The 72089-nt window shown below is 44.4% G+C and overlaps 1 protein-coding gene across 2 annotated transcripts; it reads left to right on the plus strand.

Moving 5' to 3' along the window:
* The first annotated feature begins 39541 nt into the window (after window positions 1–39541).
* Window positions 39542–51202, plus strand: LOC142767595 (uncharacterized). Of its 2 annotated transcripts, none has more exons than XM_075869575.1 (5): window positions 39542–40032; window positions 45147–45201; window positions 47359–47444; window positions 50596–50755; window positions 50853–51202. In XM_075869575.1, the coding sequence occupies exons 1-5, from the start codon at window positions 39886–39888 to the stop codon at window positions 51113–51115; spliced, it is 711 nt and encodes a 236-aa protein (XP_075725690.1). In that variant the 5' UTR covers window positions 39542–39885; the 3' UTR covers window positions 51116–51202. The 2 variants fall into 2 exon arrangements, with proteins under 2 accessions (XP_075725690.1, XP_075725691.1); XM_075869576.1 differs by having other exon boundaries at window positions 39893–40032; window positions 45139–45201.
* Window positions 51203–72089: the final 20887 nt, after the last annotated feature.

Raw genomic sequence — 72089 nt, forward strand, 5'->3', positions numbered from 1 at the left:
ATTCCTTACTTCCCTGGTAGCGCTTGCCTCTGCTCCTTCTCGCCCCTCGCTCAGTGATGTTGGAACTTGGATCACGCTCAGTTATTTCGCTCGGTTAGCGCGTCTACTACGGGAAAGATAAAGACAGCGAGTTGTGGCGGGCAGATAACGGACGCCGCAATGAGATACGCAGAACAAGTCAACCATGCATTGGTCGAAAATTGCTAAATCAAGCAGGACCTGTCTTCCGTGGCTCTGCAGTGTGCCAAATCGGAAATTTCCAGTTTCGCGAGGGTTTTTCAGCAGTTTCTAAAGGCAACGGGTGAGAACAACAATTTCTACCCATGCGTTGAGCAGGTACTGATTTTGCATGAGTACTTATGATTGATTAGATTGATATGTCGGCTTTAACGTCCCTAAACCACCAAATAATTATGAGAGACGCCGTTGTGGAAGGCTCCGAAAATTTTTAGTACCAAGGGTTCTTTAACGTGCACCCGAGTACATACGAGCAAACCAAGTTGAGCAAATCAAGTGATGTTGGCTAACAAGGGTCCAGCAACCAATCCCAGAAAAAAAAAACAACTCGTGACGAATATCCTTGTTTCTGACTTCTTTAAACTGAAGCAGGTGGGCACACATATCCATTAGCTGAAGCAAGTCAATGGACCGATCTTTATCTTTGCCACACAAAACGACGAAATTCCCTTTCTTACTACTTGAAATAATACGGGGCATCTTGCAATATGGCCCGATTAGTAAGTTCTGTGTGACGTGCAGCCCCAGTTCTGGTAGGGAAGTGCGCTGCCGTGTTTGTGCAGTCCTTCTATTTGCATTGAACTCCTGAACTTGCTTATCAGTAGATAAGACTGGCGTACACAATACTGTTACATGAACGAGATTTGATAGACTTGCCCTCAATGTCCATTTTTTATGCACCTTGAGCTAGCGTCATACGAATTTTGACGCTTTTCTCTCTTCAGTGGAGCGAGAACAAGTATCATTTGCCCAAAGATTTTCCTTATCAGCAGCGAAGCTAAAAGTCGGAGCGTACATTTTCTGGCGAGGTGGTCCCCTTCCCCCCCTTTCCGTGTGCCACATGAAACTGCTGTTGGTGTGCTTTAACCTGTAGAGTTTACATACCGACTGTGTTCAGTTAACCTTGCGAAAGAAATGTTTACCCCAAACACGCGTGAACGTAAAATAGCCAACAGTGTAAGTACGATATGAAACCTATATACCGTCACTAAACTTGCAAAATAGTGTCAGTGTATTTGCATCGCAGTTTTAATTCTGCGTTAAAGGGCCAGCGACGATACAGCTACAATACTATTAGTGAACCGATCGTAGTGACGATAAGTGTACAGTATCAAGTATTTTGTGAGGGTGATACGGAGAGGGATCGTGAAAGAGAAGTCAACCAATGCATAAATAAGGTGGTCCTGAAAAGGACCTTTCGCGTGGTGCAGCGTTGAATCTACTTCAGGGGCACACGCTTCCGACGATGGCGCAAACCTTCACGAAAGCGTCGAAGGAAACCCAGCCGTCTTTGGAATAGACGCCACACAGGCAAACCAAGAGGTCTCCGGTGACCGGGTAACCGCACTCTCTGAGGGCTGCCTCCAGGCCACGGCTGGCAAAAGAACCGCACCTATGGACATCAAACTGCCGAAATACGTAGGCCCAGTATTGGGTAGCTTGGCAGCCCATGTTCAGCAGGTCCTCGCAGTCGGTGGCACCACTAATGGTGCAGAACTCGAGGACGAGTGTCGCCGTCCGGGGATGGACTGGAGGATGCGTTCGCCGTTGGCCGAGACGTCGGAGAAATTCTTCGACGACGCGAGTGTCCATGACGTACTCTTTCAACAACAGCAGGCAGAATGACAGTTGTGGCAGTCGTCGTATATTTATACACTCGTGTGTCGTCTGTGCGAGACTCTCAACCAATGACCTATGTACCATTAGCTACGGCTCCATCCCCTCCCCCACCCGTTCTCTTTCTTGGTTCACCTTCTGCGCTACCTGCACGCGCGCCACAAGCCTCTCTTCTTCTAGGAAATCCGGTTTTTAACAAGCGAGGAATTTGTCGGTTCCACTTGCTGTAGAGTGCGGGGTTTAGGAAAACCCTGATCTGTTACTTTCGAAACGAAACATGATTTTTCCAGAGCGTGTATGCTCTCGGGTGTACTTGCCGATTGATCCTGTAGTGTCCGACGATTTCATGGTATGTGCGCTTATCCTGTCTTATTTGTTCGGCAACTTGGGAGGTTCCAGGGGTCGGCCGGTAGGTGAGACCTCAGGAGACCGAATGAGCCTCCTCGATCTTTTCAGGTCCACGGTGAGCCGATACCCAGACGAGCGGAATCAGCTCTCTGGGTACTCCTACCATGTTTATTATGCGGACGCATAGCGTGATATATAATATCTAATTATGCGAAATGCGCAACGACTGTGTCGTAAAAGGGTCACTACTCATTACGATCGCGCTACGCATAATTCTTCATTGTCGTCAGCGACAGAATACAAAAATTGCACAAAGTTACTTGCAAGTGTGCAGCGGATACAACGCCTCTCTGACGTAAGATGACATATTGAATGCCTCCCTACTTGCACAGTGCTAAAAAAAATGACTATTTATAGCATAGTGGGTAGGTGCTCAATGTCTTGAGCAGGTGCTCAGTGGATTACATTTGCATGTAAAGTTTTTTTTACCATTTACATAAGGTGCGCGCTCAGCCACTGCAACTTGTGTCGTTGACCTATCAGACGCTGGCCGTAAATTGTCGGATCAGTTTGCGAAAGCCATCGTTTTTCGGAAGTTCTTTATCGCATTTCAAACAGTCCGTAACAAAACGTATAGGAGTATTTTACTGATTTTCTCCCAATGAATACGAACAATATTACTGAAGTTGAAGACAAAAAAAAGCTAGAGCACCTGCACGCCAAGCGGAGAGTTTGCGGAAGCATGCAGACGTGTAGGTCCCACGGAGGCAACCGCACAACGGCGCCACTGTTAGTCCTCTCTACTAATAACTGTGAGACAGTTATTAACAAACGTAGCAAAGCTAAATAATACTTGGGAGCATGCTGTGAGGGTAACAAGGAGAGGGATTGTGAATCGATTACTCAGTCAAAGCGAGAATTTGGTTGGCCCGGAAAGGAGCCCTCGGAGTGGAGCTGCGTTGCACTAAATCACAAGCACACGTTTCCTATGACGGCGCAAACCTGATGCGCGAAAGCGTCGAGCCAAAACCAGCTGTTGCATGTTTGTCTGGTGCATAGGCAAGTGAACAAATGACCGTTGACAGGGATACCGATAGCTCACGGGGCTTTCTGTTGGTTGTTGTCGCTGGAAAGATAGCCCGGACGGAGCCTGTGTACGGTTGCTCAGGACCCAGAACTTTCACAGGCCATCTCTAACAGTTCAACGCAGTCGCAGGCTCTCGTCATGGCGCCGTACTGCAACACTAGCGCCCCCATGCGAGGCATCGCAAGTGGTGTCTTTGCCGTAGTTATAGACGCCGAAGAAGCTCGTCCACCAGGTGAGGGACCGTCACTCAATGCTGGTAAAATCACAAGTCGAGTGACAACCATAGTTACCGTTGAATTTTTAAGCACCTCTGTAGCTGTTGGTTGCATGCTAATGTCACCCAATGACCCCTAACTTCTCGACTCTACCGCCACCTCCTTTTCCTTGTCACGTTCATATTCTTTTCCCGCTCCCGTTGTACGTGTATCTCATGCCTTCCTTTATTCACTGGAAAGCCAAGTTCTACGACCCAATGATTAGTTTAACCACGTCACTTGCTCACTGCGCAATACAATAATCTTGCGCGAGAACTCTTTATCAGGCTCCAGAAACTAAGCGCTAGTTCCGGCTTAAAAAAATATGCACGCTCATAGTGGTTGCCGGGAATTCTAGGATCCGGTTGAACGAAGCGAGGCTAATGTGAATGTTTGCATGTATTCGCTTTCACAAGCATTACAAAAAAAAATTGATGCCCCTGTAAAGAACTGCTCCTTGATTAAGTGTCTTTTCTTATTCTTTTTTTCGTGATTATACTATTCCTTACTTCCCTGGTAGCGCTTGCCTCTGCTCCTTCTCGCCCCTCGCTCAGTGATGTTGGAACTTGGATCACGCTCAGTTATTTCGCTCGGTTAGCGCGTCTACTACGGGAAAGATAAAGACAGCGAGTTGTGGCGGGCAGATAACGGACGCCGCAATGAGATACGCAGAACAAGTCAACCATGCATTGGTCGAAAATTGCTAAATCAAGCAGGACCTGTCTTCCGTGGCTCTGCAGTGTGCCAAATCGGAAATTTCCAGTTTCGCGAGGGTTTTTCAGCAGTTTCTAAAGGCAACGGGTGAGAACAACAATTTCTACCCATGCGTTGAGCAGGTACTGATTTTGCATGAGTACTTATGATTGATTAGATTGATATGTCGGCTTTAACGTCCCTAAACCACCAAATAATTATGAGAGACGCCGTTGTGGAAGGCTCCGAAAATTTTTAGTACCAAGGGTTCTTTAACGTGCACCCGAGTACATACGAGCAAACCAAGTTGAGCAAATCAAGTGATGTTGGCTAACAAGGGTCCAGCAACCAATCCCAGAAAAAAAAAACAACTCGTGACGAATATCCTTGTTTCTGACTTCTTTAAACTGAAGCAGGTGGGCACACATATCCATTAGCTGAAGCAAGTCAATGGACCGATCTTTATCTTTGCCACACAAAACGACGAAATTCCCTTTCTTACTACTTGAAATAATACGGGGCATCTTGCAATATGGCCCGATTAGTAAGTTCTGTGTGACGTGCAGCCCCAGTTCTGGTAGGGAAGTGCGCTGCCGTGTTTGTGCAGTCCTTCTATTTGCATTGAACTCCTGAACTTGCTTATCAGTAGATAAGACTGGCGTACACAATACTGTTACATGAACGAGATTTGATAGACTTGCCCTCAATGTCCATTTTTTATGCACCTTGAGCTAGCGTCGTACGAATTTTGACGCTTTTCTCTCTTCAGTGGAGCGAGAACAAGTATCATTTGCCCAAAGATTTTCCTTATCAGCAGCGAAGCTAAAAGTCGGAGCGTACATTTTCTGGCGAGGTGGTCCCCTTCCCCCCCTTTCCGTGTGCCACATGAAACTGCTGTTGGTGTGCTTTAACCTGTAGAGTTTACATACCGACTGTGTTCAGTTAACCTTGCGAAAGAAATGTTTACCCCAAACACGCGTGAACGTAAAATAGCCAACAGTGTAAGTACGATATGAAACCTATATACCGTCACTAAACTTGCAAAATAGTGTCAGTGTATTTGCATCGCAGTTTTAATTCTGCGTTAAAGGGCCAGCGACGATACAGCTGCAATACTATTAGTGAACCGATCGTAGTGACGATAAGTGTACAGTATCAAGTATTTTGTGAGGGTGATACGGAGAGGGATCGTGAAAGAGAAGTCAACCAATGCATAAATAAGGTGGTCCTGAAAAGGACCTTTCGCGTGGTGCAGCGTTGAATCTACTTCAGGGGCACACGCTTCCGACGATGGCGCAAACCTTCACGAAAGCGTCGAAGGAAACCCAGCCGTCTTTGGAATAGACGCCACACAGGCAAACCAAGAGGTCTCCGGTGACCGGGTAACCGCACTCTCTGAGGGCTGCCTCCAGGCCACGGCTGGCAAAAGAACCGCACCTATGGACATCAAACTGCCGAAATACGTAGGCCCAGTATTGGGTAGCTTGGCAGCCCATGTTCAGCAGGTCCTCGCAGTCGGTGGCACCCCTAATGGTGCAGAACTCGAGGACGAGTGTCGCCGTCCGGGGATGGACTGGAGGATGCGTTCGCCGTTGGCCGAGACGTCGGAGAAATTCTTCGATGACGCGAGGGTCCATGACGTACTCTTTCAACAACAGCAGGCAGAATGACAGTTGTGGCAGTCGTCGTATATTTATACACTCGTGTGTCGTCTGTGCGAGACTCTCAACCAATGACCTTTGTACCATTAGCTACGGCTTCATCCCCTCCCCCACCCGTTCTCTTTCTTGGTTCACCTTCTGCTCTACCTGCACGCGCGCCACAGGCCTCTCCTCTTCTAGGAAATCCGGTTTTTAACAAGCGAGGAATTTGTCGGTTCACCTCCAAGTAACCTGCCTATTTCTGAACTAGTGCAAGAATGCAGGGCGAAAACCAGTTATAATAGTAAAAGCACACAGTGATTCCCGAACTGCTAAAAAAGAAGCAGTTCTTTTTTTTACACTTAGGTACACGACATTTGCGAAATTTTCCGTGTGCTGCGCTACAATTTTTATACATTTACCAGATAAAATCAATGACTTCAAGGGATGAAAAATGTATTATAAACGATCGATATGAAGGAAAAGTTTAGATGCAGAATTTGAATACATGAAATATTTAGACACTTAAAATACACGTTGTAAATAAATCAGACTATCCTAGCGGGATTTCGCCTAAACGCTATCGGAATTTAACAACTTATGTTTTTTTACTTATGTATATTTCATCAAAATTGGCTGAAATGTACTGTTTCGAATTTTTTTCACGTGAACGCTACTGAAATTGCACTGAATTTTATAGTTTTCATGCGAGCATGTGGCGGGTGGGGAGAGATGACGAAGTTTGCTTTGAAAACAATTAGTGAGGCATAATATATTCCAGCAACAGATCCAAGTGGTCATTAGGTGAAACATTTATATAATAGGTGCTTCTCAAGTGTTCCTAAAATCATCTGTATGAATAGGGCTTAAATAATATACCGCTCCATTCGGCGAGGAGGACCGGTCTGGCAACCAGTGCTAACCTTATTATTGCAGCGTGCCGACAACGCGGTGTGTACTGGCTGGTGCTTGGATGTCTGTTGTTTGTTGTTGTTGTTGTTGTTTCCCTGTGCAAATGGCTCGTACCCAAAGAAGGGGATTGGCCGATTATAAGGTGAATTTGCCCAAAACTTTCAGCATTGCGTCATTCCTACAAATTTTTTTTGTAACTTAATTTTGATTTGAAATACCGATATCAAGTTTGCAGAAAAAAAAGAAGAAAAATAGTGAGACAGCAATTTAGCAAGAAAATCGTTTAGTCGCAGTGATGTATTCTTGAACGGCGAATAAAACATCCCTGTGGCTGAAACCCAGTGTAGAGGATCCAAATGAAAGAAGATCAGGTTGTGATAGTTGCAAGCCCAGTCTTTGAAGAGGTGGTGCTAGTATGCTTTGCCTGAATAAATCGAAACGGCGACAATGTAATAAAAAATGACTGATCGTTTCCTCTTGATTACAGTAAATGCACATAGGGGAATTCAATAAGCCTGATCTATGCAAGTAAAAATTGAGGGAGGTAACGCGGCAACGAAATTTCGTGATGACAACTTCCATCATCCTTGAATTAGTCAGTTCACTGCGCCAGGGAAATAACAAGTGTTTGTACTCTGGAGAAGCCGTCAGTGCAGGGTCAGATAAATTTTGCCTGATTTTAAGTGTGCGAAATCGCGCCACCGTAATGTATAGTGTATGAGGGAAAATAGGAATAATTGGTGTCGAAAGGGGTGCCTTCGCAAGAGAATCAGCTATTTCGTTTAACAACAAACCTTTGTGCCCTGGTGTCCAGATTAAATGAATACTTCGGAGATGACAGGGGATCAACGATTTAAAAAGTTTCACTATAGGTGAGTGACCAGATGCGGACAGAGAAGAGCACACTGATAATGAATCAGTTATGACTGCTACGATTGGAATGGAAATATTTACCTTTCGCAAAGCTAACATTATTGCCATGAATTCAGCCAGAAAGACAGGAAGAAAGTCCGGTAAGCGAAGTGAAAATGACCAATCAATAACGGGGCAATATATTCCAACGCCTGATTTTTCATGTGATTGAGATGCGTCCGTTGCTATAATGACATTTGTTGGCAGAGTACTTAAATGGTCCTGCAATAAACCATTCAAAATGCCTGTAGGTAATAGCTTTGCGTGAGTTGAGAAGACATCATGGTAAACAATTTCTGGAGAATTTTGTTGCTCAGTTAAAGGAATCAGATCACGAACGTGTACATTTAGGGGCTCAAGTGACGATTGAACAAATACTATTTGTGGTTTGGTAAATCTGGGCAATGCACGGAGAAGTATAGGTCAGGATTGGAAATAAAAATTATTTGTTCAGGGTTAAACGGTGCTTCATATAGTCGTAAAAAGGTCTGCACAGTAAGAATGTTAAAGCGGCATAATAAGGTTGGTATTCGTGCTTCAAGGTATAACACTGCATTTGCAGTATACTTTGGAAGTCCTAAGCAGAGCCGTAAAGCCTCTCTTTCCAACAGAACGAGCGGCCGAAAATTGTAGGCTGGCGCACCAGAAAAAAGAATGCCGCCAAACTCCAACACAGGTCGGACATACATTTTATATATAATCAAAAGTGCCTTTCTTCTCATACCTGATCTACAATTGCTCAACCTCCGCAATACGCCCATCGCGCGTACTGCTTTTGTCGCGATGTATTCAATGTGAGGGCGCCAATTTAGATGTTCATTATACAAAACTCCAAGATATTTCAATGATTGTACTTGTGGGATATCTTGAAGCTTGTAATTAATAGATATGTGCACGGGATCTTTGATTGGAAAAACGAGAATAGCACATTTACCGGTATTCAGGTTCAACATCAATCCATCCAGCCAATGTTCTATTTTATTAAGATATGCTTGCAAGATAGTGTAGAGACAGTGGAAGTCATGTGCCATAGCAAAGAAAGCAATGTCATTGGCACAAACATAGGTTTTCACATCTTGATGAACGGGGATGTTACTAAGCAATATGTTGTATAAAACCGGGGAAAGTACTGACCCCTGAGGTACACCTCGGGTTTGCTTGTGCTTACAGGAAGAGAAACCGCCTTGATAATAATAGAATTCTCTTCTACTTAAAAATTCCGTCACCCATGCTACTATATAAGGTGGAAGTCCATGACACCATAACTGATTAGTCAAGATAGAATACTCTACACTATCATATGCTTTACATATGTCTAACGTTACTAAAGCCGCAAAGTGCTTTTTGTGATGGGCAATATGAATACGACTTTCCAGATCTACATGTGCATGCCATATGGAATATCCAGATCTAAAGCCAATTTGGGAAGAACTCAACAGTTGTTTCTCGTTAATAAACCTAATTATACGACCATGAAGTACCCTTTTAATAAGTTTTACTACATTAGATGTTAAGGCTATCGGTCGTATGTTGTCTAAATTATAGCCTGCCCCCTGTTTCTTAAGCAATGGTATAATTTTTCCAACAATTTTAGCATGTTCTCGGTCGAACTGCTGATTTTCTTCTTCCTTATCAAGATGCCAACCAGCGGACGATCAACTGGGAGCCACTTGTATCATAGTTGGTTGTTCTGAGCACCATAAAATAACTAAAAAGCAAACTGCCGTCTTAATATATGTACGTATGCAGCACAGATCACCGAATGCGCTGCATTTGCGGTTGATGCGTGGTACATTGTGTTACGTGACAAGATGTATGTCAGCAAGTGCAGCAATATACCGGGAGTACCTAGCGAACGTTCCGCTCGACCAAAGACAAGAGCATATGGTTACATTAATAATGAAACAGAAGCGGTCAAGTACTGCCCATACCGCGAAAGGGCAAATCATCTAGGTCCCACATGACCACCTAGCCACCTATGTTTTTTTTTTTCGCTTAGCTTTATTGTTATAACTTAGTATGATAGGTTGGGTCAAAAGAATTAGCCTCGTAGCTCAGCTCAACGCTGTGATCAATGTAGTTAATGTAGCTCTATTGACACGGACGAGAACACGCTCATTTCGCAGTCAGATAACCCGGATGAGACGTTTTCAAACCGTTGAGTGAATTTTACATGAAAATGACGTGCTGGAATCATTGTCGTGAACGTACAACTTCCGTAGGACGGCGGGATTAATCGTGCACGATGTGCAATATGAAAGCCTAATTGTGAAAATAAGCAAGTTATGTCACTATGTGTATAAAATTACTAGACAATTTTTCGCCTGGTAAAATACCATGTCCGATAAGTCGCGCTATACTATACTCACAATGCAACCATAGTTATTATTTTTTTAGGAACACAACAGAATTAAACCACGTTGTTGTGGTTAATTCTCTGTTGTTTCTAGAACTCTCATTTGGCTTTTAGCATGGCGAACGACAGAAAAAACCGTACAACTGGTAGAAAAAATTATTTTTAAAGAAATTAACACAAAAATGGCTTTTTTTTGCCAGTCATACGTTCAAGCCTTGGCATATTTGGGGCCACATAGGCGGAAAAAACTTACCGTTTCCACTTTTGCGCTGCCGCAATTCAATCAAGTGCCATCACTCTAAAAAAAAAAAAAAACATGCTGTAATGAAAGCTATATACAGCATCGCTTTTTGTGTGCGACTACCTAAAAACAGCCCTAATTTTGTCCGCACCCAGAGGACGATAAACAATCGAGTTATAAGGCACAATGCAAAGCCGATCAAAAGATAGACCACGGTTTGTGAGCAACAAATAAATGCCACCGTCATAGAAAAATTGCAAGTGCGTGCTCACGAAGAAGCGCATGTACGGGTGGTGGTCGCTGCGACAGCACGAGCACACCACGAGTGCAAGAACAAACCTAAATTTTACAGTCCAGGAAAAAGCAATCCTTTGTATATACAAAGGGTGTCGGCACTTGCTTGCTGTGCTGGAATGGGACGAATTAATATTACGTTGTTCGAACAGAATGTGCTGGAAACATACGACCATGATCGACCACTTACGACACGATCGCAACGTCATAGATCATAGTATTTGACCCCGAATGGATCATAACGTTACAGGACGTCTCACTAATTTTCTACCTCTACTGCATCACTAGGACTCAATTCAGGGCGCCAGAAAAAAAAAAAACTGACTGCAGCTGCAACCGCACGAGCTTTACTTTTTCATAGAAACTCGGAGCTTCGCACGCTCTACTGGGTTGCCAGACCAAAGACGGCACCAATATGGTGGTGTCCACGCTATAAGATCTATACTGCAGGTTTTTTTACACTTTTCTCTCTCTCAAGGGAGAGGGGGAGTGTCTACGCAAGGCTATGGTGCCCTTTTCATACCCACACTGTAAGCAAAAACTATCCGAGTTTGGGGTTTTTGCGGCTCATGACGTCTGAAAACTCTCTTGCGTTTTAAAAAACTACCTCGTGTAGGAGTAAAAGGTGGTACATGACATAGTTTTACCACCACCTCTCAGGAAAGTAGTAAAAGGATGTCAAAATCCAGTTTTACCACGTAGGGAGTTTTCTATGACGTGATTTTTAACCTGCGTTTCAGAGTTTATTACCACGTGACTGCAAGGTGCAGCTGCTTCGGTGGCTTTTGCCCTATACCCCCCCTTGTGACGCTCTCAGTGAATCCTGAACGTACGCGAGGACCACAGATCTTTTCTTTTTTTGGCATCGCCGTGCCTCAGGACTGACCGTGAGTCAAGGCACTTTCACTGGAACTGGGGGCAGCACAAGCACAACAAGCGAGAACAGCATTCTGTGAACGAAAAAGAAAAAAAGACGGCGGGGGGGGGGGAATCTCAAAAGAAGAAAAAGAAGAAAGAAAACCTGCTGTGAAAAGTTGTCCTGCATATTTTCGCGAATTGTTGGCTTTTTGTAGGCGGTGGTGCCTTGTAGACAGACGGTGCAAGAAGCTCGGTATCTGTGTGTCTGGTTGGGCTGATGGATCTCACGTGTTTCCTACATCGTCAAACGACCGTGCGCTTCCGAGCGCCTCCGAACCTGCACGTCGCGGATATCTCGCTTCCGAACCGAATCGCGAATATCTGCCAGTGGTAACAAAATCAATCTGGTGTCATCGTCCGTGCTTGCCTACTGGAGAAGCAATAAACAAAATGCTTCACTCTGTCGTCGGCACCGAGCCGCGGCCGCCAGTGACCAGTGTGTGTGTGTCGGCGGGGCAGGCGAAAGAAGCATTGCATATATTTTTTTCCACAGTAGGCGATGTCTGCATGAGTAAAGTTCTGCCCGAATTGCCCACCTCATGCACAAACTGTTCTCAAACATGTAGCGCTAAGCCTATACGAGGCAGACGGAACCAACAAGCGGCTGCCGGTGAGCACGAAGAAAACCCGGACGGTGGTCTTTTGTTGCAACACCGCCCCGTCCCCGTAAGATAGCATACACCGCCCCGTCCCCGTAAGATAGCGGTTACGTGTTCATTTGTGTCAGAAATGACGACGAAATTCGCACAGGATATGTGTTCTGTGATCGCCAGCTGTGTTTCAGCGGATAGCCGGGCTCCTCGAAAAGGCCTAGTACGCCGTCGGTAAGAAGCTTGTGTGCAGGCGTGCACCGCTCCTTTACGCCCGTTGTGATGAATACGTGCTGCTACTGTGTTTGTGCACCGTCGCTCAATGAAAATGATTGAGCTACCATGGTCTGCGTACTTAGGTATATTTTATGGACTTGTGCATCAGCAGTGCTAACACGCGTGGGGCCATGAGCCCGGTGTGCCAAGTAATAATTGGATACTCGAAAAGGTGAGATTGGGTAGATTTATAATAAAAGGCCGGTGTGACAATTAGTGACCTGCAGCCCACCTTAAGTTTACGCTTGTAACTTCAACCGTTGTTGTTATTCAATGCAAAAAAAAAAGAGCTCTCCTACCGGTCCTACAGGGCTGGTCAAAAAGTCGTGCCTATATATACCGGATTGTCAATGGTGTAGTTGAGCAATGCGTGCAGTCTGTTCCAGTGGCGTATTATTCTGCATTTGTTGTGTGTGCGTGTTTGTCTGTATGTGAATCTATGTGTCACCAATTCTGCCGTTTAATAAGTCAAATCAATTCTGCTAGTTAATAAATTTTTTAACTCTAGGCGAATGCACCCGTCAATGTTTATTTTTTTACCACCGGAAATAACTCCCAGAAATCACCTCAAAAACCTTGTGAAGGCACTAAAAATGTACTCTCTCTATACTCGTTCAAAACCTCATTGGGGTAAATAATTACTACTCTTCCTACGTTCAAAAACTCAGTTAGCACGAGAGTAAATTTTTACCTCGATAGTAGGTGGTAAAAAAAAAAACCCAGGAAAGGTAGTGCGCTAGAGGACAAATGTTTTACTCAGTTTTTGAAGTTATTTCAGGTCATTTTCGTTTAGTGTGCAGGAGAGGGCCCAACACACGGTTTCACATGTGAGTATAGCTTTCTTGCGCTATCTGTGAAAGAGCTACAGTTTCTAAGAACCCAGTAATCTGTCATGCGTGGGCTTCGTGATTCAGAGTACACAGGAAACTTCAAACAATGTGTCCAAAATATCTTCAAAAAAAGAACTACGCGTTCGCTGCCTTTAAAACTTTTTTTTGTGGCGGGAGACGTGATGAAGCGCCCATGAAACGGTCCCCCAACAAGTAGTTCTTTTCAGCAAAAAAAAATATGTATGGTATATTATGCCTCTTAATATACGAAGATGTTGTGCAAAAAGGATATTTCAGTGCCTAAATATCCCTCGAAGTAGCGCGCAATAAAAACCAGCCACCGTATCTGCGGTTGCTGCCGTGATAAGACGAATGAGGCATTGAGAATTCGAAATATCGGCGTCTCGTAAGAATTACGCAGCTATCTCATTCTAACAAACTTACAGACGGAAAGAAACTGAAGCGCCGATGATCGCATCAAGAAGCTAACCGGACTAACGTCAGTATGAACGGTGGCGATCGCAGGGTTGTTTGCTCTTTTGCACTTTTTCGGGCATCTCGCTATGAAAGAACAAGAACAGCGTTATCCAGCATGGCATGGCCGATGGCAGCTGTAGCAGCTGCTGTGCCCTCCTAGGTTGAACTCACCAGCTTGATCTCTCCTTATTTTTTTTCTCTGTGCTTGTTTACCTGTGTGTACATAGTGAATAAAAGTTGCACGGTAAGCAGAGCCGTTTTAGGCACAGTTGTGGCTGTCATTCCCGTGGGGCACCAGCTTTTTTTTTTTTGTGAAGCGAAGCAAAGTTTGTGGAACCCACGTTGTTCCAGGAGGTCGAGTAAAGAATAACGAATAGCCCCATCATATTTTGAGTACTTCTGGCAAACGAGAAACTCTACAAAGGACATTGGAATAACATATCGTTATTCAGGAAGCCATTCTCCCCCCCCCCCTATCCCTGTGCAGCATGAGGGACCAGTAATTACGCGTTCCTTTCACTCAACCATGAGCCAGGGTACACACACAGAAAGGACAAGCACCTGTTTCCATCTCTGTCTCACTGACCTTCCAATAAAAGAAAATCAGTCCTAGACACTATTTTTTTTCAGAATTTAAGAGCTATCATCTTATATTATATGCAGAAATGAAATTTTCGTAACACGAACAGCGGAGCTAATAGATGTGGAATGGACAGTAGGAATGAATAACTAATTCATGTGGTTGGTGGATGTTTAGAATCTAAACAAATATTATAGGCCCTTATTTTACCAGAAGGCTAGGCCACGTTTTTGTCTTTTTTGTATAACACACAGAAGAAACGGAGTTTTGCACTATACCATAATTGTTAGCAAGATTCTTCTGACATCGCCGAAATATTATTACAATTTTGTCAGGCGTCTTGTCACATCGACTTGCATTTGCTAAGTCTTTTTCACAGCACAACAATCATATACACACCAACCCTGCACGAAACTCCAGCAACAAGTTAACATATATCGCACAAATGAAAAAATTCGGGATCTTATTCAAGGATTAGCTGTATTGATGCCACGAATCGGGCCCGTAGCCAGCTGGGGGGGGGGGGTGAATTATCTTCCATCCCCAAAGTTTAGAGTGGGAGAAAGGCTTGTTTTAGCAAGAACAAATTGACAAATGTATGTTTTTAAGGTCTTCAACAGGTGGCTGCGCTTCCAGTGATTCAAAAACATGCGAATGATGGAGAAGTTCACCTGACAAAATCTATTATCCTCAATGGAATGAGAATTGGACGCTCTTCACTTTAAATAAAGCCAGCATTTGGGAAATATCTTAGGGTCTTTTCACATCGACGCAAATATTGAGGATTCGTGCTTTATGCTTTTTGTGAGATACGAATATTTTAGAAAAAAGTATGGCCATTCGCAATGAGCAGTTCTGTACATTGGACATCACGTGTTCTGTGTTATTGCAGACATCAACTCACCTGAATTTTCCGTTTATCAGTTGATTGCCATTTGAATCTGCATTTATTATCATGTGCGTGTTTTAATGTCATCGTGAAGCATGGTGGCACTCAACGGACACGGGTGCATCACGTGATTCCTGCTTATATATGTGAGCTTAAGACAACATGAAAACACCGGTCCTTTTATCCCTGCTCTTTTTTTTCTGCTGTGAGTCTCGGTAAAGTTAAAAGCTGCCACGCTTACCTTCCCAACATTCACTGAACTAATGAGGATTCAGTACACACGTTCTGTGGAGTATACAATTCTTCGTCAAATATCCTTCCTTTTTTCTTCTCTGAGCAGGCTTCGCCCTGAAACTTCGAGCAGTTCTTGGAAACAGGGTGACAAGACACGAGGGTTCATGAAAGTTGAAGTGCGTAGCTTTTCATGTACATATATTTTTTTGTGGCCGTGGCTAACGTGTAGAAAGTTTCGTTTCGTGTCCATGCTCTTCTGTTTCCTGTCGAACTAACTTATTGGTTAAACCAAGCGGAAGTCCGCAACAGTTTTTCTTGGTGTCGTGGTTGACTGTTTTACACGCTAAGTGGTTGTAGTGGCGCACGGCGGCTTTTTGTTTTTGGGGCTCTCTCAAACTCTAAACGGGAGTGGTCGGCAATGAAGAACTCATAAATAATTCCCCACCGCACGTGCTAGAACGATGTGACATGTTATGACAAACATCTACCCATCAACACATTAGAGTAGATAATGTGAGCCCATTTTTTGGGGGGGGGGCAGTAGCTCTTTAAGCTATCGCAGAAATAGACTAACTTCACACAGTACCATGCCGTGCGGTCGAAGAGTGTTTTTTGGCTTCATAGAAACAGAAAAGAAACTTTACTGAAGCCAAGGTAATATTGGACGTCATGCAATGTGGTCTGATTAGCAGGTTTTGAGGGACATGCAGCCCTGGTTCAGTGAAACCAGTGCCCTCCTCCGTTAGGGCAGCCCATGTAATTGCATGCGAGCTCCGCACTTCGTTTAAAGGCATACGGCCACCGTACCAAATATTTTGATATGTACAAGATTTTAGAGGCGAAGGAGCTCTTCGGCTAGCCTGTGTAACGTGGTTCTCCGTCCGCACCACGCCCTCGCCGCTGGTGTTCTCTCTTGCTTGCCGTGCGCTTGCCTTGTGTCAGCTCTCCCTCGCTTTACCCTCTCCATATCTCGAGCCCACTTTTCACGTGGGCATCATCTCACCCGTGCCACCTCTTTCCATCTGTCAGCGAGAAGGAGCTGCCCCAGCGTTTCTTGGTAGACACTAAGGGGAACTCTGGCGCTAGAGTCTATCGCAGCTGCAATGCACGGTGATTCAGCGAGCAAGGGAGTGATGGGTAGTACACGTATCTGTGTAATCTTCGTGCTTCTGGCTCCGTGTGTGTTCGTGTGGCTTGGAGCTAGCTGTTTTCTCACGAAAGAAAAATAAGCAAATGTTCAGCGGTTGCACTTCACCACCTTATTTATTCAAGTTTACTATTTCAAATCGGGTCACGAAGTTCAAAAGACTTCGTTCTTTTCTTCAAAACGAAACCGAACAGTAGCAATAAATGAAGCCGCAAGTACTATTCGCCGCCAGCAAGTACAAAGACTAGGCAAATTCGTGTACTGTATACCCATCATTCCCGTGGTCGCTGAACGATCACAGCGCCAGAGTCCCCAAGGGTTCATTTTAAGAAACTCTAAGGGATCCGCGAGCCGACGGGTGCGCGGAATGCGCGTGCCTTGAGAATCTCGCGGCGTCGACAGTGTGGACAGCGCATGGCTGCTTGCCACGCGATCGCGCCGACGGGTGGGGCGCCGTCGCAGCATTCTTCCCATTAGTGTACGCGTACCTTTCCCGGCTGTCGCTGGCGTTGCGAGGGTTAGCGAAGCCGAACGTCTTCGCGAAGGGGGAAATAACACCATGGTGTTAGATACAAACAGTTTAGGTGGGGACACTTCTCGGCTACCTCAAGGGACGCGCTAGGCCAGATAAAGTAACAGCGACGCGCGTCAATCAGACTGCAGTGAGCAGCGAACCTACCGTCAGGCTATGGAAACTTCAAAGTAAGAGAGAGTTATAGTATACCGGGCTTTGGGGGTTACCGGGTGTACCGTGATACCGGAATCGAAGTGCGCATGCGCAGATACGTACGTCACGCATACCGCTTCCCGTACGCGCGGTATTTTTCAGATCTCACGTTACCTTGGTAGCGTAGGCGTACGTAGTGTACGTAAACATGGCGGCACTCTTAGACGCCCGCTTCGAAGTGATTTTGGCGTAGTTGTTGAAATAATAACCTTGTTCGCAGCGAACGACTGTTCCAAGTGGCTTCGCTTGCCTTCAGTTAGCTTCGATGACCGAACATTACGGAAAAGTTGGCGTTGTTTTTGAGATAGCTTCCCATTTCGAACACGTCTGTGTCGCGTTTGGTGCGTGGTTCATATTTATTTAGTTTTATTATCACTAAAATAAACTTCTAACAATGCTTCGTGCGGTGGCATAGGAAAACATTCTCGTTTTCTTTTTCTTTTCACTGCTTAACTTAATAACCATGTAATAGGTGGCGCCACCATCCCGGCTAGGGCACGTAAACCACGTAAACGCTATTCCGCTCAACTATAAAGACGCTTCCCGCAACGAACGTTTGCTGCACGGTGACGCCATTCCCTTAACCTACGCTATCACGCTAACGCCAAACTATAACTGTCTAATGATAAACAAACGTACCGTTGTTATAGCAACCGGCGAGGCTGTAAGCAAAGCCGGTTGTTAGCGAAAACAGGCCACGCAGCTTCAGCTGCTAGCGTGCCTTGTAGACGCGGCCCTTAACTGGCATTTTATCATTCCGGCTTGCAAAATGAACTTGTAATGAGGTAAGCAGCCAGTAAGTAAGGATAATGAGTGCAGCAAGAAGATGTGTGCAGTGCCCCATAAACATGTTCTCCCAATTTTAATAGCGCAGTACCAAATGGTAGCTCCACTCTTAATCATGTTATGCTTGACGTTCAAGATATAGATAGGAAGCGAGACCATTTTTCTTAAGTTTGTTGCACTGTCAACACATTACCTGGGGCAAGAGTAAGAGTGTATGTGCTGCGCGCCAACAAATTGTTATAGGTACCTAATTAGCTGCTTCTCTTATAAGCATTCAGGCGATCTTGTTCAATTTATTCTTTGCTGATCATCAAAAGCGTGTGCGTTCCCCCACGCTGTTATCACGCGCCCAAGATTAAGCTTGCCGATCCCCGTGCCACACTTACGATCACCGTACGCACAAAAACTAGAGAATTTAAATAGAGAGCCGCTATATACGAAACTTTGGAAGAAGTGTCAATCTTGCACATATCTATCACGCCCCAAGAAGGATTATAGGTTCACAGAACGTGCGAATACCACATTGAAATGCCAGCACGCGGTTCATGGAGAAGCATGGTGACCGCGGCTGCCGCGTGTCTCAAAGACCCGTCATGCTTTGAGAGAGATATAGAGAAAGCTTTATTAAAAGTCAATCAATTACTTCAGGCTAGGCTTGTCGCCTCTAGCTGTCGGCCGGAATCCCTGAGACACGGCAGCAGCAAGGGCTTGACTGATTAGGTCCCGCTGGACTTTGGCGTCTGGGCTGCGGAGCAGGGCGTGCCAGAAATCTACAGTGTGGGACTTGGACATTTCCGCAACATGGGGGCCAAATTCGCTACCGCAGAACGAAACTTACTCTGAGACCGGAAAACAATTGGGTGCCACTTGCTGTAGAGTGCGGGGTTTAGGAAAACCCTGATCTGTTACTTTCGAAACGAAACATGATTTTTCCAGGGCGTGTATGCTCTCGGGTGTACTTGCCGATTGATCCTGTAGTGTCCGACGATTTCATGGTATGTGCGCTTATCCTGTCTTATTTGTTCGGCAACTTGGGAGGTTCCAGGGGTCGGCCGGTAGGTGAGACCTCAGGCGACCGAATGAGCCTCCTCGATCTTTTCAGGTCCACGGTGAGCCGATACCCAGACGAGCGGAATCAGCTCTCTGGGCACTCCTACCCTGTTTATTATGCGGACGCATAGCGTGATATATAATATCAAATTATACGAAATGCGCAACGACTGTGTCGTAAAATGGTGACTACTCATTAAGATCGCGCTACGCATAATTCTTCATTGTCGTCAGCGACAGAATACAAAAATTGCACAAAGTTACTTGCAAGTGTGCAGCGGATACAACGCCTCTCTGACGTAAGATGACATATTGAATGCCTCCCTACTTGCACAGTGCTAAACAAAATGACTATTTATAGCATAGTGGGTATCCTACAAGTTTACTTGCAGCGGTTACCCAAAAAGTGTTAAAAAAAGGGTATAAAATGACGGTGTTCCAGCTTTCGCTGCGACTGTGCTGAGATTTGCGCGCAGGCCTGGTGGATTTTGTATGTCTTGAGCAGGTGCTCAGTGGATTACATTTGCATGTAAAGTTTTTTTTTACCATTTACATAAGGTGCGCGCTCAGCCACTGCAACTTGTGTCGTTGACGTATCAGACGCTGGCCGTAAATTGTCGGATCAATTTGCGAAAGCCATCGTTTTTCCGAAGTTATTTATCGCATTTCAAACAGTCCGTAACAAACGTATAGGAGTATTTTACTGATTTTCTCCCAATGAATACGAACAATATTACTGAAGTTGAAGACAAAAAAAAAGCTAGAGCACCTGCACGCCAAGCGGAGAGTTTGCGGAAGCATGCAGACGTGTAGGTCCCACGGAGGCAACCGCACAACGGCGCCACTGTTAGTCCTCTCTACTAATAACTGTGAGACAAGTCAAACAAACGTAGCAAAGCTAAATAATACTTGGGAGCATGCTGTGAGGGTAACAAGGAGAGGGATTGTGAATCGATTACTCAGTCAAAGCGAGAATTTGGTTGGCCCGGAAAGGAGCCCTCGGAGTGGAGCTGCGTTGCACTAAATCACAAGCACACGTTTCCTATGACGGCGCAAACCTGATGCGCGAAAGCGTCGAGCCAAAACCAGCTGTTGCATGTTTGTCTGGTGCATAGGCAAGTGAACAAATGACCGTTGACAGGGATACCGATAGCTCACGGGGCTTTCTGTTGGTTGTTGTCGCTGGAAAGATAGCCCGGATGGAGCCTGTGTACGGTTGCTCAGGACCCAGAACTTTCACAGGCCATCTCTAACAGTTCAACGCAGTCGCAGGCTCTCGTCATGGCGCCGTACTGCAGCACTAGCGCCCCCATGCGAGGCATCGCAAGTGGTGTCTTTGCCGTAGTTATAGACGCCGAAGAAGCTCGTCCACCAGGTGAGGGACCGTCACTCAATGCTGGTAAAGTCACAGGTCGAGTGACAACCATAGTTACCGTTGAATTTTTAAGCACCTCTGTAGCTGTTGGTTGCATGCTAATGTCACCCAATGACCCCTAACTTCTCGACTCTACCGCCACCTCCTTTCCTTTGTCACGTTCATATTCTTTTCCCGCTCCCGTTGCACGTGTATCTCATGCCTTCCTTTATTCACTGGAAAGCCAAGTTGTACGACCCAATGATTAGTTTAACCACGTCACTTGCTCACTGCGCAATACAATAATCTTGCGCGAGAACTCTTTATCAGGCTCCAGAAACTAAGCGCTAGTTCTGGCTTTAAAAAATATGCACGCACATAGTGGTTGCCGGGAATTCTAGGATCCGGTTGAACGAAGCGAGGCTAATGTGAATGTTTGCATGTATTCGCTTTCACAAGCATTACAAAAGAAAAATTGATGCCCCTGTAAAGAACTGCTTCTTGATTAGGTGTCTTTTCTTATTCTTTTTTTCGTGATTATACTATTCCTTACTTCGCTAGTAGCGCTTGCCTCTGCTCCTTCTCGCCCCTCGCTCAGTGATGTTGGAACTTGGATCACGCTCAGTTATTTCGCTCGGTTAGCGCGTCTACTACGGGAAAGATAAAGACAGCGAGTTGTGGCGGGCAGATAACGGACGCCGCAATGAGATACGCAGAACAAGTCAACCATGCATTGGTCGTAAATTGCTAAATCAAGCAGGACCTGTCTCCCGTGGCTCTGCAGTGTGCCAAATCGAAAATTTCCAGTTTCGCGAGGGTTTTTCAGCAGTTTCTAAAGGCAACGGGTGAGAACAACAATTTCTACCCATGCGTTGAGCAGGTACTGATTTTGCATGAGTTCTTAATTATGATTGATTAGATTGATATGTCGGCTTTAACGTCCCTAAACCACCAAATATTTATGAGAGACGCCGTTGTGGAAGGCTCCGAAAATTTTTAGTACCAAGGGTTCTTTAACGTGCACTCGAGTACATACGAGCAAACCAAGTTGAGCAAATCAAGTGATGTTGGCTAACAAGGGTCCAGCAACCAATCCCAGAAAAAAAAAACAACTCGTGACGAATATCCTTGTTTCTGACTTCTTTAAACTGAAGCAGGTGGGCACACATATTCATTAGCTGAAGCAAGTCAATGGACCGATCTTTATCTTTGCCACACAAAACGACGAAATTCCCTTTCTTACTACTTGCAATAATACGGGGCATCTTGCAATATGGCCCGATTAGTAAGTTCTGTGAGACGTGCAGCCCCAGTTCTGGTAGGGCAGTGCGCTGCCGTGTTTGTGCAGTCCTTCTATTTGCATTGAACCCCTGAACTTGCTTATCAGTAGATAAGACTGGCGTACCCAATACTGTTACATGAACGAGATTTGATAGACTTGCCCTCAATGTCCATTTTTTATGCACCTTGAGCTAGCGTCGTACGAATTTTGACGCTTTTCTCTCTTCACTGGAGCGAGAACAAGTATCATTTGCCCAAAGATTTTCCTTATCAGCAGCGAAGCTAAAAGTCGGAGCGTACATTTTCTGGAGAGGTGGTCCCCTTCGCCCCCTTTCCGTGTGCCACATGAAACTGCTGTTGGTGTGCTTTAACCTGTAGAGTTTACATACTGACTGTGTTCAGTTAACCTTGCGAAAGAAATGTTTACCTCAAACACGCGTGAACGTAAAATAGCCAACAGTGTAAGTACGATATGAAACCTATATACCGTCACTAAACTTGCAAAATAGTGTCAGTGTATTTGCATCGCAGTTTTAATTCTGCGTTAAAGGGCCAGCGACGATACAGCTGCAATACTATTAGTGAACCGATCGTAGTGACGATAAGTGTACAGTATCAAGTATTTTGTGAGGGTGATACGGAGAGGGATCGTGAAAGAGAAGTCAACCAATGCATAAATAAGGTGGTCCTGAAAAGGACCTTTCGCGTGGTGCAGCGTTGAATCTACTTCAGGGGCACACGCTTCCGACGATGGCGCAAACCTTCACGAAAGCGTCGAAGGAAACCCAGCCGTCTTTGGAATAGACGCCACACAGGCAAACCAAGAGGTCTCCGGTGACCGGGTAACCGCACTCTTTGAGGGCTGCCTCCAGGCCACGGCTGGCAAAAGAACCGCACCTATGGACATCAAACTGCCGAAATACGTAGGCCCAGTATTGGGTAGCTTGGCAGCCCATGTTCAGCAGGTCCTCGCAGTCGGTGGCACCCCTAATGGTGCAGAACTCGAGGACGAGTGTCGCCGTCCGGGGATGGACTGGAGGATGCGTTCGCCGTTGGCCGAGACGTCGGAGAAATTCTTCGACGACGCGAGGGTCCATGACGTACTCTTTCAACAACAGCAGGCAGAATGACAGTTGTGGCAGTCGTCGTATATTTATACACTCGTGTGTCGTCTGTGCGAGACTCTCAACCAATGACCTTTGTACCATTAGCTACGGCTCCATCCCCTCCCCCACCCGTTCTCTTTCTTGGTTCACCTTCTGCGCTACCTGCACGCGCACCACAAGCCTCTCTTCTTCTAGGAAATCCGGTTTTTAACAAGCGAGGAATTTGTCGGTTCACCTCCAAGTAACCTGCCTATTTCTGAACTAGTGCAAGAATGCAGGGCGAAAACCAGTTATAATAGTAAAAGCACACAGTGATTCCCGAACTGCTAAAAAAGAAGCAGTTCTTTTTTTTACACTTAGGTATACGACATTTGCGAAATTTTCCGTGTGCTGCGCTACAATTTTTATACATTTACCAGATAAAATCAATGACTTCAAGGGATGAAAAATGTATTATAAACGATCGATATGGAGGAAAAGTTTAGATGCAGAATTTGAATACATGAAATGTTTAGACACTTGAAATACACGTTGTAAATAAATCAGACTATCCTAGCGGGATTTTGCCTAAACGCTATCGGAATTTAACAACTTATGTTTTTTTTTACTTATTCATGTATATTTCATCAAAATTGGCTGAAATGTACTGTTTCGGATTTTTTTCACGTGAACGCTACTGAAATTGCGCTGAATTTTATAGTTTTCATGCGAGCATGTGGCGGGTGGGGAGAGATGACGAAGTTTGCTTTGAAAACAATTAGTGAGGCATAATATATTCCAGCAACAGATCCAAGTGGTCATTAAGTGGAACATTTATATAATAGGTGCTTCTCAAGTGTTCCTAAAATCATCTGTATGAATAGGGCTTAAATAATATACCGCTCCATTCGGCGAGGAGGACCGGTCTGGCAACCAGTGCTAACCTTATTATTGCAGCGTGCCGACAACGCGGTGTGTACTGGCTGGTGCTTGGATGTCTGTTGTTTGTTGTTGTTGTTGTTGTTGTTTCCCTGTGCAAATGGCTCGTACCCAAAGAAGGGGATTGGCCGATTATAAGGTGAATTTGCCCTAAACTTTCAGCATTGCGTCATTCCTACAAATTTTTTTTGTAACTTAATTTTGATTTGAAATACCGATATCAAGTTTGCAGAAAAAAAAGAAGAAAAATAGTGAGACAGCAATTTAGCAAGAAAATCGTTTAGTCGCAGTGATGTATTCTTGAACGGCGAATAAAACATCCCTGTGGCTTAAACCCAGTGTAGAGGATCCAAATGAAAGAAGATCAGGTTGTGATAGTTGCAAGCCCAGTCTTTGAAGAGGTGGTGCTAGTATGCTTTGCCTGAATAAATCGAAACGGCGACAATGTAATAAAAAATGACTGATCGTTTCCTCTTGATTACAGTAAATGCACATAGGGGAATTCAATAAGCCTGATCTATGCAAGTAAAAATTGAGGGAGGTAACGCGGCAACGAAATTTCGTGATGACAACTTCCATCATCCTTGAATTAGTCAGTTCACTGCGCCAGGGAAATAACAAGTGTTTTTACTCTGGAGAAGCCGTCAGTGCAGGGTCAGATAAATTTTGCCTGATTTTAAGTGTGCGAAATCGCGCCACCGTAATGTATAGTGTATGAGGGAAAATAGGAATAATTGGTGTCGAAAGGGGTGCCTTCGCAAGAGAATCAGCTATTTCGTTTAACAACAAACCTTTGTGCCCTGGTGTCTTGATTAAATGAATACTTCGGAGATGACAGGGGATCAACGATTTAAAAAGTTTCACTATAGGTGAGTGACCAGATGCGGACAGAGAAGAGCACACTGATAATGAATCAGTTATGACTGCTATGATTGGAATGGAAATATTTACCTTTCGCAAAGCTAACATTATTGTCATGAATTCAGCCAGAAAGACAGGAAGAAAGTCCGGTAAGCGAAGTGAAAATGACCAATCAAGTACGGGGCAATATATTCCAACGCCTGATTTTTCATGTGATTGAGATGCGTCCGTTGCTATAATGACATTTGTTGGCAGAGTACTTAAATGGTCCTGCAATAAACCATTTAAAATGCCTGTGGGTAATAGCTTTGCGTGAGTTGAGAAGATATCATAGTAAACAATTTCTGGAGAATTTTGTTGCTCAGTTAAAGGAATCAGATCACGAACGTGTACATTTAGGGGCTCAAGTAACGATTGAACAAATACTTTTTGTGGTTTGGTAAATCTGGGCAATGCACGGAGAAGTTTAGGTCAGGATTGGAAATAAAAATAATTTGTTCAGGGTTAAACGGTGCTTCATATAGTCGTAAAAATGTCTGCACAGTAAGAATGTTAAAGCGGCATAATAAGGTTGGTATTCGTGCTTCAAGGTATAACACTGCATTTGCAGTATACTTTGGAAGTCCTAAGCAGAGTCGTAAAGCCTCTCTTTCCAACAGAACGAGCGGCCGAAGTTTGTAGGCTGGCGCACCAGAAAAAAGAATGCCGCCAAACTCCAACACAGGTCGGACATACATTTTATATATAATCAAAAGTGCCTTTCTTCTCATACCTGATCTAAAATTGCTCAACCTCCGCAATACGCCCATCGCGCGTACTGCTTTTGTCGCGATGTATTCAATATGAGGGTGCCAATTTAGATGTTCATTATACAAAACTCCAAGATATTTCAATGATTGTACTTGTGGGATATTTTGAAGCTTGTAATTAATAGATATGTGCACGGGATCTTTGATTGGAAAAACGAGAATAGCACATTTACCGGTATTCAGGTTCAACATCAATCCATCCAGCCAATGTTCTATTTTATTAAGATATGCTTGCAAGTTAGTGTAGAGACAGTGGAAGTCATGTGCCATAGCAAAGAAAGCAATGTCATTGGCACAAACATAGGTTTTCACATCTTGATGAACGGGGATGGTACTAAGCAATATGTTGAATAAAACCGGGGAAAGTACTGACCCCTGAGGTACACCTCGGGTTTGCTTGTGCTTACAGGAAGAGAAACCGCCTTGATAACAATAGAATTCTCTTCTACTTAAAAATTCCGTCACCCATACTACTATATAAGGTGGAAGTCCATGACACCATAACTGATTAGTCAAGATAGAATACTCTACACTATCATATGCTTTACATATGTCTAACGTTACTAAAGCCGCAAAGTACTTTTTGTGACGGGCAATATGAATACGACTTTCCAGATCTACATGTGCATGCCATATGGAATATCCAGATCTGAAGCCAATTTGGGAAGAACTCAACAGTTGTTTTTCGTTAATAAACCTATTTATACGACCATGAAGTACCCTTTTAATAAGTTTTACTACATTAGATGTTAAGGCTATCGGTCGTATGTTGTCTAAATTATAGCCTGCCCCCTGTTTCTTAAGCAATGGTATAATTTTTCAAACAATTTTAGCATGTTCTCGGTCGAACTGCTGATTTTCTTCTTCCTTATCAAGATGCCAACCAGCGGACGATCAACTGGGAGCCACTTGTATCATAGTTGGTTGTTCTGAGCACCATAAAAGAACTAAAAAGCAAACTGCCGTCTTAATATATGTGCGTATGCAGCACGGATCACCTAATGCGCTGCATTTGCAGTTGATGCGTGGTACATTGTGTTACGTGACAAGTTGTATGTCAGCAAGTGCAGCAATATACCGGGAGTACCTAGCGAACGTTCCGCTCGACCAAAGACAAGAGCATATTGTTACATAAATAATGAAACAGAAGCGGTCAAGTACGGCCCATACCGCGAAAGGGCAAATCATCTAGGCCCCACATGACCACCTAGCCACCTATGTTTTTTTTTTGCTTAGCTTTATTGTTATAACTTAGTATGATAGGTTGGGTCAAAAGAATTAGCCTCGTAGCTCAGCTCAACGCTGTGATCAATGTAGTTAATGTAGCTCTATTGACACGGACGAGAACACGCTCATTTCGCAGTCAGATAACCCTGATGAGACGTTTTCAAACCATTGAGTGAATTTTACATGAAAATGACGTGCTGGAATCATTGTCGTGAACGTACAACTTCCGTAGGACGGTGGGATTAATCGTGCACGATGTGCAATATGACAGCCTAATTGTGAAAATAAGCAAGTTATGTCACTATGTGTATAAAATTACTAGACAATTTTTGGCCTGGTAAAATACCATGTCCGATAAGTCGCGCTATACTATACTCACAATGAAACCATAGTTATTATTTTTTTAGGAACACAACAGAATTAAACCACGTTGTCGTGGTTAATTCTCTGTTGTTTATAGAACTCTCATTTGGCTTTTAGCTTGGCGAACGACAGAAAAAACCGTACAACTGGTAGAAAAAATTATTTTTAAAGAAATTAACACAAAAATGGCTTTTTTTGCCAGTCATACGTTCAAGCCTTGGCATATTTGGGGCCACATAGGCGGAAACAACTTACCGTTTCCACTTTTGCGCTGCCGCAATTCAATCAAGTGCCATCACTCTAAAAAGAAAAAAATCATGCTGTAATGAAAGCTATATACAGCATCGCTTTTTGTGTGCGACTACCTAAAAACAGCCCTAATTTTGTCCGCACCCAGAGGACGATAAACAATCGAGTTATAAGGCACAATGCAAAGCCAATCAAAAGATAGACCACGGTTTGTGAGCAACAAATAAATGCCACCGTCATAGAAAAATCGCAAGTGCGTGCTCACGAAGAAGCGCATGTACGGGTGGTGGTCGCTGCGACAGCACGAGCACACCACGAGTGCAAGAACAAACCTAAATTTTACAGTCCAGGAAAAAGCAATCCTTTGTATATACAAAGGGTGTCGGCACTTGCTTGCTGTGCTGGAATGGGACGAATTAATATTACGTTGTTCGAACAGAATGTGCTGGAAACATACGACCATGATCGACCACTTACGACACGATCGCAACGTCATAGATCATAGTATTTGACCCCGAATGGATCATAACGTTACAGGACGTCTCACTAATTTTCTACCTCTACTGCATCACTAGGACTCAATTCAGCGCGCCAGAAAAAAAAACTGATTGCAGCTGCAACCGCACGAGCTTTACTTTTTCATAGAAACTCGGAGCTTCGCACGCTCCACTCGGTTGCCAGACCAAAGACGGCACCAATATGGTGGCGTCCACGCTATAAGATCTATACTGCAGGTTTTTTTACACTTTTCTCTCTCTCAAGGGAGAGCAGGAGTGTCTACGCAAGGCTATGGTGCCCTTTTCATACCCACACTGTAAGCAAAAACTATCCGAGTTTGGGGTTTTGGCGGCTCATGACGTCTGAAAACTCTCTTGCGTTTTAAGTTACTACCTCGTGTAGGAGTAAAAGGTGGTACATGACATAGTTCCACCACCACCTCTCAGGCAAGTAGTAAAAGGATGTCAAAATCCAGTTTTACCAGGTAGGGAGTTTTCTATCACGTGATTTTTAATCTGCGTTACAGAGTTTATTACCACGTGACTGCAAGGTGCAGCTGCTTCGGTGGCTTTTGCCCTTTACCCCCCATTGTGACGCTCTCAAGGAATCCTGAACGTACGCGAGGACCACAGATCTTTTCTTTTTTTTGGCATCGCCGTGCCTCAGGACTGACCGTGTGTCAACGCACTTTCACTGGAACTGGGGGAAGCATAAGCACAACAAGCGAGAACAGCATTCTGTGAACGAAAAGAAAAAAAGACGGCGGGGGGGGGGGGGAATCTCAAAAGAAGAAAAAAAAAGAAAGAAAACCTGCTGTGAAAAGTTGTCCTCCATATTTTCGCGAATTGTTGGCTTTTTGTCGGCGGTGGTGCCTTGTAGACAGACGGTGCAAGAAGCTCGGTATCTGTGTGTCTGGTTGGGCTGATGGATCTCACGTATTTCCTACATCGTCAAACGACCGTGCGCTTCCGAGCGCCTCCGAACCCTCACGTCGCGGATATCTCGCTTCCGAGCCGAATCGCGAATATCTGCCAGTGGTACCAAATATAATCTGGTGTCATCGTCCGTGCTTGCCTACTGGAGAAGCAATAAACAAAATGCTTCACTCTGTCGTCGGCACCGAGCCGCGGCTGCCAGTGACCAGTGGGTGTGTGTCGCCGGGGCAGGCGAAAGAACCATTGCATATATTTTGTTCCACAGTAGGCGATGTCTGCATGAGTAAAGCTCTGCCCGAATTGCCCACCTTATGCACAAACTGTTCTCAAACATGTAGCGCTAAGCCTATACGAGGCAGACGGAACCAACAAGCGGCTGCCGGTGAGCACGAAGAAAACCCGGACGGTGGTCTTTCGTTGCAACACCGCCCCATCCCTGTAAGATAGCATACACCGCCCCGTCCCCGTAAGATAGCGGTTACGTGTTCATTTGTGTCAGAAATGATGACGAAATTCGCACAGGATATGTGTTCTGTGATCGCCAGCTGTGTTTCATCGGATAGCCGGGCTCCTCGAAAAGGCCTAGTACGCCGTCGGTAAGAAGCTTGTGTGCAGGCGTGCACTGCTCCTTTACGCCCGTTGTGATGAATACGTGCTTCTACTGTGTTTGTGCACCGTCGCTCAATGAAAATGATTGAGCTACCATGGTTTGCGTACTTAGGTATATTTTATGGACTTGTGCATCAGCAGTGCTAACACGCGTGGGGCCATGAGTCCGGTGTGCCAAGTAATTATTGGATACTCGAAAAGGTGAGATTGGGTAGATTTATAATAAAAGGTCGGTGTGACAATTACCCAGGCAGCACAGAAGGTTGGCCCAATATTGGGGATAGATCGGCATTGCCTGGCCCATGAACGGCCCAGTTTTCACAACGTACCGCCAAGATTGGCTATGCCAGCCAAATAGAACGGCGACGTTGGACCAGCGTTGACAACGTACCCCCAATATTGGTTCTGCCAGCCGAATAGAACGGCTATGTTGGACCAGCATTAACAACATTCCGCCAATGATGGCTGTGCCAGTCTATTAGATTGGTTATATTGGGCCAGCTTTCAGAACTTTCCGCCCATATAGGCTGTGCCGGCCTATTAGAACGGACGCATCGGGCCAGGTTGTACAAGTAGCAGCCAATATGGGCGGAGCCATCCAATAAGACCGGCATTATTGGCCCGCCGTTTGAACGTTATTGCCGGCGTCAGCTGAAAAGTCAACATCACGATGTCATAATATTAGAATATGAGCCAATTTCTGCGTGTGCTGCTTTTTGGCGCTGTTCTGGCCCCAATTCACGCGCCGATTTTTCAAGTTAGAGTAATATATGTGCCGGGCACAATATTAGAACTATCTTTTCGTCATTAAACCATGCCCCGCCGCGGCGGTCTAGTGGCTAAGGTACTCGGCTGCTGACCCGCAAGTCACGGGTTCGAATCCCGGCTGCGGCGGCTGCATTTCCGATGGAGGCGGAAATGTTGTAGGCCCGTGTGCTCAGATTTGGGTGCACGTTAAAGAACCCCAGGTGGTCGAAATTTCCGGAGCCCTCCACTACGGCGTCTCTCATAATCATATGGTGGTTTTGGGACGTTAAACCCCACATATCAATCAATCAATCATTAAACCATGCACAGCTCGTTGAAATGCATAATCGTTGGTTGAAGTTGTGCAAGGTAGACTTTTTAAGTGACAAAAAATTACCGATCAAGGTTCTCTGTCAGACGTGACGTCCGATGCGGTGCTATCCGTACGTATGACGAAGCTGCTGCGGATACCGCTGTCTTACGCGTGCATGTAGACGTCGAATATCTGACGCAAATCTTATCGTATCATGTGTCGGGCTAGCTATCTACGCGACCTATTCGAATCTGTTTCGCGTTCAGAGCACAGTACGGTTAACGGCACTTGCTGCTGCTTGACGTGTGGGAAGAGCGGGGGTCGTCAGTTGCGTTATGGTGACTGAATCATACAACATATGCAGTTGCCGTGATCTAACACACAGACGCGCGTGCGCACGCACGCACGCACGCGCTATATTCATGCAACGACCACGCGAATTCCCAACAACATCGCAGCGAACGGTTGGTAAGGTGTTGCGGAGTGTGTGGGCGTCGTAGGGCACCCTGTCGGTGCCCAGCTCGCTGCGAACGCGAATTTCGGCGTGGAACGCATCTTTTTTATGTACTTTTTTTACGTGTGCTCAAAACGGTAGGCTGCGCGATACGAGAAGTACGACACACAAAAAAAGAAGATACGTGAATGCATAGGGCAAATCGTTAATAACAAAAAAAAAAAAAACACGCACGCTCACGCCACTGCAATGGCGTGAGCGTGCGTGTTTTTTTTTTGTTATTAACGAAGCACATGTGCTTTCATAAAACACGACAGCCAAGAATGATGAAGTATTCATTTACATACAAATTACTATGAGTTGCTGAAACTCACGCAAAAGAACATAATTTTCTTCCTTGGATATTGATCGAGTGCCTTGAAATTATGCTATGTGAATTTGACACATCAACAGTGCATTACGATTCCCACCTGAAGGGGCTACAATCTTGGCAAGTAATAGAAGTACTCTTCCTACCTGATGTGCACCTAGCGTAAAGAGGCCTTGTTTCTCAAGTTAGCAATATATATATATATATATATATATATATATATATATATATTACTGTCTGTTATATCTCATTATATATATATATATATATATATATATAACCACTGGAAAAATATACCAGGTGTAACCAGAAGAAGGTGCACCTGCAGTTTTAAAGTTTAAAAGAAGCAATGACATGCCAACCATCCAAAATAAAACGCCCGAGAAAGGAGCATCAATCAGTATTAAAGCAGCTAAAAGCCTGCTAACAGCTGAAGGTAGTCATGCTGCTCTTCCATTCAAGTACAGTGTACACTGAGAAAAGATACTGAAGATACACCATCAGCAAATGACAAAAGCAATACAGACAGAGCTTTCTCTTATAATACAAAAAGTCTTTAGCTGAGGAGGCAAATAAGTCATTGGCACACAATAAGTGCACAAAAAGAAAAGCTGTCGCACGAGGCTGTCAGCGCTTAGACAACACAGGCAAAAATACAGTAGACTGAAGAAGGGAAAGCCCATAGCAAAAGTTACCATACTCCTGAGTTCTTGCTTTGCGTGCAAATGAAGCTAGCGTGAAGTTGAACACTAGATTAAAGCACCACAATCAAAATCTGGAAGTCAATGCTTTAGGAATAATACAAAGTACTGAAGAAGCATGCAAAGAGCATTCCTGTGAATGCAAATATAAAAAAAGGTTGAAAGCTCTGTGGCCCTGAACAAGACAACACCACAACCAATCGAAGAGCCATTCGGACACACCAGCAGTTCTGGCCAACACTAAAAAGTCACAAAAACATACCTTTAATGCCTTTTTTACAAGAGAACTTCAAAAGAAATGTGCATACACCAATGCCAGAAGTATCGATGGAAGCTATTACTCATATTCAGCTCTTCATTGAAACACTGACAGAAGATACTTGTACCTGGATGCTTAATTACTTTGGTACAACTCAAGAGGGTCGACGTCAAGTGGCAAAAAAATTATGATGGAAGACTACAATGTGATCAAATGCACACGTCAACCACCAACCAAGGTCCTATGCTAGAGTGAATATCGCAAAAAGTCTTGAACGCCTAATGTCACTGGCTCATACTCAGTGTTCTCAATCAAAATCTTGACCTCCCACACAGCATATTATTTCAACAACCTGCCACCTCTCACCATGTCATGAAACAAGCTCGAGTATACACAAACCCTCCTCACCGTTAGGTATTTAGATAGCTCCACTAGTGCTTCACTCTCGGAACACATAGACCAGGGCCGTAACTAGACGGGTAGTGAGGAGGTTCTGAGCCCCTGAAGTATTTTCATGCTCTGACTTTTCGTCAACAATAGCTTAATCTGGGCAAGTTGGTTCATCGTGGTTGTGTTCTAGTAACAGCGAGAGAACTTCAGGAAGAGACAAAAAGAACAGGAAAGAGCGCTGACTGCCAACTGAATTTTATTGAAAGTACTACGCCCACTTTTATACAGAGTACAAGAACAGTGCTCATGCACAACGACACATGTGAGACCATAATAATATAATCTTAACTGAGAAAAGAATACTCTGTCTCCAAATGGATGAGTGAAGGTATACTGATGCACTGATCCATGGCCTTCCTGACAAGAAAATGCTTTCACAGTCTCTCTTTCATTTCTTGTTCTTGCTTTTTTCAAAAACAGTGTTTTATGAAACATAGAACTGCACTTACATTCTTTACAGTGTATGGCCATGCGACTACCATAGCCATTCTTAACATTTTAAGCATGCTCTCTTGCTCAAACATTAGGGCATTGCCCAGTTTGTCTTATGTTTACGTTTCCACGTGTCAATAGTATCTCATACACAACATTATATTGGCATTCAGTATACCTATTCCCGTCACGAATGGTGAAATAATGGCTATTCCTGTTGCTTTTTAGTACACACACTTTTGAAAACTTGCAAGGGATGGCAAGTAACAAGATAAAATCATATCGGCTCGCTATTTTCTTTATATTGTGAAACACCTTATGTACGTACGGTATAGCATGCAAAGATCTTTGGTCATTCTGTTTTTATTTTGGTCCTGTTTTGCTTAACTTGACTTTCTGCAGGAGGGTTTAGCACACGGGTGTGATGGTGCTGTTGGGATATCCAGCATCCTTTAGTCTTTTAATCTGGTTTTTAAGGCTTACCTCATCCTTGTGCTCACATGACTTCTGAAGGGTGGCCTCAATGCACGTGGTGGCAATTCCTCTGTGTAAATTGTGTAAGTGTGTAGTTATGTGTTATGATGTACTAAAAAAGATGTCCCAAGAATCAGAATAAGTGACAGTAGTCAAAGTTTTTGTCACTTCCTTTATACAAATACCAGTTTATTTGTTGCCTCCTGCAGTATTTTAGGGCCTCTTATATAGATAGGATGTTTTCTCACTTTTATTATATTTTTGTATTGATGATGCCATATGCTCAGGAGGTAGAATGTCGTTATGTTCTTTCTGATAACTTCTAGCTTCTGAGCAAAGATAATGTTTCAGAAAAATGAAAAAAGGCTAGCATAATATTAAGACATGGGAAGAAAGCAGAGTTTATCAAAAATGAATGCATTAGTTGGGAATGAGGAAAAAAGATGGATGACAGGTCAGTAATGTCAATTAATTTATATTAGGACACATGAAATGTAGCAGAGGGTGGCAGGTGATTACTTCCGATGAGATCGAGAAATTATCAGCCATAATATGAAATTGGCTCATACAGGACAGGGAACATTGATTGGGCTTCCACCCTGCAGTGGACATAATATAGGCTTAACGCTAACAATGAGCAAAGCCTGTGAAATTAATGCTCCATGAAATGAGCATTAATTGCACAGATTGCTGTGCTAGACTTCCCATTTTGCATGTTTTTACCAGCTTATCCTGCTCGCTGTTCAGGCACAAAGCTTCACCAGAAAAACAATGTTATACTTGGTGAGGATAATGCCAGTGAATCCAGTGTTTTATCTACACCTTTCCTTGCTTAAGTCCTCCTCCAAACTATACGATTTTTCTTGGAAATGTTCTGCTTACAGCACACCAACCGATCAAGTGAAACAACTTTATTGGGGTCCTGCAGGACACACCCTAGTATGCAATCACCATTTCACTTCACGTTACAACATACTGGTGGTAAAAATATTCTCTGGCAGGGTACAGAAGTGCATGCACTGAGCTAGCTTGTGCAGCGCAGTCTATTCCAGAAAGCTGAACCTATGTTTGGTGCAGAATTTTGTAACCACACGATGCTTGCACAGATTAAATGTGGCCACACATAGCAACTTCTGAGCTTTTTTATGAAATGATCCTGCCGTATCTGAAAACATTTGTTTTTTTATTTACTTCATAGTTCCCAGTGAAATATTTCTCTTGTTCCTCTCATTGAATAATGGCATTTGGTGTGACTAAGGTGTTCCTAATGCCTCACTATGAGATAAGAAAAACGATTCTTCTTGAAATTGCTTCACAAGCATTTCCTAAGATATTGAATGACACTGCTTGCACATGTACAAACATTTGCTAGTTTTATTGAGGGTTGATGATAAAGGGAATCAGTTGGTGCATCCAAGCCGGACAGAGATTGACTGGCCCTAAAAAGGGCCGTTTAGTTATATATCTTGCAGCTTGTTCCAGGTAGACAGGGCTTTATTCTGTAGAAATGGTAACTCATCACACTGGTTCCCCAGCATGAAGAACATAACTTGATGCTAACACTGACTCAGATGTTCTGAAATGTCATAGAGGGTACATGAAGGCTGGGTACATGAAGGTTGCAGTTATACTAACTGTACAGTCAGCATGCTTGTGTGATATGTGCATAGCTCCATCAAAGCCACGTGTGAGAATTGCGTGAACAGCTGAAAATCTCAATGGCAGCATAGCTTAAGAAGTCTGTCATCCCTTTTTTGCCAGTTTCCAATATCATCCTTCCCTTCTAATGCATCTTCTTTCAATATATCTGGGGTTTTAATTCCCAAAACCACAATATATTAATGAGAAGCAAATTTTGAACATCTGGTGTTCTTTAACATCTTCACTTGTTTGCAGCGCAACACCAGAAACACAGGACAGGGAAGGAGCAAAAGAGAAAGAAAAGACGGCGCTGACTCTGAAAAAGACGGCACTGACATCATGACACGCACATGTCGTGATGTAAGCTGCCCAAAGAGTGGCCTCCCGTGAGAATAGTGAAGAATTGGGAATAGGATCTACCAGTAAGGGCTTTGTGTGCAATTCACAAACAGTGAAAAAGATCCACCAGGGGTGAACCACAGGTACATGATGCACTCTGGTTGAGAGAGAGCAGAGTAAAACAGATGTGCCAGACAGGAGATTATAAATGGTTTTGTCTGGAGCTGGTGTCAGACCGAGCTCTGATTAAGCGTAAGGGAGTATTGAGCGCCAGGCCAATCTGATCCCATTCCTGTGATGGGGTGCAATGTGAAGACAGGTGCGAATTCCATTTTCTTTTTTTTCCATGTGTTTAGGGAAATAATTTTTCAGGGATCAGATGAAAATACCTCCGACATACATAATAAAATGCTTATTCTTGGGCGTAGTCATGCCTAGCCACCAGATTGGGAGAAAAAGGAATGTTTCCCGAAATGTGCGATAAAGCGTTTGGTGCTACGCCTTGACGGAAGTATTGATAGGTGCTTTGGAAATCGGTATGCCATTTCTGTAATCGTTAAATATGCAACTGCATGTGCCACTGCTAGGGATAGCGTGACACTCCCAGCCATTTCGGGGTAAGCCGTTTTAATCTACATGAAGATGTTAATGAGCCCGTTCTCCATCACAGCAGTAGCTGTGGCCATTCCTTCAACTAGGCCTACTGCAGCACTAACTAAACGTCTGCATGAATTTAGCGCTAGTACCGTACATAATAATCAGCACGTGCCTTGGGTTCACTTCGATGGTGTTGTGAATTCATCTTGCGTGAGATGGTTTACGTTGCATGCGTGCCTTAATCATTATTGCAATAGGAGACCATGATTTATCGTCACGCATGGTGTTGCTTAGCCCGGTCCTCAGTGTTCGAAGCAGGTTCCGCCTTGTGAGTGCATGAGAGAGGCACAAGAGTTGATTTCTGCTCTGTGTCTCTATAACTCCCTAGCCTGTATTATACAGGAAGCGGATAGTGCTGGTGTGCGTCAGCTGCCTCGGTGCGCTCTCAACCGCCTGCCTGGTAAGACTGATAGCTCATTCTATCAGCGCCTTGTCGTACTCCCTCCTCACACTGCGACATGTCCTCCACTTGGAGGACATGATGACGGAACAAGATGATACGAAGCCCAAAACCGCAGTGTTTGCAAGCCACAACCCGAGCAAACAATTCAACGGTGAGGCCAGAAAATCTACCTGACTAGGCCTGGAGCAACAAGCCAGAGAGCATATTCTTGGCTGGATAGATGGATGGATGTGGCCGTACCCTTTAGATCGGGCGGCGGCTAACGTCACCTAGCCGTAATGCTTAGTGAACTAACCACTAGATTTTTTTTTCCCCTTTAAATAGTAAAGTTGGACGGGTACTTTGAAGTGGAGGGTTTAATTTTCAATCGTGCCTTGACTTTAGCCACCAATCAGATAACCTCCTTCTAGTTAAGTCTACCCGCTTAAAGTCTATTTTGCCCTCCCTGTCCCTAAACACCAGTGCTTTGAAAAACTCTGCACCATCATCTTGAACTATAAGGTGAAGCCCTTTACAGAGCATTGTCAAGTGTTCGGCAGTTTTTTCTTTCTCTTCGCACGCACTGCATATTGTGTCTACCTCTTCATATTTGGCCCGATATGTCTTGGTTCGCAATACTCCCGTCCTGGCCTCAAACAGTAGAGAACTACCCTGAGTATTATCATAGATTCTTTCTTTGGCAATTTCCTGCTTAAAAGTTCGATAGATCTCTAGTGCGGACTTCTTAATCATGCCAATTCTCCACATGTCCGTCTCCGTTTCCTGCAGTTCCTTTTTAACCGATAGTTCTTTCTGGTTTGGCCACCTGCTGTTTTCTAAGTATTTACCAGTCAATTTCCTGGTTCGCTTCCTCCATTTTGTATTGACATTCTTCATGTACAAGTAGCTGAAAACCTTCATAGCCCAACGCTCCTCCTCCATTTCTCTCAATCGCTTCTCAAATTTTATCTTGCTGCTAGCTTCCTTGCCATCAAATGATGTCCATCCCATATCACCTTGTACTCCCTGGTTTGGTGTATTCCGGTGAGCTCCTAAAGCAAGCCTACATATTTCACATTGCCTAATTTCTAATCTTGCTTGAACTTCTGACCTCATGCACAAGACCGCGTTGCCGAACGTCAGCCCAGGAACCATGACCCCTTCCCATATTCCTCTCACAACATTATACCTATTGTAATTCCACAGTGCCCTATTTTTCATCACTGCTGCATTCCTGTTACCTTTAGTCGTCACGCATATTTCGTGTTCCCTCAGGTACTCGGTCCCATTGCTTATCCATACGCCCAGTTATTTGTATTTATCTGTTATCTCTAGCGTGACTTCCTGTATTCTAAGCACACTACCTTTGTTATCATTAAAAATCATGACTACTGATTTTTCCTAACTGAATCTAAAATCTAACCTATCACCCTCATTACCGCAGATGTCCATCAATCTCTGCAAATCTTCCTTGTTGTCGGCCATTAGCACTATATCATCTGCGTAGATTAATGCTGGTAGTGCCTGATCAATGAGTTTTTTTTGTTTGACTAAAGAGAGGTTGAAGCTAAGTCCCCTTGCCTCTAATTTGGCCTCTAATCCTTGTAGGTACATCATGAATAAGAAGGGTGACAGTGGGCACGCCTGCCTAAGTCCACGTTTCACCACTGTGGGCTTGGATACCTGTTTTTCCCACTTTTTAACTACCTCGTTAGTTTTATAGATTTCCTTTAAACGATTAGTGACTCCATCTTTTACACCCAGTGTGTCTAGTATTCCCCACAAGTCCTCTTGAACCACGCTATTGTACGCTCCCTTGAATTTCTGCAGGCCGGTAGGAAGCTTCACAACGCAGCGCCTGATCTTGTGAAACGGCGCAGCCATGCAGGCAGGGCATTCAATTCCCTCCCTATTTTTTGTATACTACTGTCCTTGTGTACATCGTAGAACACATAACAGTAATGATAGCAAACAGATCATTGATTCGGGTAGGCTTGGTGTTTTTATTTAAAATGGAACAACGAGGAAGCTGCTGAAGCTCGTGCCTGTATACAGCTGCTTTATATGGAGATGAAACTTTAACGAAAAAAAAATGTAATGATAAACAGTAGGCTCATAACAAACAACATTTCTCTGAGGGTGCATGGAATAGATGTCCCATGCAAGGCTATGCATTGCAGTCCTTACTGCATTAATTATGTACACGTACTGCAGGGCATGCAAGTGTATGCAGACACACGCTGACGAAATGACATTTTTTGCTACATACAAACGTGCACCGCGCCAAATAAGACGCACGTGTTTGTATAGTCAGGGAACACTCGTGAATATTGATGAAATCACACAGCTCGCTTACAGTATAAAACAAACACAATTGCGAACAATAAAATGCGACGCTGTTTAAAGAGGCGGACCCAGGTTACGAGGAGTATGGCATACACACCACGTGTCAAGCTTTTGCAACATCTAAAGAGACTAAATATGGAAAGTTGCCTTTGTAAGTTAACATGACAGTACCAAATGGAGAAGCCACACGAGAGAACAATTCATCGTGGGCTAAAGAATGTGTTTTAAATATTATACACAGCTTTGCAACATAATATCGACGAGTTTTACTCGTCTAGGTGTGGGAGGTGTAGGCCTGATAAAATGCGATGTTGCTTCAGAGCCTTTCTTTCGTAATATTGCAATTTTATTCAACTCTTTCAAATGCGGCACCGTAAATTTCTACTGGGTGCTCGAACACGGCAAGCAGGTCGCGGGGCAAAATCTTTGTAACATTTCATTACCGAAACAGCGATACTAGCAATGCTTGAGCTGCACTTGCTGTTTTCTAAATTGTAACCTCCTCAATCTCATTACTGTGATCAGGAAACAGAGAGGAAATGTACAGCAGTAGTACGTAGAGAAATATTCAATTTCAAGCCCTTCAGCAATATCATCTAAACAAATTGCCAGTTCACTGTTGAATTCTCGATGGAAACAAAGAGACAGCTGATCAGGGACGCAAGCTTGGCTTGGCACTGGCTTGGCCGTTCATACAGAGCCAAAAGCCGCTGCAGCAAACTGGATTGCGGATCGTATTGAGACAAAATATTTTATACATTTTTGTTTTCTTTGTTTCATTTCTCTAATTGCTCTTGTGATGGCGTGGACCGCGCTTCGTGATCTCATGTACCGGCGCACTGTTTTTAAGTTTAGTATGGCGCACGATAATACATGATTGCGTGCTTTAATTTAAAAAGGTTCGTGAGTATGGCAGCAACACTGCAATGTCGGGAAGAGGCACGGGGAAGAGGATAGTAGTAGAACCAGTAGCAGCTGCATGCCCGGGTGGAGCGACTGATGCCCAGATGGAGGAATGTCAACCCGATGCCTTTTGTGTTGGCCGTTCTGGCAGTTCTGCCGACTTTATAGAAAGAGACGACCCCGTCGCTTGTCCTCTTCTCTTTTCCTTCGGGCATCAGCGACAACATTGACGGACGACGTGTTCGACTTCACCGTGCACGTGAGTATAGGTTGGTTTTTCATTCGAGTGAATTCTTGTTCAGATTTGCAACTTGTCGACTTCATCCTGATCACCTGTCACCGGCAATAAGTCACATACGTGTGATATTTAGGTGAAACAAATGATAATGCACATTTTCTGCTCCATTTGCGTGACTTAGCTACACCAGGACATGAGGTAAAGCCTTTGTCGCCTAGCCACTAGCAGGCAAGCTCGATCACTCGCATCCTTCAGTTCACGAATCAACGCGCCTGCCTTAAAATTAGTAAGCTGCTCGCAAAGAAATCTTACCGAGGCAATTTTGTTTTCTGTGAACAATGCACCGTAGATTTGTCTTGAATAACAAAAAAAAAAAAAACTTGAAAAATAAATTGAATTGCTGCACAAACTTGAAGAAAAAAACAAGAGAGACAGGAAAGAGTGCAGTCTTCACTCTTTCCTGTCTCTCTTGTTTTTTTCTTCAAGTTTGTGCAGCAATTCAATTTTTCAAGTATGAACCAACTAGTCTGCAAAAAAGTATTGGTTGAAAAATAAATGTCGCGACCTTTTAGAAAACGCCGTGTCTAAGAGCTAGACGCGGCATTTTGTAAAAGGCTCATTAAATTCAGTATGTTTTCGTAGTTTCTGCTTGAAATTATTATTGTCTATGAATTTCATGGCCCAATCTTTTGCTTTGGCTGAAAATCTCGGCGGCAAAAACTTTGTTCAGTGTCCCTTTAAGGGCAGGTATAGATGCCATCATTTCAGTCGCAAATCTTTTTGCTAGTCGGTCGGCTGGTTAACAATAACGGTACTAACTAGAGTTCCTGATTTCATCAGCAACACATCGTCATGGCTTCATCAGATGCTGCATTATATACATCATTCTATCCTCGTTTTTAAATAGGTGTACCGTATGGTCCACTGTTACAGGAAACAAGCGAGCTCATGGACAGTGAGCCATGTGGTGCTAACTGGCAGCGAGGCTTGTGAATGGGACGCATGCGCATAGAATAGGGGTGCGCCCAGTTTTGTCTGCCATTTCTCCGCCTGTACGCATGACAGCATTGGAAAGCGCATCCGTATTTTAGCTGCGCAATTTATCTAGCCCAGTGCCTCCTGCTTCAGGGATTTCCTGTGTTTTGCAAGTTGTCACCGTAAAGCACATCATATTTTTCGCATAATGCTCGCTGCAACTAGCAAGTTTCGATGACTCAAAATGCTGTTCAGGTCTGATGTAGCAAACATTTTAAGCTCGTCCTCGTGACCATGAAATATTGGTTTATTAAATAATGGAAGGTAGAGTTGGTATCAGTTGATTTACAGTGTGAAAATGAAAAGTGCGAAGGACCGTGCCTCGCAAGTAAGCCCCGAGAGCATGAGCAGAGAAGTAGCAGATGAGGATGCTCATGCGCTGCATTTCCAAATCTCACCAGCACTAATGCTTGACGGACTGCTGGCCACGCACTAGCGTGTTCTTTCTGAAACAGGACTTTGGCCCTGTAAGCAAGTTCTTGAAGGGCATAAGTAAAACGTAGAATGGGCGCCCTAAATGCACCCATCCTTGAACCATTGGGCTTATGAATTAGTGCCCTTTTCAAAATACAACTATTCTGAGCTATAAATTGTGACAGAACAGTGCACGAAGTTTAAAAATGTGAAAAAAGTCTTTAAATGTCCCCTTTATACATAGTGTTCCTGTGATGTCACTTCTGCCGTTGTCGCCCTCTCCCGCCGTGCCCGGGTAACTCCCTGGGTACCTACGGCAGTTTACGTGCTGCAGTGCGGTTTGTTGGGGGCTCGTCATCTGTTGCTGTGAACGATGTGGAAGCATTGTGGTTTTTTGTTGTCTTACTTTAACGAGCTCATTGGATTAGGAAGGCCTCGCTCGTTCACTCGATACAAGACCAGATAATCAAGATGTGCGACACATATACCAGCCACGGCGTACACCGGCTGCCCGCCACAACCTATGAGGGCCTATTATCTTGCTTTCACTACAAATTGCCTGGCCCAAAAACAAGTGAAAGCTCAAAATCTCTCGAGCCGCAATTTTAAGAGTGGATGTGCGAAGCGCAGCTGCTCCCATCGAAAACTAGTCGTGCAGAGCTAGGCAAGTTTACAAGAGATATAATATTATGAATATATTGTCACGGCCTATGCCACCAAAGTAGCAATGCCCCCCCCCCCCCCCAAGTGTTTTAAACAGTGCTGATGTTGAGCTTGAGCCTCTTTGATTGCAATTTGTGGAAATAGTTGAGGAAAATATTATACAAGGCAGATAGCGACTTTGCGTGGTGTGTGCCGGGGTAATGCCAGTCATTACTTTATTTTTCGCGTATGCTTCAACACACTTTTCACTTTGTATTTTGCTTTTGTTGTACGCTAATGTACAGTGGAGTCACTGAACATGATAGAGACCGTGTATAGAATTAATTGACTGATTAAAAAAAATCCTGACGCCCAACTTGAACCGATCGGCTATACTTCAAAGTGAACTAATATTGTTTCCCATTCTTTATAGTTTGTTTCAATGCAATACCAAATCTCCACGATCGCCATCACGATTTTAACCGCCTTCCTCGCCATCAGGATTTTAACTGCGGACAAGCTTGTATGTACAGTATCTTGGTAAGCTATATCTGTTTGCAGGTAAATACTTGGCTATGGCACTTACCCGTAATGAAGTTGCACCTGAAGATGCAATTATTGCAAAGTTTCTTCAAGTAGCTTTTGTTAATCTGCACCAGCTAAATACGCTGGTACATTTAGGAAAATCGGAATGTGCGTTCTCAATTTCAGGTTATAACTTTCAGCAAAGAAACACCCTAAGCTCTGCTCCCTCTGCGTGGACTACTAAATCAACTTGCCTCACTAGCAGCTCATAATTTCTCAAACTTGCATCGTGAGGCAAAACTAAACGGGTGCAAGCACGAGGAGACAACATGGCAGTTGTAGGCGATAGATTCGGTTGGTGCCCGGGCATGTTGGTGGCACATTTCGGAAGTGACGAAAAGGTGCTGCGAGATGCACGTGCACACTTTGTATAGTTGCTGTATTGGACAGCAAACTTTTTTTCTTATCTGAGCAGTTTTACCAAAGGAAGCTTCATCATATAGCGTGATAAATGAAGCGAATCCACAGGTTGAACCACATCATAGCCTCGCTGTGCTTTTGTACTTTTTTTAGCTCGCAAAATTTATTTGTACATATAAGTGACAACTTGCCAGTAATAAGGCAGCACTTGTTTCTTTACCATATGATCATCTCCGGTGTGCTGCTGCCTCAATATTTCAAATTCTAAGCATTTACACCATTGTATGCTAACTTTTCCTTAAAAGTGAGACAAGCCACATGTGTATCGTAGATCAAGAAGCATGCCAGTTTTACGTACTTGCAAGGTAAACATCAGAAATGCACAGTTGATCAAAAATACTAGTTTAATGGTGCATCTACATAGCAGAGCACCTGTGGCATCTCGGGAACAAGATAATGCCACATATGTTACAAGAGATAATTAAAAAAGACAGGGGACGTTCCGTGAACAAATAGAAACAAAAATAAAATGGCACGTGGCAGCGAGCGAAGGCGGCAAGGGGGGGGGGGAGCCCGTGGGACTTCAGCGGATGAACGTAAGGTGTGTGTTTAATATGTGGAAGAAAAAAAAATTCAAAATTTTGGCGACTGAAATGAGGGTGACTTAGTGAGTGCGCTCATGACAAGAGTAAACACGGTTATTATTTTTTTTTTTCAAATCTCTTTTGAAAGGCACAAAAAATCTGTATGTGGTGCAGCCTAACAGAAGGTCCGTGAAGGCAAATTATGAATTCGTCGTTGTACAAAGACCTTTTTTTTTTTTTTTTCATGCGCACCATCCCCGCAGCAGTGGTCTAGTGGCTAAGGTACTCGGCTGCTGACCCGCAGGGCGCGGGTTCGAATCCCGGCTGCGGCGGCAGCATTTCCGATGGAGGCGGGAATGTTGTAGGCCCGTGTGCTCAGATTTAGGTGCACGTTAAAGAACCCCAGGTGGTCTAAATTTCCGGAGCCCTCCACTACGGCGTCTATCATAATCATATAGTGGTTTTGGGACGTTAAACCCCACATATCAATCAATCAATCATGCGCACCATAAATAGTGCTCAAAATTTAATTGCATAAGTTGTTTTCATCCTCGCTGTATTCCGTGCTGTTTATGATGTAAAAAAAAAAAGTAGCACGCTGAAGTGGTGCTGCTTTTGGGCAACAGTTGAAAATCGCGGGGTGCATGAATGCGGAATACTGCCGCTTACACTCAAATCATTCTTGTGGTCACCTCCCACTGTTTGCAGCATGTGTTGTGTATACACAGCGGCATATTTCCTAGCTAGAAAATTTTGATTTTAGGTGTTTCACCCCATTTTCCATGTAACTATTCCACAATTGCACACACTGATCAGCAGGCTTTCAATTGCACTGAAGGACACAGGTGCCATAAAATTCATAGTCGATTCTTTCAAGAAACCGTATGTAAAGGCTGAAGCTTCATGCATACATACACACACACATACCATATTGTTTTTTGTACTTTATGAAAGCTGCGAAGGTCTCATGTGCCTTTAAGCGTAACCTGTCTTATTTATTCTCCATCACCGCAAAAATTTTGTGAGTTTCAAATAAAAGTACTTTGCGCATGGCCACTTTTGGGTAATTTTTTTGTGTAGGTGTTATTTGAGCAGCCTACAGTGTTTACTTTATAAGCCTGTATGTATATGTTGCATTATAAGGATGCAGAATGTGTGTAGCTGTACAATATAGATGAAGTGTAAAAATTAAGTGTGTCTATTGTAGTGTTCTTGCAATCAATCTTACCCCCATATTCTAGAACGTCCCTCCACTCAACGCTTCACCTTCACTTGAGATGGCTGATGGGAGCGCCGTCTCTAAGCAGAGAAAATTGCTGCATGTCAGCAATAATCTGCTGTGATTCTTGAGTAGTGCAGCGTCGCTTTCAAACGAGGAGCGGCACAGTGCTCAACTCTGTCAAGTGAAGGGTGAAAGTCCAGTCGGGTAGCGTTTATGAATATGGGGGTTAGTTTTGTTGTCTTGTTAACCTGCCATTAACACTGGATTGATGCTACTTTGCTCTAGCTGTACAGTGCTCTCCAAGGCTCAAGGAGGCACCGCACGGGGAAGGCTCGGAGCAAACCATGCGTGAGTTTCCTTTCACTGTTACACTATGCACGTATTAAGTGATAGACTTTAATGTATGCTATTTGTATTGTGCAAGTTTTTTAGGACATACAACTTCCAACACTTATATGTTCTGACGAAAATCACGCAAGAATGAGAGAAGCTTGTGCAAAAATTATGCAAGAGTGTAAGAAGCTTTTGCAGAAGTCTGTGAAATGAAGTTTTGAAATTTTGTGGCAATGTGTCATTGTACAGTGGTCAACAGTCTTGCTCAGCATGCTTGACTGCAGGGCTCCCGGCTGCACAGGCGCATCTACGGAGTGCCTGATGCATGATGGGCCAAATGTCAGCCTGCACACTGGTGCCTCTTATCCCCGTTTGTCTGTTACATCAGTGTCTCTTGTAAAGGGGATCAACTGTGCTACCTTTTTTTTTTTCGAATGTAATGAGTTCTTTTTCCAGAATATTGTTGTTTTAAGGTAGAGCCTCACATTTCTATCAAATACTGAAGATTCTATTTTTCCTTCTAGATGATAAGAAGTCACTCCTTGTGTTACAATAGAGTGAACACTGTTATGAGAAAAGCTACTTTATGGAGTTAACTCACTCCATATTGACTTAACACACAGAATTGGTGAAAACTACACTCCATTCCAGATGCATTAGGAATAATATTCATTTGCATACTTCTGTTTCTTTTGTTTGTTTGTTGGCTTGAGGTTTGGTGTATAGGGTGGCCAGAGAGCACTCTGTAGTCTTTCTTCATCTTCCCAATTTTGTGAACATCAATTGATAGCCGTATGGGAAGCAGCCAGCATGCTGAAACAGCGGTGCAAGCATGCAAGATGTTCACCATTGCATGCAGTCAGTTGCTGTGAGCAACCTACTGCATACAATTAACTGCGAGTGGTGAACTAACGCTGCACTATGTGTGCCTCCTGGAAAGCTGCAATGGTAAAGTGCCACAATCGTATAGTAACATGGATAACATCGCAATTTGTTTGTTGAATAATTTTGCAACAGAATCAATGGAGTTTTGGATAAATTTGTGTATCTGCCTGGTTCATCAAAGCTACAGAGTCAAATGCTACCGGTATATACTCGCGTATTATGTGTACTTTTTTGTTAATCCGGTCATGTGCGAAGCTAGTAGGAATCGCTGGCCTAAAAGCTCAACTGGGAATATATGTTGCAGGCGCTGTCACAGCTGTCTCAAAGCGGATTGTCATTTGTTTGCTAAGCCTGTTCAAATGCCCCCATTTTCTTGAAGTTCTTCCGAACAGTGCTCACAAAAACCAGTTCCCATGACAGGGTTATACCAGAGAACATAAGTACTCTCCAATAATTGTCGGGAACCCAACGTAAAGTAAGATGCAGACAAGGAAGCGCGATGCCAACACAGTGCTGTGTGTGTCGCCCTTCATGTGTGTGTGTGTCCATTCCTTGTCACAGTCTTCTATTGCGTTGTGTTCCCTCCGATATCTAACCAACACACCCAAGCTTCTATGCTAAGTCTTATTCAACGCACTCTTCTGCTGGCTCCCATACTGAATATTGCATGTCGAAGAACTCCACGCTGATGTGCTTAGCGGTAGCACGGTTTCAGTTTTCTTCGGTAAGCTTTATAACAGCAATCTGCCTCGTATATAATTATTGTAGCCTATCACAAGGAACGGTAAAAACGCAATGGCCAGATGGCAAAACCGAAAAAAAAAAAAAATGAGTGCGAAAACCTGCCTCATCTAGTTGATGTGACAGGTCCTTGCACGCGTTCAACATCTGTGCTGTGTCTCGGGAATACATTCTTGCCGTGGAAGAGGTGGGAAGATAGGAGGCAAACCTTTAGGCATTTCGGACTACACATAAACGGGTTTCAGTTTTCAAGTTCGATATTCTAGGGAAAGCATAAAAGTTCATGGAAGAAGGGACCTTGCAATCAGTCCATTGTGTGAGACTGCACTCGCCTGCTCGACAAGAGATGTGCCTGACCAGAGCATCATGAAGTCAAATGTGTCTGTGTGTGTGCTGGCAAGGTGGCTCAGGCTGGTTGGGGAGGGCAAAGTATGCGAGCAAAAAGTTTCTTGTAGTAAAGCAGGCTGGCTAATTATACTGGTGAGCAAATTATGTGAGGATGCAAATTGTGCGAGTAAATATGGTATGTACTCTTGTATGTTTCAGCTCTATTGCTACGGATCCGGTTCCAACTTGGCATCCGGCAGCAACAAAGAGAGGTTCTGCAGGAGGTGCGACAGCTGAAGCACAAGGTACGGCTCTTGTCTGTGCCTCAGCACGCCCAGCCAGCACAGCGCCCCTCTGACCTTCCCCGGCTGCCTGCTGGTACAATTGGAGAAGTGGAGGCAGCAGAGGCAGCTGTGCAGAGTAAAGCTGTGGCTGCGGCTTTGGTGTATATTTCTTGATTTTTAATATGCCCTATGTAACATGCAGAAATTTAGTACTGCTTTAAGATACTGTGTTTCGGGAAACAAACTAGTCAGGTTATCTCATGAGCCACTGTACTACAGTCGAATATGAATAATTTGTACTCAAAGAGGCCAGAAAATTTGTTCAAATTAATGAAAGTTACCGTAATTACTTGAATCTAACACGCACCTTTTTTCCGGTTAAGAGAGTTCATAAATCGCAAGTGCGTTAGAATCGAGTACGAAAAAAAAAAGGATATGGTCGTTCTATTGCCATCGCCACTTACAAAATGGACGCCCCCTATGTGCGTCGGCATGGCGCGTCGGTCATTTCTGCCTATGTGTTTCCCAAGCGCAGCACTTCATACGTGTGCTGAGGAGTTCGTCATCTTGTAGTACATTAGCATCGACGGCATGGTAGGGCCGACTCCAAAAACTCGACGAGTGCACCACAATGCTGCTTCTAAAAGAAAAGTCGTCGCGTGTGCCGAAACGAACAGAAATCGGGCCGCATCGCGGTCATTCGGAGTTCCCGAAACGTGCATGCGGGACTGGCGGAAACAAAAGCAGAATATTGTCGACAGCAAAGATTCACGCAAAGGCTTCAGTGGACCACAGCAGGGTCGGTTTCCACAAATTGAAGAGCTGCTCGGCGAGTATGTGATTAAGCAGTGAGCGGCACAGCGGCCCGTGACGACAGAACTGCTCCAAGTGCAGGCTATGCAGTTAGCCTTAGAAAAAGGGCTAATGCAGAGCCATTTTAAAGCGAGCAGGTGCTGGCTAACGAACTTTATGAAGAGAAAAGGCTTTTCCCTCCGAAGGCGAACGGGCATATGCCGGAAGTTGCCGGAGGAGTACGAAGAAAAGCTTCAGAGTCTTCAGAGGTTCCTCCTAAACTTGCGGCACAACAACGGCTACCTGCTTGGGCAAATCGGGAATGCCGATCACACGCCTCTTTACTTCTACATGCCTGGCACCACAACCGTCTAAGAGAAGGGGGCGAAGCAAGTTTGTGTACTGACATCGGGCCACGGTAAAACTAGAGTGACAGCAATGCTCTGTTGCACGTCAGATAGGCATAAGCTTCCCCCGTACTTCATATTTAAACGGAAGATGCTCTCAAAAAGAGTCGTTTTCGCGAGTGGTGTGATCAAGCGGGCCAACGAGAAAAAAGGGTGCGCGTTGCAACCGATGTCTTAGTTTTTTTTTTTTTTTTTTGTCGTGGAAACCGGGCGCGCGTTACAATCGGGGGCGCGGTAGAATAGAGTAAATACGGTAAACGAGCGGAGGGCTCACCATGCAGTGATGCATGTGCATGGAGAAGTTTTATTCACAAATTACAGGACATCCGTCATTAATTAAAGTAGTCAATACATGTCTGTACACGTTGGCCTTGCAACGAGTCAACAAGTTTTGCGTGCAGTTTGCAAAGCATTTGTACTTCGGCTTCAGTATTCTCCTGGCAAAAGAAGTTGCGCGCGGCAATGTCCAGTGCTGACACTCTTCGAAGACAACTGTGTTTCCACTGTTACCATCTGCGCTGCAGCCGGAGCGTGGCCAGCACATGATGAGAATGGAGGAGCGTCTCCACCTGGAGAAAAGTAGATCGGCATTCGAGAGAGAAACACTCCGCGGCAGCTTTTTTTTTTCTCTCTCTTCATGCGCGGTGTTGAAAGGAGAAGAGTCTCTACATAGCAGGAACGAAAAACAGGGAAGCGTGACACCGGCGCGTTGCAGATCGGCATGAGAGAGCCAACTCTCTGCGACAGCTTTTTTTCCCCTCTTTCTCTTCATGCGCAGTGTTAAGAGGAGAAGGGTCTCTGCGTGGCAGGGACGGAAAAAGCCGAAGCGGGGCACAGGAATGTCGCAGATTGGCATTTGGCAAACATTCCCCCGCAGTCTTTTCTTTCCTTTTCTTCATTTTCTTCTTCAAGCACAGCGATGAGGTGTCTGAAGTGCCACCGCAGGATTGGGCGGGGTGCTGAGAGCATTTTCGGAGCGCGGTATAGCTTTGATAGGACCACAGCGTCAGTTCGAATTAAGTGTGTTGGAATTAATGAGATTCGACTGTATTTACTATAGTCTGTGAAGTCCGAGTGAACTGTCCTAAGCTAGCAGACGATGTAGGCGGCATCGTGTGTTTGATGGGCAGTGACTAGCAATAGCCTGCTTAAAACAGACATTCAGTAATTTTGTTCATGTATCACCCTATTTTGTGTCCGCTGCGGCTCTCTCTACTTCGAGCTACAGTTCACCCTGCCTTGTGTTAGCCGATTTCTTACTTTTTTAAAAATCTAACATGCACCCAATTTCGCAGTGTGAAGAAAAATGCACCTTTGTTTATTGTGATGAGATTTCTATAGTGACATGCCTCTTTGTTGGCTATCACAGAAAAATATAAACAGCAAATGGTGCGACTATCTAGTGCGACCTTTATTTTTCTATCAGTTTCATCTATGACCAAGATTTGGTCGCTCTAAGGTTGCCTCTTAGTACGCCTTGATCATGTTCATTTATCTTGTTGTGCTCTGCTTACAATGCATTGATTAAAAACATGTCCAAGCTTCTTTTTGAATTCCACATATTTTATCGTTTTTCACCTGTAGAAGCTACTCCTGGTCAACATTCTGGCAAAGACATTGTAACCTCGAAGAAACGTGTATTGGAATTTGAGCACTGTACAAAGTAATTATACTATTTCATAGCTAGAATCAATATTTATTAAGGGTTATAACAGTGTTGTATTTGATTTCATAACAGCGAAACTGCATTCAGAGAAGGACTCTGAAAGGTTCTCACACTGAGTGTGAGAGGGCTGATGTGGAAACCATTTTAGGTCAAGTGAGTTGAAGTTAGCGTAAAAAAACAATGAAATGTTGTGATGCCCAAAAATTCAAGTGGTTGTTTTTAGTGTCCTCTTCTTGCAGATTTTTATCATGAAAACATTTCGATGTGCTGTTGCATTTACCCCATCTATGCTTGCATTTTTTTACAGCGCAAGCACCTCCTGCAGATTGGGGGACGTGGCCTCCGAGAAATTGGTGTGAATGCCATGAAGGCTGTATTGGCACATGATGTGCAAGTGCTGTACAGCCTTCATGGCAGAAAAGGGAAAAGGGCCTTTGTGAACCTGAGGCTCTGTAGATTAGTGACAGGTTAGACTTGTTCATTGTTTTATGTGTGTGTACCCTTGTGTATTCTCTGTACTGCAGTGCTTCATGTGTACTATGGTATTTCTGTTCTTGTATGCAGATGTCATCTGCCAAAAAGCAGGGTGCGACCAGGCGGAGGCCCTCAACTTTATTAAGAGGTGGCTGCCAGGGTCTGGTGATCGCTGTGGGGGCAGTAAGCGGCGCTTCAGAGAAGCATTTGCTGAGGAGCAGCCCGATGATCCCCACTCTCAGAGTGCAGATTATCGGCTGCTCGCGGCAGCTGGCTTCCTGCCCAGCCACAGCAGCCAGGGCCTTGACAGCACCACTGTCACTGTGCCCCCAACGCAACCTGACCTGCAGTAGAGCGGGCCTTTTTTAGTTGTGTATATATATTTTTCAATGTATACATTTTTTGTTGTACCAAATAAATAAAAAAAAACAAAGAATAAATAGTCTGCAGACTGTCGGTGGTGCACTGTTCGGCTAGCTTATGCTGATTCGGAAGCACCATCACCATGTTTTAGTTACAAAAAAATGCTCTAAACTATGAATATTCTCGATTACCATATGGGGGACATATGTGGGGATTGCAAGTGGGGGACATACGCTTTCAACATTTACTTCCTAACGACTTTTTTCGATCTGCTGTACCAAATACCAGTACCAAATAAAGCACTCGCTATTGCAAAAGATAAATTGGTAAAAAAATAAACTACACTTCTAGTGTTAGCAAAGGGAATGAGGCATAAAAGATGAAATAGATCGAGTAACTGCTTTCAGTTCTCAGCATTCAATTTTCTGTTGCCCCAAGTATACAGGGCTGCAAAGCTACAAGAGCGGGTCATCGAGGCATATTGTTTAAATCTTCCGGTAAGAAAAATTCCCTACTAATAATGGTTACATAATGGCAAGCCAATCAGTAGCCAATATTCGTCGTGCAGGAAACATCGGTGTAATAACGCCATTTGATTGGCTGCAATGTGGCCCTGGATTGGTCCAATGTCGGTCGTACATCCGTAGCCAATATTCGTCGTGCAGCAAACATCGGCGTAAAAATGGCATGTGATTGGCTGAAATATGGCCCAATGTTGGCCGAACATTGGCAGCTTTGTTGGCAATACGATGGGCCTTCGTCGGCCCAATGTTGGTTGCATACTGGCTAAAACATCGGCAAAACGTCGGCCCATCATTGGCTTGAACGTCGGCCCGACATTGGAAGAAGTTGCACTTCCGACGTCGGCCCGACGTCGGTGCCGATGTTAGCCGATGTTGGTCCAAGATTGGTCCAACGGCGGCGTGCTGCCTGGGTAGTGACCTGCAGCCCACCTTAAGTTTACGCTTGTACCTTCAACCGTTGTTGTTAATCAATGCAAAAAAAGAGCTCTCCTACCGGTCCTACAGGGCTGGTCAAAAAGTCGTGCCTATATATACCGGATTGTCAATAGTGTAGTTGAGCAACGCGTGCAGTCTGTTCCAGTGGCGTATTATTCTGCATTTGTTGTGTGTGCGTGTTTGTCTGTATGTGAATCTATGTGTCACCAATTCTGCCGTTTTATAAGTCCAATCAATTCTGCTAGTTAATATATTTGTTAACTCTAGGCGTATGCACCCGTCAATTTTTATTTTTTTACCACCGGTAATAACTCCCAGAAATCACCTCAAGAACCTTGTGAAGGCACTAAAAATGTACTCTCTCTGTACTCGTTCAAAACCTCACTGGGGTGAATAATTACTACTCTCCCTACGTTCAAAAACTCAGTTAGCACCAGAGTAAATTTTTACCTCAATAGTAGGTGGTAAAAAAAAACCCAGGAAAGGTAGTCGCTAGAGGACAAATGGTTTACCCAGTTTTTGAAGTTATTTCAGGTCATTTTCGTTTAGTGTGCAGGAGAGGGCCCAACACACGGTTTCACATGTGAGTATAGCTTTCTTGCGCTATCTGTGAAAGAGCTACAGTTTCTAAGAACCCAGTAATTTGTCATGCGTGGGATTCGTGATTCAGAGTACACAGGAAACTTCAAATAATGTGTCCAAAATATCTTCAAAAAAGAAATACGCGTTCGCTGCCTTTAAAACTTTTTTTTGTGGCGGGAGACGTGATGAAGCGCCCATGAAACGGTCCCCAACAAGTAGTTCTTTTCAGCAAAAAAATATGTATGGTATATAATGCCTCTAAATATACAAAGATGTTGTGCAAAAAGGATATTTCAGTGCCTAAATATCCCTCGAAGTAGCGCGCTATAAAAACCAGCCACCGTATCTGCGGCTGCTGCCGTGATAAGACGAATGAGGCAATGAGAATTCGAAATATCGGCGTCTCGTAAGAATTACGCAGTTATCTCATTCTAACAAACTTACAGACGGAAAGAAACTGAAGCGCCGACGATCGCATCAAGAAACTAACCAGACTGACGTCAGTATGAGCGGTGGCGATCGCAGGGTTGTTTGCTCTTTTGCACTTTTTCGGGCATCTCGCTATGAAAGGACAAGAACAGCGTTATCCGGCAGTAGCTGGTATGGCAGCTGCAGCAGCTGCTGTGCCCTCTTAGGTTGAACTCACCAACTTGATCTCTCCTTATTTTTTTTCTCTGTGCTTGTTTACCTGTGTGTACATACTAAATGAATGTTGCACGGTAAGCAGAGCCGTTTTAGGCGCAGTTGTGGCTGTCATTCCCGTGGGGCACCAGATTTTTTTTTTTTGTTGTTAGGCGAAGCAAAGTTTGTGGAACCCACGTTGTTCCAGGAGGTCGAGTAAAGAATAACGAATAGCCCCATCATATTTTGAGTACTTCTGGCAAACGAGAAACTCTACAAAGGACATTGGAATAACATATCGTTATTCAGGAAGCCATTCTTTCCCCCCCCCCTATCCCTGTGCAGCATGAGGGACCAGTAATTACGCGTTCCTTTCACTCAACCATGAGCCAGGGCACACACACAGAAAGAACAAGCACCTGTTTCCATCTCGGTCTCATTGACCTTCCAATACAAAAAAATCAGTCCTAGACACTACTTTTTGTTCAGAATTTAAGAGCTATCATCTTATATTATATGCAGAAATGAAATTTTCGTAACACGAACAGCGGAGCTAATAGATGTGGAATTGACAGTAGGAATGAATAACTAATTCATGTGGTTGGTGGATGTTTAGAATGTAAACAAATATTATAGGCCCTTATTTTACCTGAAGGCTAGGCCACGTTTATGCCTTTTTTGTATAACACACAAAAGAAACGGAGTTTTGCACTATACCATGATTGTTAGCAAGATTCTTCTGACAGCGCCGAAATAATATTACAATTTTGTCAGGCGTCTTGTCACATCGACTTGCATTTGCTAAGTCTTTTTCACAGCACAACAATCATATACACACCAACCCTGCACGAAACTCCAGCAACAAGTTAACATATATCGCACAAATGAAAAAATTCGGGATCTTATTCAAGGATTAGCTGTATTGATGCCACGAATCGGGCCCGTAGCCAGCTGGGGGGGGGGGGGGTGAATTATCTTCCATCCCCAAAGTTTAGAGTGGGAGAAAGGCTTGTTTTAGCAAGAACAAATTGACAAATGTATGTTTTTAAGGTCTTCAACAGGTGGCTGCGCTTCCAGTGATTCAAAAACATGCGAATGATGGAGAAGTTCACCTGACAAAATCTATTATCCTCAATGGAATGAGAATTGGACGCTCTTCACTTTAAATAAAGCCAGCATTTGGGAAATATCTTAGGGTCTTTTCACATCGACGCTAATATTGAGGATTCGTGCTTTATGCTTTTTGTGAGATACGAATATTTTAGAAAAAAGTATGGCCATTCGCAATTAGCAGTTCTGTACATTGGACATCACGTGTTCTGTGTTATTGCAGACATCATCTCACCTGAATTTTCCGTTTATCAGTTGATTGCCATTTGAATCTGCATTTATTATCATGTGCGTGTTTTAATGTCATCGTGAAGCATGGTGGCACTCAACGGACACGGGTGCATCACGTGATTCCTGCTTATATATGGGAGGTTAAGGCAACATGAAAACACCAGGCGTTTTATCCCTGCTCTTTTTTTTTCTGCTGTGAGTCTCAGTAAAGTTAAAAGCTGCCACGCTTACCTTCCCAACATTCACTGAACTAATGAGGATTCAGTACACACGTTCCGTGGAGTATACAATTCTTCGTCAAATTTCCTTCCTTTTTTCTTCTCTGAGCAGGCCTCGCCCTGAAACTTCAAGCAGTTCATGGAAACAGGGTGACAAGACACGAGGGGTCCGGAACGTTGAAGTGCGTAGCTTTTCATGTTCATATATATTTTTTTTGTGGCCGTGGCTAACGTGTAGAAAGTTTCGTTTGGTGTCCATGCTCTTCTATTTCCTGACTACCTAACTTATTGGTGAAACCAAGCGGAAGACCGCAACAGTTCTTCTTGGTGTCGTGGTTGACTGTTTTACACGCTAAGTGGTTGTAGTGGCGCACGGCGGCTTTTTGTTTTTGGGGCTCTCTCAAACTCTAAACGGGAGTGGTCGGCAATGAAGAACCCATAAATAATTCCCCACCGCACGTGCTGGAACGATGTGCCATGTTATGACAAACATGTACCCATCAACACATTAGAGTAGATAATGTGAGCCCATTTTTTTTTGGGGGGGGGCAGTAGCTCTTTAAGCTATCGCAGAAATAGACTAACTTCACACAGGACCATGTCGTTCGATCGAAGAGTGTTTTTTGGCTTCATAGAAAGAGAAAAGAAACCTTACTGAAGCCAAGATAATATTGGACGTCATGCAATGTGGTCTGATTAGCAGGTTTTGAGGGACATGCAGCCCTGGTTCAGTGAAACCAGTGCCCTCCTCCGTTAGGGCAGCCCATGTATTTGCACTCGAGCCCCGCACTTCGTTTAAAGGCATACGGCCACCGTACCAAATATTTTGATATGTACAAGATTTTAGAGGCGAAGGAGCTCTTCGACTAGCCTGTGTAACGTGGTCTCTCCGCCCGCACCACACCCCTCACCGCTGGTGCTCTCTCTTGACTGCCACGCGCTTGCCTCGTGTCAGCTCTCTATTTACCCTCTCCATTTCTCGAGCCTACTTCTCACGTGGGTCTCATCTCACCCGTGCCACCTCTTTCCATCTGTCAGCGAGAAGGAGCTGCCCCAGCGTTTCTTGGTAGACACTAAGGGGAACTCTGGCGCTAGCGTCTATCGCAGCTGCAACGCACGGCGATTCAGCGAGCAAGGGAGTGATGGGTAGTACACGTATTTGTGTAATCTTCGTGCTTCTGGCTCCGCGTGTGTTCGTGTGGCTTGGAGCTAGCTGTTTTCTCACGAAACAAAAGTCAGCAAATGTTCAGCGGTTGCACTTCACCACCTTATTTAGTTAGGTTTACTATTTCAAATCGGGTCACGAAGTTCAAAAGACTTCGTACTTTTCTTCAAAACGAAACCGAACACTAGCAATAAATGAAGCCGCAAGTACTATTCGCCGCCAGCAAGTACAAAGACTAGGCAAATTCGTGTACTGTATACCCATCATTCCCGTGGTCGCTGAACGATCACAGCGCCAGAGTCCCCAAGGGTTCATTTTAAGAAACTCTATGGGATCCGCGAGTCGACGGGTGCGCGGAATGCGCGTGCCTTGAGAATCTCGCGGCGCCGACAGTGTGGACAGCGCATGGCTGCTTGCCACGCGATCGCGCCGACGGGTGGGGCGCCGTCGCAGCATGCTTCCCATTAGTGTACGCGTACCTTTCCCGGCTGTCGCTGGCGTTGCGAGGGTTAGCGAAGCCGAACGTCTTCGCGAAGGGGGAAATAACACCATGGTGTTAGATACAAACAGTTTAGGTGGGGACACTTCTCGGCTACCTCAAGGGACGAGCTAGGCCAGATAAAGTAACAGCGACGCGCGTCAATCAGACTGCAGTGAGCAGCGAACCTACCGTCAGGCTATGGAAACTTCAAAGTAAGAGAGAGTTATAGTATACCGGGCTTTGGGGGTTACCGGGTGTACCGTGATACCGGAATCGAAGTGCGCATGCGCAGATACGTACGTCACGCATACCGCTTCCCGTACGCGCGGTATTTTTCAGATCTCACGTTACCTTGGTAGCGTAGGCGTACGTAGTGTACGTAAACATGGCGGCACTCTTAGACGCCCGCTTCGAAGTGATTTTGGCGTAGTTGTTGAAATAATAACCTTGTTCGCAGCGAACGACTGTTCCAAGTGGCTTCGCTTGCCTTCAGTTAGCTTCGATGACCAAACATTACGGAAAAGTTGGCGTTGTTTTTGAGATAGCTTAGCATTTCGAACACGTTTGTGTCGCGTTTGGTGCGTGGTTCATATTTATTTACTTTTATTATCACTAAAATAAACTTCTAACAATGCTTCGCGCGGTGGCATAGGCAAACATTCTCGTTTTCTTTTCATTTTCACTGCTTAACTTAATAACCATCTAATAGGTGGCGCCACCATCCCGGCTGGGGCACGTAAACCACGTAAACGCTATTCTGCTAAACTATAAAGACGCTTCCCGCAACGAACGTTTGCTGCACGGTGACGCCATTCCCTTAACCTACGCTATCACGCGAACGCCAAACTATAACTGTCTAATGATAAACAAACGTACCGTTGTTATAGCAACTGGTGAGGCTGTTAGCGAAGCCGGCATTCAGTGAGTGACGCGTTTGTCACTCACGAAAAACAGGCCATGCAGCAGCTTCAGCGGCTAGCGTGCCTTGTAGACGCGGCCCCTAACTGGCATTTTATCATTCCCGCTTGAAAAATGAACTTGTGAAGAGGTAAGCAGCCAGAAAGTAAGAATGATGAGTGCAGCAAGAAAATGTGTGCAGCGCCCCCATAAACATGTTCTCCCATTTTTAATAGCGCAATACCAAATGGTAGCTCAACCCTTAATTCTGTTATGCTTGACGTTCAAGATATAGACAGGAAGCGAGACCATTTTTCTTAAGTTTGTTGCACAGTCAACACATTACCTGGGGCAAGAGTAAGAGTGTATGTGCTGCACGCCAACAAATTGTTATAGGTACCTAATTAGTTGCTTCTCTTATAAGTATTCAGGCGATCTTGTTCAATTTGTGCTTTGCTGATCCTCAAAAGCATGTGCGTTCCCCCACGCTGTTATCACGCGCCCAAGATTCAGCTTGCCGATCCCCGTGCCACACTTACGATCACCGTACGCACAAAAACTAGAGAATTTAAATAGAGAGCCGCTATATACGAAACTTTGGAAGAAGTGTCAATCTTGCACATATCTATCACGCCCCAAGAAGGATTATAGGTTCACAGAACGTGCGAATACCACATTGAAATGCCAGCACGCGGTTCATGGAGAAGCATGGTGACCGCGGCTGCCGCGTGTCTCAAAGACCCGTCATGCTTTGAGAGAGATATAGAGAAAGCTTTATTAAAAGCCAATCAATTACTTCAGGCTAGGCTTGTCGCCTCTAGCTGTCGGCCGGAATCCCTGAGACACGGCAGCAGCAAGGGCTTGACTGATTAGGTCCCGCTGGACGTTGGCGTCTGGGCTGCTGAGCAGGGCCTGCCAGAATTCTACAGTGTTAGACTTGGACATTTCCGCAACATGTGGGCTGAATTCGCTACCCCAGAAGAAAATTTACTCTGGGACCGGAAAACAATTGGGTGCCACTTGCTGTAAAGTGCAGGGTTTGGGAAAACCCTGATCTGTTACTTTCGAAACGAAACCTCATTTTTCCAGAGCGTGTCTGCTCTCGGGTGCACTTGCCGATTGATCCTGTAGTGTCCGACGATTTCATGGTATGTGCGCTTATCCTCTCTTATTTGTTCGGCAACTTGGGAGGTTCTAGGGGTGGCCGGTAGGTGAGACCTCAGGCGACCGAATGAGCCTTCTCGTTCTTTTTAGGTGCCTGGTGAGCCGATACCCTGACGAGCGGAATCAGCTCTCTGGGCACTCCTATCATGTATATTATGCGGACGCATAGCGTGATATATAATATCAAACTATGCGAAATGCGCAACGACTGTGTCGTAACAGGGTGTCTACTTATTACGATTGCACTACGCATAGTTCTTCATCGTCGTCAGCGACAAAATACAAAAATTGCACAATATTACTTGCAAGTGTGCAGCGGCTACAACGCCTCTCTGACGTAAGATAACATATTGAACGCCTTCCTACTTACACAGTGCTACAGAAAAATGACTATTTATAGCATAGTGGGTATCCTACAAGTTTACTTGCAGCGGTTACCCAAGAAGTGTTAAAAAAAGGGTATAAAAATCTGGTGTTCCAGCTTTCGCTGTGACATGTGCTGATATTTGCGCGCAGGCCTGGTGGATTTTGTATGTCTCGAGCACGTGCTAAGTGGGTTACATTTGCATATAAAGGTTTTTTTACCATTTACATAAGCTGCGCGCTCAGCCACTGCAACTTGTGTCTTTGACGTAGCAGACGCTGGCTATAAATTGTCGGATCAATTTGCGAAACCCATCGTTTTTCCGAAGTTCTTTATCGCATTTCAAACAGTCAGTAACAAACGTATAGGAGTATTTTATTGATTTTGTCCCAGTGAATGCGAACAATATTACTGAAGTTGGAGAAAGAAAAAAAAGCAAGAGCACCTGCACGCCCAGCGGAGAGTTTGCGGAAGCATGCAGACGTGTAGGCCCCACGGAGGCAACCGCACAACGGCGCCACTGTTAGTCCTCTCTACTAATAACTGTGAGACAAGTCAAACAAACGTAGCAAAGCTAAATTATACTTGAGAGCATGCTGTGAGGGTAACAAGGAGAGGGATTGTAAATCGAGTACTCAGCCAAAGCCAAAAATGGGTTGGCCCGGAAGGGGCCCTCGGAGTGCAGCTGCGTTGCACCAAATCAGAGCCACACGTTTCCTATGACGGCGCAAACCTGATGCGCGAAAGCGTCGAGCCAAAACCAGCTGTTAAATGTTTGTCTGGTGCATAGCCAAGTGAACAAATGGCCGTTGACAGGGATACCGAAAGCTCGCAGGGCTTCCTGTAGGTTGTTGTCGGTGGAAAGGTAGGCCGGACGTAGCCTGTGTACGGTCGCCCGGGACTCGGAACTTTCGCAGGCAATGTCCGGCAGTTGAACGCAGTCGCATGCTCTGGTAATGGCGCAGTACTGCATGCAGCACTAGCGCCATCATGCGAGGAATCACAAGTGTGTCTTCGCCGTAGTCATAGACGCCGAAGAATCTCGTGCACTAGGTGAGGGACCATCACTCAATGCTGGTAAAATCACAAGTAGAGTGGCCATCGTACTAGTCGTCGAATTTTTACTCACCTCTGTAGCTGTTGGTTGCGTGCTATTATCAAACAATGACCTTTAACTTCTCGACACTACCACCACTTCCTTTCCCCTGTCACATTCACACTCTTCTCCCGCTCCCGTTGCACGTGTGTCTCATGCCTTCCTTTCTTCACTGGAAAGCCAAGTCCTACAACCCGATGATTAGTTTAACCACGTCAATTGCTCGCTGCGCAATAGAATAATCTTGCGCGAGAATTCTTTATCAGGCCCCGAAAACTAAGCGCTAGCTTTGGTTTTAAAGAACATGCACGCTCGTAGCGGTTACCGGTAATCCTAAGATCCGGTGTAATGGAGTGAGGCTGATGTGAATGTTCACATGTATTGGCTTTCACAACTTTTACCAAAAAAAATTATTGCCCCTGTAAACAGCTTTTATTTGGTGATGTGTCTTTTCTTATTCCTTATTACTTGAGTTTATTATTCCTTATTTCGTTCGTAGCGCTTGCCTCCGCTCCTTCTCTCTATTCGCTCAGCTATCTCGCTAGATAGGCGCGTCAACTACGGGTAAGATAAAAACAGCGAACCCAGTTCTCTGAAAGCCCGACTAGACTGAGAGAAGTGCTTAGTTGAATGACTAAATGGTGAAGACGGCAGCCAAGCTCCCGTCGGGAAAATTCGTTTATTGAAAGACTTGCATTCCAGGTGGAGTTTTAGTTTCTTTTACTTTTTACGCGCAGTTCAAATTAGGGCAAATAATACTAGGCTGCTTCTTGCTCATCAAGCTTTTGTAGCCATGGTTTTAAAATTTGCGAGTCTTTACTTCTAATAGTCTCATTCAAATATACGAGGTGGACCAAGTTCTGTTTATATGCGTAGCTTTTCATATGCGTCATTTATTTTCGTGTCCGTGGTGCAAGCGTTGACAGTTTTTTTGGTGACACTGCTATCTCGTTTTCTCCTAGAACGGATGTCTTGACGTGAACAATGCGCAAATTTTCGCGTCTTAGTTCTGCCTGTTGATGTGGTCGGGTCTTGCGAACCACAAGTGGCGATAGTTGTGCATGCCGGCTTGCTGTTTTGAAAGCTCTCTGAAACTGAAAATGGAGTGGTCTGCAATGAGGCGCAAATGAATATTTAGCTCTATCACGTAGCACAAAAAAGTGTGCCGTGATGATGGCTAACAAGTACCCAACAACTGATCGCAGAAAGAAACAACACATGACGAATATACTTGTTTCTGAACTTTAAACTGAAGCAGGTGGGCGAAGTAAGTAATGTGACTGATATCTATCTTTGCCGCACAAAACGACGAAAATTTCTTTCTTACTACTTGAATTAATAAGGGGCATAGTGAAATACGGCCCGATTAGTAGGTTCTGTGAGACGTGCAGCCCCAGTTCTGACAGGGCAGTGCACTGGCGTATTAGCGCAGACCTTCTATTTGCACTGAACAGCACAACTTGTTTATCAGTAGATGAGACCGGCGTACCCAATATCGTTATATCAACGAGATTTGATGGACTAGCCCTCAATGTCAATTTTTTGTGCACCTTGAGCTCGCGTCGTACGAATTTTTACGCTTCTCGCTCTTCAGTGAAGCGAGAACAAGCATCATTTGCCCAAAGATTTTCCTTATCAGCAACGAAGCTAAAAAATCGGAGCCTAAATTTTTTTGCAAGGTTGCCCCCCCCCCCTTCCTTGAGCCACATGAAACTGCTGTTAGTGTGTTTTAACCCGCAGAGTTTATGTACCGAATATGTTCAGTAAACCTTGCGAAAAAAATGTACACCGCGAACACGCGCGAACGTAAAATAGCCAACACTGTAAGTACGATATGAAACCCATATAGCGTCACTAAATTTGCAAAATAGTGTCAGTGTATCTGCATAGCAGTTTTAATTCTGCGCTAAAGGGCCAGCCACGATACAGCTACAATACTAGAAGTGAACCGATCCTAGTGACGCTAGGTGTATAATATCAAGTATTTTTTTAGGGTGATACGGAGAGGGATCGTGAAAGAGAACTCAGCCAATGCAAAAATAAGGTGGTCCTGAAAAGGACCTTTCGAGTGGTGCTGCGGTGAAGCTTCTTCAGGGGCACACGCTTCCGACGATGGCGCAAACCTTCACGAAAGCGTCGAAGAAAACCCAGCCGTCTTTGGAATAGACGCCGCACTGGCAAGCCAAGAGGTCTCCGGTGACCGGGTAACCGCACTCTCTGAGGGCTGCCTCCAAACCGCGACTGTCAAAATAACCGCGTCCATTAACATCGAACTCCCGAAATACGGAGGCCCAGTATTGGGTAGCTTGGCAGCCCATGTTCAGCAGGACCTCGCAGTCAGTGGCACCCCTGATGGTGCAGAACTCGAGGACGAGCGTCGCTGTTCGGGGATGGACTGGAGGATGCGTTCGCCGTTCGCCAAGGCGCCGGAGAAACTCTTCGACGACGCGAGGGTCCATGACGTACTCTTTGAACAACAGCAAGTAGAATGACAGTCGTGGCAGTCGTCGTATTTTTATACACTCGTGTGTTGTCTGTGCGAGACTCTCAACCAATGACCTTTGTACCATTAGCTTCCACTCCACCCCCTCCCCTACCCGTTCTCTCTCTTGGTTCTCCTTCTGCGCTACCTGCACGTGCGCCACAAGCCTCTCTTCTTCTAGGAAATCCGGTTTTTAACAAGCGAGAAATTTGTCGGTTCACCTCCAAGTCACCTGCTTATTTCTGAACTAGTAAAGAATGCAGGGCGAAAACCAGTTATCCTAGTAAAACCACACAGTGATTCCCAAACTGCTGAAAAAGAAGCAGTTCTTTTTTTTACATTCAGGTATACAACGTTTGCGAAATTTTCAGTGTGCAGTGCTACAATTTTTATACATTAACCAGAGGAAATTCATGGCTTCAAGGGATGAAAAATGTAATATAAACGATCAATATGGAGGAAAAGTTGAGATGCAGAATTTGAATACATTAAATATTGAGACACTTAAAATACACGTTGTAAATAATCAGACTATCCTGGCGGGATTTCGCCTGAACGCTATCGGAATTCGACAACTTATGTTTTTTACCTAATCAAGTATATTTCATGAAAACTTGCTTAAATGTACTTTTTCGGCATTTTTTTTTCACGAGATTGCTGCAGAAACTGCGCTGAAATGTAATAGTTTTCGTGAGAGCATTGTGAGCGGGTAAGGAGAGATGACGAAGGAAGGGTGATAGCTATGGCTTCAATTTGCTTTGCAAACAATTAGTGAGACATAAAATAATCCAGCAACAGATCCCAGTGGTCATATAGTGGAACATTTATGTAATCAGTGCTTCTCATGTGTTCCTCGAATCGTCTGTATGAATAGGGCTTAAATAATATACTGCTCGATCGGGTGAGGAGGACCGGTCTGGCAACAAGTGCTTTCCTTATTATTGCAGCGTGCCGACGGCGCGGTGTGTACTGGCTGGTGCTTGGATGTGTGGCGTTTTCGAACAGTTTTAGCATGTCCTCGGTCGAACTGCCGATTTTCTTCTTCTTCTCAAGATGCCAACCAGCGGAATGCCAACGGGAAGCCACTTGTATCACAGTTGGTTGTTCTGAGCACCATAAAAAAACTGAGAAGCAAACTGCCGCCTTTATATGTGTACGTATGCAGCACGGATCACCGAATGCGCAGCATTTGCGGTTGCTGCGTGGTACATTGCATGTGTTACGTGACAAGTTGTATGTCAGCAAGTGCAGCAATATACTTGGAGTACCTAACAAACGTTCCACTCGATCAAAGACAAGACGATATGGTTATATTATTAACGAAACATAAGCGGTCAAGTACGAACCATACAGTTAAAGGGCAAATCATCTAGGGACCACATGACCACCTAGCCACCTATGTTTTTTTTCGCTTCGCTTTATTGTTATAATTTAGTATCATAATTCGGGTTAAAAGAATTAGCCTCGTAGCTCGGCTCAACACAGTGATCAATGTAGTTAATGTAGCTCTGTTAACACGGACGAGAACACCCTCACTTCGAAGTCGGATAACCGGGATGACACGTTTACCGATCATTGAGTGAATTTACATGAGAATGACCAGGTGGAATCACTGTCGTAAACGTTCAACTTCCATAACACGGTGGGATGAATCGTGCACGATGTGCAATATGAATGCCTAACTGTGAAAAAAAAAGCAAGTTCTGTCACTTTGTGTATAAAATTACTCGACAATTTTTTCATGGTAAAAAACCATGTCCAATAAGTCACGCTATACTATACTCACAATGAAACCATAGATAATATTTTAAGAATACAACAAAATTAAACCACGTTGCGGTTGATTCTCTGTTGCTCCTAGAACTCTTAATTGGGCTTTTAGCTTAGCGAACGACAGAAAAAGCCGTACAACTGGTAGAAAAAATTGTTTTTCAAGAAATAAACACAAAAGTGGCTCTTTTACCAGTCATACGATCGAGCATTGACATGCTTGGGGCCACATTAGCTGAAAAACTGACTGTTTTCACTTTAGCGCTGCCGCAGTTGAATCAAATGCCATGACTCTACAAAGAAAAAAAAAGCATGCTGCAATGAAAAACTACAGCATCGCTTTAAGTGTGCGATTAACTTTCTATAAACAGCCCTAATTTTGTCTGCACGCGGGGGACAATAAAGAATAGAGTTATAAGGCGCAATGGAAAGTCAATCAAAAGATAGACCACAGTCTGTGAGCAACAAATAAATGCCACCATCATCGAAAAATTGCAAGTGCGTGCCCACGAACAATCGCAGGTACGGGTGGTGGTCGCTGCGACAGCATGAGCAAACCACGAGTGCAAAAACAAACCAAAGTTTTTACAGTCCAGGAAAAAGCAATTCATTGCGTCTACAAACTGCGTCGGCACTTGCTTGCCGTGCTGGAATGGATCGAAATAATATTACGTTGTTCGAACAGAATGTGCCGAAAGCATACGACCATGATCGACCACTTACGCCGCGCTCAGAACGTCGTTTATCATCATATTTGATCCCGAATGGATCATAACGTTACAGGCCGTCTTACTCAGAAATTTTCTACCTATATCCCACAATTAAAGGCTGAATTCAGTGCGTCAGAACAACAACAACAAAAAACCGACTGCAGCTGCAACAGCACGAGCTTTTTTTTTTTGTATAAAGTCGCAGCTTCGCACGCTCCAGTGGGTTGTGAGACCAAAGACGGCACCACCAGCTTGGATATATGGCGGTGCCCACGCTATAAGTTCTATACTGCAAGTGTTCTTTAGACTCCTCTATTTCTCAAGGGAGATTGTGAGTGTCTACGCAAGGCTATGTGCCCTTTCCCTATCCAGAAAGAGGGCCCAACGCACGGTTTGACATGTGAGTATAGCTTTCTTGCGCTATCTGTGAAAGAGCTACAATTTCTAAGAACCCAATGATCTGTCATGCGCGGGCTACGTGATTCAGAGTACACAGGAAACTTCAAATGTGTCCAAAATTTATATAAAGGAATACGCGTTCGCTGCCTTCAATACTTTTTTTTGTGGCGGGAGACGTGATGCAGCGCCCATGAAACGGTTCCCCAACAATTAGTTTTTTTCGGAAAAAAAATATGTATGGTATATTATGCCTGTAAATATACGAACATGTTGTGAAAAAAGGATATTTGAGTGCCTAAATATCTCTCGAGGTAGCGCGCTATAAAAACCAGTCACCAGTCAACCAGTCAGGAAGCCAGTCAACTAGTCAACCAGTCAACCAATCAAGAAGCCTCTAGGGAACACAGACATGCTAAGCAGCGGGGTGAACCGAGAGATGATGTTGAAAGAAAATGGGCAACCTTTCTAAGCTGTAGAAGGGATGCATCCCTTCTGATCAATGAAAAGATTAGAAGGAAGGGAGCTCAGTGGCTGGCAGAAGTACATAAAAAAGATAGAAAGGCAGCTGCGAAATTTTGGAACCATCTAAACTCCCTAAGAAATGAGACGAGCCTAGAGCAGAGATTTATAACTACAGCCCAAGGTGCTAGGCTAGAAGGGGACGAAGCTATTGAATATATAAGAACAAAAGTGACAGAAAAATTTCAACAAAGAAGTACTTTATGCACCACAATAGACGAGGACGAATCAAGTGGTGCAATGGCTCCATTTTCACAACAAGAGTGGGAAAGGGCTCAGAAAAGGGTTCCTAGTAGTACATCAACAGGCCCAGATGGCATTCCAATCAGGCTGATAAAGACATTAGGTCCGAAGTCTAAGCAGGCTTTGAGAGAGGCAGTGAGCACAATAATAATCGATGGTGAAGTTCCCGATGGATGGAAACTTAGCAGGATGAGCATGATCTATAAAGGAAAGGGGGACAAAGCTGACATAAACAACTACCGTCCTATAACAGTGACATCAGCGGTCTACAGGATGGCGATGCAGATTATAAAGGAAAGACTGCAGGCGTGGATAGAGGATGAGGGGGTGCTGGGGGAACTGCAGAATGGATTTCGGAAACACAGGAGGTTGGAAGACAATCTGTTCTCACTGACGCAGTGCATCGAAATAGCAGAAAAGGAACACAGGCCCCTGTGGCTAGCATTTTTGGATATCAAGGGAGCGTACGATAGCGTGGTTCAAGAGGAATTGTGGGGAATACTGGACACACTAGGCGTGGAACATGTAGTCACTAATCTTTTAAAGGGTATCTATAAAGGTAACAAGGTAGTTATAAAGTGGGAAAAACAGGTATCCAAGCCTGCAGAGGTAAAATGGGGGCTTAGGCAGGGGTGCCCCCAGTCACCCTTATTATTCATGATGTACCTACAAGGATTAGAGGCAAAATTAGAGGGAAGTGGACTGGGCTTCAACCTCTCTTTAGTCAAACAAGGAAAACTTATTGATCAGGCACTACCAGCATTAATGTACGCAGATGATATAGTGCTAATGGCCAACAACAAGGAAGATTTGCAGAGATTGATGGACATCTGCGGTAATGAGGGAGATAGGTTAGATTTTAGATTCAGTAAGGAAAAATCAGCAGTCATGATTTTCAATGACAACGAAGGTAGTGAGCTTAGAATACAGGAGGTCACGCTAGAGATAACAGATAAATAGAAATATCTGGGCGTATGGATAAGCAATGGGACCGAGTATCTGAGGGAACACGAAATATACGTGATGACTAAAGGTAACAGGAATGCAGCAGTCATGAAAAATAGGGCACTGTGGAATTACAATAGGTATGATGTTGTGAGAGGAATATGGAAAGGGGTCATGGTTCCTGGGCTGACGTTCGGCAATGCGGTCTTGTGCATGAGATCAGAAGTTCAAGCAAGATTAGAAATTAAGCAACGTGGAATAGGTAGGCTTGCTTTAGGAGCTCACGGGAATACACCAAATCAGGGAGTACAAGGTGATATGGGATGGACATCATTTGAGGGCAGGGAAGCTAGCAGCAAGATAAAATTTGAGAAGCGATTGAAAAAATGGGGGAAGAGCGTTGGGCTAGGAAGGTTTTCAGCTACTTGTACATGAAGAATGTCGATACAAAATGGAGGAAGCGAACCAGGAAGTTGACTGGTAAATACTTAGAAAACAGCAGGTGGCCAAACCAAAAAGAACTATCGGTTAAGAAGAAAGTGAAGGAAACGGAGACTGACATGTGGATAATGGGCATGATAAAGAAGTCCGCACTAGAGATCTATCGAACGTTTAAGCAGGAAATTGCCAAGGAAAGGATCTATGATAATACTCGGGGTAGTTCTCTACTGTTTGAGGCCAGAACGGGAGTACTGCGAACCAAGACATATCGAGCCAAATACGAAGGGGTAGACACAGTATGTAGTGCGTGTGGAGAGGAAGAAGAAACTGCCGAACACTTGATAATGTTCTGTAAAGGGCTTCACCCTATAGTTCATGATGATGGCACAGAGTTTTTCAAAGCACTGGGGTTTAGGGACCGGGAGGGCAAAATAAACTTTAAGCGGGTAGACTTAACTAGAAGGAGGTTATCTGATTGGTGGCTAAAGTCAAGGCACGAGTGAAAATTAAACTCTTCACTGCAAAGTACGAATCCTCAAACTCTTTTTTTTTAAGGAAAAAAATATAGCTTTTGGTTCATTAGGTATTACGGCTTGGTGGCGCAAGCCACCGCCCGATCTAAAGGGTACAGCCATATCCATCCATCCATCCATCCATCCACCGTACTTGCGGCTGCTGTCTTGATAAGGCGAATAAGGCTTTGAGAATTCGAAGTATTAGCGTCTGGTAAAAATTACGGCACTATCTCATTCTAACAAACTTACAGACGGAATGGAATCGAAGCGCCGATGATCGCAACAAGAAACCAACCAGACTGACGGCAGTATGAACGGTGGTGATCGCACGGTTGTTAGCTCTTTTGCACTTTTTCGGGCATCTCGCTTCGAAAGGACAAGAACAGCGTTATTTAGCATGGTATGGCCGATGGCAGCTGTAGCGGCTGCTGTTCTCTTCTAGGTTGAACTTACCAGCCTGATCTCTCCTTATTTTTTTCTCCGTTCTTGTTTACCTGTGTGTACATAGTGAATAAAAGTTGCACGGTAAGTAGAGCCGTTTTAGGCGCAGTTGTGGCTGTCATTTCCTTGGCGCACCAGCTTTTTTTTTTGTGGAGCGAAGCAAAATTGGTGGAACCCAAGTTGTTTCAGGAGGTCGAGTAAAGAATAACGAACAGCCCCATCATATCTAGAGTACTCCTGGCAAACGAGAAACTGTACTAAAGGACAATGATTTTACTTGCAAATATGGTACGTGGAACTGACCAGACAAACCGTCTGTGACTTATCCTAATGTCAGTGCTCCCGTGCATAAGACAACGCATGGACATAACAAAAGCGCAAGCTGAAAAAATAGGTGTGACATCTAAGTGTTGAAAATTTGTGCTTTACTTCGCACGCTGTGTTAAGTGCTCAAAAGCCTAAAAGTGCCCCGCCGCGGTGGTAGAGTGGCTAAGGTACTCGGCTGCTGACCAGCATGTCGCGGGTTCGAATCCCGGCTGCGACGGCTGCATTTCCGATGGAGGCGGAAATGTTGTAGGCCCGTGTGCTCAGATATGGGTGCACGTTAAAGAACCCCAGGTGGTCTGAATTTCCGGAGCCCTCCACTACGGCGTCTCTCATAATCATATGATGGTTTTGGGACGTTAAACCCCACATATCAATCAAAAGCTTAAAAGTAAAAGAACTCACCTAAGCGTGTTAGCTTCCACACTGCCTAGAAAGTTGGCCGGCATCCCTCCCCCTGTTAACTCTTATCGACGGCACAATGCTAGAACACTTTTCCCCGAAGAATGGCCGGTACAAACGGTCTGGCTGCCTGCGTATTCACCTGGTAAGCATTTCAGCAAAGAAAACAAAAGATATCGTTCTTCAGGAAGCCACTCTTCCCTCCTCCCCCCCCCCCTCCTCCTGCGCAGCATGACGGACCAGTAATTCCGCGATCCTTTCATTCAACCATGAGCCAGGGCTTACACACAGAAAGAACAAGCACCTGTTTTCATCTCCGTCTCACTGATCCTCCGTGAAAAGAAATCAGTCCTAAACACTTTCTTTCTTTCAGAATTTTAGAGCTATTATCTGATATTCTACGCAGCATCTCTCATAATCATATGGTGGTTTTGGGACGTTAAACCCCGAAAATCAATAATATTCTACGCAGAAATGAAATTTTCGTAACACGAACATCGAAGCTAATAGATGAGGAATTGACAGAAGAATGAATAACAAATTCATGTGGTTGGTGGATGTTAGGATATAAACAAATATTATAGCCCTTATTTTACCTGAAGGCTAAGCCACGTTCACGTCTTTTTGTAAAACACACAGAAGAAACGCCGTTTTGCACAATATTATGCAGTGTTAGCAAGGTTCCTCTGGCAGTGCCGAAATATTATAACCATTTTGTCAGGCGTCTTGTCACGTCAACCTGCATTTGCTAAGATTTTTCACAGCCCAACATCATATACACACCATCCCTGCACGAAACTCCAGCAACAAGTTAAGATATATCGCAGAAATGAAAAAATTCGGGATCGTATTCAAGGATTAGCTGTATTGTTCAGATGTGCATGAATCGGGCCCGTAGCCAGTTGGGGGGGGGGGGGGTGATTTATATTCTGTCGCTCAAGTTTAGAGCGGAAGAAAGGCGTCTTTTACCGAGAATACATTGACAAATATATGTTTTTAAGGTCTTCAACAGGCGGCTGCGCTTCCAGTGATCAAAAATCATGTGAAGGATGGAGAAGTTCACTCGACAAAATCTATTATCCTCAACGGAACTAGTTGGACGCTCTTCCCTTTTAAGAAAACCAGCTATTGGGAAAACCGCAGGGTCTTTTCGCATCGACGCAAATATTGAGGATTCGTGCTTCAAGCTTTTGTGAAATACAAATATTTGAGAAAAAAAGCATGGCCATTCACACTTAGAAGTTCTGTACATTGGACATCACATGTTCTGTATTCTTGCAGACAACATCTTCTCAACTGAAGTTTTCGTTTATAAGTTGATTGCCCTTTTTAACGTCATTGTGAAGCATGGTCGATCTCAGTGGACATGGGTGCATCACGTGATTCCTGCTTATACATGTGAGGTTAAGGCACCATGAAAACACCGGGCGTTTTATCCCTGCTGTTTTTTTTTCTGCTGTGAGTCTTGGTAAAGTTAAAAGCTGCCACCCTTACCTTCCCAACATTCACTGAACTAATAACGATTTAGTACACATGTTCCGTGCAGTATACAATTCTTCATCAAGTTTCCTTCCTTTTTTCTTCTCTGAGCAGGCCTCACCCTGAAACTTCAAGCAGTTCATAGAAAACGGGTGACAGGACACGAGGGTTCCTGAAAGTATAAGTGCGTAGCTTTTCAAGCACATATTTTTTTTTTCGTGGCCGCGGCTTACGTGTCGAAAGTTTCGTTTGGTGTCAGTGCTCTTCCGTTTCCTGTTGAACTAACTTATTGGTGAAACCAAGTGGAAGTCCGCAGCAGTTCTTCTTGATGTCGTGGTCGACTGTTTTACACGCTAAGTGGTTGTAGTGGCACATTGCGGCTTTTTATTTTCGAAGCTCCTCCGAACTGAAAGCGGGAGTGGTCGGCAATGAAGAACCTATAAATTATTCCCTATCGCACGTGCTGGAACGATGTGCCATGTTATGAGAAACATCTACCCATCAATACTTTAGAGTAGATATTTCGAAACCGTTTTTTTTGTAGGGGGGGGGGGCAGTGCCCTTTAAACTAACGCAGATACACAAACTTCACACAGGACCAAGTCATGCGATAGAAGAGCGTTCATGGCCTCATAAAAGGAGAAAAGCCACTTTACTGAAGCCAAGATAATATTGGGCGTCATGCGATATGGTCTGATTAGCAGGTATTGAGAGACATGCAGCCCTGGTTCGGAGAAGCAAGTTTCCGCCTCCGTTAGCGCAGCCCATGTATTTGCATGCGAGCTCCGCACTTCGTTTAAAGGGATACGGCCACCGTATCAATATTTTGATATGTACAAGATTGTAGAGGCGAAGGAACTCTTCGGCTAGCCTGTGTAACGTGGTCCCTCCGCCCGCACCATTCCACTCGCCGCTGGTGCTCTCTCTTGCCTGCCGCGCGCTTGCCTCGTGTCAGCTGTCTCTCCCTTTACCCTCTCAATCGCTCAAGCCCACTTCTCAAGTGGGCATCATCTCACCCGTGCCACTTGTTTCCATCTGTAAGCGAGAAGGAGCCGCCACAGTGTTTCTTTGTTCACACTTTGGGGAACTCTGGCGCTAGCGTCTATGGGAGCTTCAACACATGGCGCATCTTCGAGCATGGGAGTGATGGGTAGTACACGTAGTTGTCTAATGTTCGTATTTCTGGCTCCGTGTGTGTTCATGTGGCAAGGAGCTGTTTGCACACGAAAAGAAAATCAGCAAATGTTCTGCGGTTGCGCTTCAACACCTTATTCATTAAGGCTTACCATTTCAAATCCGTTCACGAAATTCAAAAGAGTTTGTTCTTTACTTCAAAACAATACCAAAACCAGCAATACACGAAGACGCAAGTACTAGTCGCCACCAGCAAGTACGAAGACTAGGAA

Source organism: Rhipicephalus microplus, chromosome 7 (genome assembly GCF_043290135.1).
Source record: "Rhipicephalus microplus isolate Deutch F79 chromosome 7, USDA_Rmic, whole genome shotgun sequence".
Taxonomy (NCBI): Eukaryota; Metazoa; Arthropoda; class Arachnida; order Ixodida; family Ixodidae; genus Rhipicephalus; species Rhipicephalus microplus.

Excerpts from the sequence above, each read along its gene's own strand:
- LOC142767595 (XM_075869575.1), top strand. The coding sequence starts at position 39,886 with ATGTCAACCCGATGCCTTTTGTGTTGGCCGTTCTGGCAGTTCTGCCGA. Across the intron at positions 40,033-45,146 it reads TGTTCGACTTCACCGTGCAC|TGCTCTCCAAGGCTCAAGGA; the intron begins GTGAGTATAGGT and ends CTAGCTGTACAG. Across the intron at positions 47,445-50,595 it reads TGCGACAGCTGAAGCACAAG|CGCAAGCACCTCCTGCAGAT; the intron begins GTACGGCTCTTG and ends ATTTTTTTACAG.